Source organism: Oncorhynchus mykiss, chromosome 22, assembly GCF_057628025.1.
Source record: "Oncorhynchus mykiss isolate SJ-2025 chromosome 22, ASM5762802v1, whole genome shotgun sequence".
In the NCBI taxonomy this organism is placed as follows: Eukaryota; Metazoa; Chordata; class Actinopteri; order Salmoniformes; family Salmonidae; genus Oncorhynchus; species Oncorhynchus mykiss.
In genome coordinates, this window is record NC_143043.1 from 56785201 (window position 1) to 56857289 (window position 72089).

The 72089-nt window shown below is 42.6% G+C and overlaps 2 protein-coding genes across 3 annotated transcripts in view; both read right to left on the reverse strand.

Moving 5' to 3' along the window:
• Positions 1-2484: 2484 nt before the first annotated feature.
• tspearb (thrombospondin-type laminin G domain and EAR repeats b) lies at positions 2485-57993 on the reverse strand. Of its 2 annotated transcripts, XM_036959510.2 has the most exons (13): positions 57138-57993; positions 54476-55782; positions 44701-44924; positions 37094-37320; positions 36846-36936; positions 36338-36497; positions 27379-27510; positions 26835-27067; positions 23016-23205; positions 15364-15596; positions 9635-9813; positions 9241-9342; positions 2485-6040 (listed from the first exon to the last, which is right to left on the reverse strand). In XM_036959510.2, exons 2-13 carry the CDS (start codon positions 54564-54566, stop codon positions 5887-5889), a joined length of 2016 nt encoding a protein of 671 aa, XP_036815405.2. In that variant the 5' UTR covers positions 54567-55782; positions 57138-57993; the 3' UTR covers positions 2485-5886. The 2 variants fall into 2 exon arrangements, with proteins under 2 accessions (XP_036815405.2, XP_036815406.2); XM_036959511.2 differs by lacking the exon at positions 57138-57993 and having other exon boundaries at positions 54476-55880.
• A 4753-nt stretch (positions 57994-62746) lies between these two features.
• The window catches only part of LOC110502201 (unconventional myosin-X), a 270516-nt gene continuing 261173 nt past the window's right edge, over positions 62747-72089 (reverse strand). Inside the window, exon 29 of the mRNA XM_090216354.1 lies at positions 62747-62810. Coding sequence (XP_090072480.1) covers positions 62797-62810 — 14 coding nt within the window. The 3' untranslated portion in view covers positions 62747-62796. The remainder of the gene's footprint in view (positions 62811-72089) is intronic.

Below are 72089 nucleotides of genomic sequence, written 5' to 3' on the forward strand. Positions count from 1 at the left end.
GGGATTACAGCTGGGGCAGGTTGGATTACAGCTGGGATTACAGCTGGGGCAGGTTGGATTACAGCTGGGGCAAGTTGGATTACAGCTGGGATTACAGCTGGGATTACAACTGGGACAGGTTGGATTACAGCTGGGGCAGGTTGGAGTACAGCTGGGATTACAGCTGGGGCAGGTTGGATTACAGCTGGGATTACAGCTGGGGCAGGTTGGAGTACAGCTGGGATTACAGCTGGGGCAGGTTGGATTACAGCTGGGGCAAATTGGATTACAGCTGGGATTACAGCTGGGGCAGGTTGGATTACAGCTGGGGCAGGTTGAATTACAGCTGGGATTACAACTGGGACAGGTTGGATTACAGCTGGGATTACAACTGGGACAGCTGGGATTACAACTGGGACTGGTTGGAGTACAGCTGGGATTACAGCTGGGGCAGGTTGGATTACAGCTGGGATTACAGCTGGGGCAGGTTGGAGTACAGCTGGGATTACAGCTGGGGCAGGTTGGATTACAGCTGGGGCAAATTGGATTACAGCTGGGATTACAGCTGGGGCAGGTTGGATTACAGCTGGGGCAGGTTGGATTACAGCTGGGATTACAACTGGGACAGGTTGGAGTACAGCTGGGATTACAGCTGGGGCAGGTTGGATTACAGCTGGGACAGGTTGGATTACAGCTGGGGCAGGTTGGAGTACAGCTGGGATAGGTTGGATTACAGCTGGGATTACAGCTGGGGCAGGTTGGATTACAGCTGGGATTACAGCTGGGGCTGTGCACTGTGTTCAAAACTAATATCTGTTATGAACACAGTGCACAACATTTTATAGATTTGACGCTTTGCCAAAGTCTTTAAAAAATTGCATTGTTTAGAAGCAGTGCAAGGTCTAATTGCACTGCAACGTAAATATGCAAATACATGCTAGAACGCGCCAATAGAATCTCGCTAGCTCGTGCTTGGCTCTGCCCACCTCGTTCTACCCACTATGATTAATTTGCCCCCACTGTAAACGACACAGATGAACTATCTTGAGTTAGTTATAAATATCTTTGATCAAGATAGCATGCTTTCCTACCTGCAAAAGAAGCGTCCTTCGATACATACTGTGAATAGAGACAAGTTAAATATGTACCCTTTAATAAGGATATTGAAACATATCCATTATATTTTACATTCATTTCGCTTTTCCTAAAATAACCTCTTCACGGCAGGATTCAGAAGTGTAAACTTTACCTCTGACCCGAAAACAGAGGAACGATGCAGGACCTGTTGTGCAGAAAATGTCACTTGATAGATAGTCATGTCTCCTTGTCTTTGATAGCGAGTGTATGTATCCTATCCAATGATCAACCCTGGATTGCTGATGCAATGCACTAGCCAATGAGAGTATTTAAGTAGTCCTACATAGGAATGAATGGAATTCTACAGTATTTCAATGAAATGTTTCAAGGACAAAATCACATGTATTTTGGTATTTTGTTGTTGTCATTAGTAACATTAGAACTTTAAAAACAATTCTACTTTAAGAAAAATGCTTTTATATATGTTATGTTTAGCTCACATAATATAATGTAAAAGTATGCATTAAGGTCTCTGTAATATAATAAACATGGAAAAAAACACATGTAGACATTAATACATGCATTTCTAAAACTTCCAAAATATATTTTACACTGGTAGGAGAGAGCCAAGATGGAGGCACGGTGGCATCAACACACTGGTGGGGGAGAGCCAAGATGGAGGCACGGTGGCATCAAAACACTGGTGGGGGAGAGCCAAGATGGAGGCACGGTGGCATCAACACACTGGTGGGGGAGAGCCAAGATGGAGGCACGGTGGCATCAAAACACTGGTGGGGGAGAGCCAAGATGGAGGCACGGTGGCATCAAAACACTGGTGGGGGAGAGCCAAGATGGAGGCACGGTGGCATCAAAACACTAGTGGGGGAGAGCCAAGATGGAGGCACGGTGGCATCAAAACACTGGTAGGAGAGAGCCAAGACGGAGACACGGTGGCATCAACACACTGGTGGGGGAGAGGAAAGATGGAGGCGCAGTGGCATCAACACACTGGTGGGGGAGAGCCAAGATGGAGGCACGGTGGCATTAAAAACACTAGTGGGGGAGAGCCAAGATGGAGGCACGGTGGCATCAAAACACTAGTGGGGGAGAGCCAAGATGGAGGCGCGGTGGCATCAAAACACTTGTGGGGGAGAGCCAAGATGGAGGCGCGGTGGCATCAAAACACTAGTGGGGGAGAGCCAAGATGGAGGCGCGGTGGCATCAAAACACTAGTGGGGGAGAGCCAAGATGGAGGCACGGTGGCATCAAAACACCACCCCCATACAAGTCATCTAGTGTACATATAAATCACTGATCATATCTCCAGCAGGTGGCACAGCTCTGCAGTAACAGAAACACAAGACGACCAGAGCAGCTGTATGTGGGCCAAAGTCACAAAATTGTATTTAAATCATTGTAAGACAACAAAGAGTATAAATATTTTATTTAAAACAACATTTTGAACTACGGGAACAAACATTATAGCTAGACCACTCATGGGTGGTGAATGCAGGAGCTAGTCCTCAGTAGCTTATCTTTTCAGGATGTACAGTATAGCATTAGTAGGCAGTACAGATAATGCACAGAATTGTCTAACAAAGTATACACGTTCATGTTCAACATACACTGCACCATAGAAATAAACACCATGGACATAAACACCTGATTTGCTTGTGATATTCCTATCTAGACAGGACAAATGAAAGACTCTATACATTTCCTTGACAATATCTTATTATTTCTTCATTTTACATTGAATGAATGTCAGATACCCATATAACATACAAGTATATTTAGATACTATGTGAAACCCATCAATGTTTCTATTGAAGCTAATAAATTACTGTAAATAACCACATATAAAAAGAGATTATGATATTGTAATTATTTACGAGCTATATTATTACAATGGCAAGACAGCAGCTGAAAAATCATGGCACGGTATAAAACTCACGTTTATTCTAGAGGCAATCGAGAATTCAAGCCTTCAATTTGAATGCAATGCAAAGCAAAAAAAAAATGATTACTCAGTATTATAAATACAATGTCGTTTTAAGACTTTGAAGTCTAATCTTGGAAGGCTGTCGTCTACGGGAACCTAGAAGGCTGTCATCTCGGAACCTAGAAGTCTGTCATCTCGGAACCTAGAAGTCTGTCATCTCGGAACCTAGAAGTCTGTCGTCTCGGAACTTAGAAGTCTGTCGTCTCGGAACTTAGAAGTCTGTCATCTCGGAACCTAGAAGTCTGTCATCTCGGAACCTAGAAGTCTGTCATCTCGGAACCTAGAAGTCTGTCATCTCGGAACCTAGAAGTCTGTCGTCTCGGAACTTAGAAGTCTGTCGTCTCGGAACCTAGAAGTCTGTCGTCTCGGAACTTAGAAGTCTGTCATCTCGGAACCTAGAAGTCTGTCATCTCGGAACCTAGAAGTCTGTCATCTCGGAACCTAGAAGTCTGTCATGACACGAGAGACTAACTGTTAGGTAATTGTCCAGCTTGGATTCCTTTGCTATAGCAGTTCAGTTTCATGGTCGATCATATCCAGATTAAAACCTTTGGTAGCGCAGGGCCACTGACACACCCTACATTTGAATCTCATTCTCAACCTTTCTAATCAGCTGTTATTTCCAGACCAACACACTCCTCCTTTCCCATGAGTCTTTGCTGAAGCAGTTCAGTTTAACTCTCAAGCTTTCATTTTCAAGGTTTATATGAAGTTGTAAATTACAACAAACAAACAAACAGTGCACATTCCCATCTTCTCTTTCTTCCCCTGTTGGAGCCAGTTTCTATCTTTCTTTGGTTATGCAAATATCTGTTTATTCGGTCATATTGCACCCTTTAGAATCATTTCGATTCTATATAAGGTGTATACATTAATTTGGTTATGTGGTCTTATGATTTAAATGAGAAAAGGTCAATTACGCCCTCTAGCCAGAAACAGTTACAAATACTGGCGGGCCCGCCCAGATATGTAAATTGGGCATTTAAAGACAGGAAGTAAGGCTTGCTGGTTAGGGCAAATGTTTGAGATACTGTGAAGGCATAAATGTTTTGAACCACATATGTCTTACCTTGCTTATTTTTAGTTTAAATTGAATATTGGAACCTTTGTCATTATCCGAATGTATTATTTTGAATTTTTACGAATAGAAACTTTTAGTTTTAATAAATCAAGCCACTGGATTCTTGACTTTAGATGGGATTTTGGATCTTTGATTATCTGGTTTTCCCACGGAGGAAAGCCGCTGCGATCCAATCTATTCTCCTGTGACAGTGTCCATGTTTTCCATAAGATGGCGCCGTACCGTAATGCTGTCGTCTTCAGAGCTTCGACCCAACTTTGCTATACAGTAACATGCTATACAGTAACATGCTATACGTGACATCAAAGCTCTGGCTCTGTGCTTCACAGATCGGGGTTTTGACTGACAGATGCGACAAAGATCTTTCCCCCATCCCTCCAGCTAATTGGGCAACTTTAGCAAATGTTTTGTTGACTGAGCGATGCTGTAAATTACAAGGACTCTATGTATTTTAGAAGTTGAAATGTTGCAGATTATAATAAATATGGCCATGTTACCATTAATATATTATCATAAATATGTATATATTCCTGCTACCAACCAGTCACCTTTCAGCCATGTTTATGTGCATCCTACGACCAATCACTTTTTTTGTTTTTTTGTGTGACTTTTACGCCCTTAACCACTGCGCCACCCGGGAGGCCCCCGACCAATCACTTTTTATGTATAAACCCACCTCCACCCCATCCAGTACCACTGGACATTGAATAAGGTACTGACCTGTATATACAACCACTCCAGTACCCAAGTGGCGAATAAACTTTGAAACTTGTCCCTCTTATAGTGTAAGTTGTTTACAAACCAACGTCACACATTCCTTCCCTCATTTTCCACAATCTCATGATGCCGCAACATCATCTCTCTCGTCGTTTTAAAAGCAGGATTCTCTCCCACAGCCTGGATCTCCGACACAACTGGGGAGACAATTACAGTTCTGTCTGCCTTTCTATCTGTGTCTGTCTGTCGGCCATTCTGTCTGTCGGCCATTCTGTCTGTCGGTCTTTCTGACTTTGTCTGTCTGCCTTTCGGTTGGTCTGTCTGCCTGTCTGCCTTTCGGTTGGTCTGTCTGCCTGTCTGCCTTTCGGTTGGTCTGTCTGCCTGTCTGCCTTTCTGTTGGTCTGTCTGCCTGTCTGCCCTTCTGTTGGTCTGTCTGCCTTTCTGTTGGTCTGTCTGCCTGCCTGCCTTTATGTTGGTCTGTCTGCCTTTCTATTGGTCTGTCTGACTTTCTGTTGGTCTGTCTGCCTTTGTCTGTCTGCCTTTCGGTTGGTCTGTCTGGCTGTCTGCCTTTCTGTTGGTCTGTCTGCCTTTCTGTTGGTCTGTCTCTCTTTCTGTTGGTCTGTCTGCCTTTCTGTTGGTCTGTCTGCCTGCCTGCCTTCCTGCCTGTCTGCCTGTCTTTCTGTTGGTCTGCCTGCCTGCCTGTCTGTTGGTCTGCCTGCCTGCTTGCCTGCCTGTCTGTTGGTCTGCCTGCCTGTCTTTCTGTTGGTCTGCCTGCCTGCCTGCCTGCCTGCCAGTCTGTCTGACTTTCTGTTGGTCTGTCTGCCTGCCTGCCTTTCTGTTCGTCTGTCTGTCTGCCTGCCTGCCTTTCTGTTGGTCTGTCTGCCTGCCTGCCTTTCTGTTGGTCTGTCTGCCTGCCTGCCTGTCTGTCCAGCAACGCTAGAAAAGCTGTAATTCATTCCCCTTCCATTTTTCCACTACGTCATGTTTCTCTAACTGGCTCAGACAGTGGAGGGTCAGGAACAGTGAGGAATCAGTATGTCTTCAGTCTGAAGACTTTAGACAGGGGAGAGGTGGCACTAGAATAGACGAGAAAGGACCCTGCTGTGGTGTTGAAATATTCCCAGTCCGTACAGCCGATGGTTGGGAGCCGGTGGATAGGGACAAATCCCTCATATCCCTGCCACCTGGAGGGACAAGCACAGCAGGATATAGGTCAAACTATTTATGTTTTCACTTCATAGTAATTAGTCTTTTGAGTCATTTACCACACTGTAAGGACTTTTAACACAATAAAATGCCAGTGTTTAACACTGTTTAAAAGAGTACCTCGCCTGTATATAACACTGTTTAAAAGAGTACCTCACCTGTATATAACACTGTTTAAAAGAGTACCTCGCCTGTAAATAACACTGTTTAAAAGAGTACCTCACCTGTATATAACACTGTAAATAACACTGTTTAAAAGAGTACCTCGCCTGTATATAACACTGTAAATAACACTGTTTAAAAGAGTACCTCGCCTGTATATAACACTGTTTAAAAGAGTACCTCACCTGTATATAACACTGTAAATAACACTGTTTAAAAGAGTACCTCACCTGTATATAACACTGTTTAAAAGAGTACCTCACCTGTATATAACACTGTTTAAAAGAGTACCTCGCCTGTATATAACACTGTTTAAAAGAGTACCTCACCTGTATATAACACTGTAAATAACACTGTTTAAAAGAGTACCTCACCTGTATATAACACTGTTTAAAAGAGTACCTCACCTGTATATAACACTGTTTAAAAGAGTACCTCACCTGTATATAACACTGTTTAAAAGAGTACCTCACCTGTATATAACACTGTAAATAACACTGTTTAAAAGAGTACCTCACCTGTATATAACACTGTAAATAACACTGTTTAAAAGAGTACCTCACCTGTATTTAACACTGTTTAAAAGAGTACCTCACCTGTATATAACACTGTAAATAACACTGTTTAAAAGAGTACCTCACCTGTATATAACACTGTAAATAACACTGTTTAAAAGAGTACCTCACCTGTATATAACACTGTTTAAAAGAGTACCTCACCTGTATATAACACTGTAAATAACACTGTTTAAAAGAGTACCTCACCTGTATATAACACTGTTTAAAAGAGTACCTCGCCTGTATATAACACTGTTTAAAAGAGTACCTCACCTGTATATAACACTGTAAATAACACTGTTTAAAAGAGTACCTCACCTGTATATAACACTGTTTAAAAGAGTACCTCACCTGTATATAACACTGTAAATAACACTGTTTAAAAGAGTACCTCACCTGTATATAACACTGTTTAAAAGAGTACCTCGCCTGTATATAACACTGTTTAAAAGAGTACCTCACCTGTATATAACACTGTTTAAAAGAGTACCTCGCCTGTATATAACACTGTTTAAAAGAGTACCTCGCCTGTATATAACACTGTTTAAAAGAGTACCTCACCTGTATATAACACTGTAAATAACACTGTTTAAAAGAGTACCTCACCTGTATATAACACTGTTTAAAAGAGTACCTCACCTGTATATAACACTGTTTAAAAGAGTACCTCACCTGTATATAACACTGTAAATAACACTGTTTAAAAGAGTACCTCACCTGTATATAACACTGTAAATAACACTGTTTAAAAGAGTACCTCACCTGTATTTAACACTGTTTAAAAGAGTACCTCACCTGTATATAACACTGTAAATAACACTGTTTAAAAGAGTACCTCACCTGTATATAACACTGTAAATAACACTGTTTAAAAGAGTACCTCACCTGTATATAACACTGTTTAAAAGAGTACCTCACCTGTATATAACACTGTAAATAACACTGTTTAAAAGAGTACCTCACCTGTATATAACACTGTTTAAAAGAGTACCTCACCTGTATATAACACTGTAAATAACACTGTTTAAAAGAGTACCTCGCCTGTATATAACACTGTTTAAAAGAGTACCTCACCTGTATATAACACTGTAAATAACACTGTTTAAAAGAGTACCTCACCTGTATATAACACTGTTTAAAAGAGTACCTCGCCTGTATATAACACTGTTTAAAAGAGTACCTCACCTGTATATAACACTGTAAATAACACTGTTTAAAAGAGTACCTCACCTGTATATAACACTGTTTAAAAGAGTACCTCACCTGTATATAACACTGTAAATAACACTGTTTAAAAGAGTACCTCACCTGTATATAACACTGTTTAAAAGAGTACCTCGCCTGTATATAACACTGTTTAAAAGAGTACCTCACCTGTATATAACACTGTAAATAACACTGTTTAAAAGAGTACCTCACCTGTATATAACACTGTTTAAAAGAGTACCTCGCCTGTATATAACACTGTTTAAAAGAGTACCTCACCTGTATATAACACTGTAAATAACACTGTTTAAAAGAGTACCTCACCTGTATATAACACTGTAAATAACACTGTTTAAAAGAGTACCTCACCTGTATATAACACTGTAAATAACACTGTTTAAAAGAGTACCTCACCTGTAAATAACACTGTTTAAAAGAGTACCTCACCTGTATATAACACTGTTTAAAAGAGTACCTCTCCTGTATATAACACTGTAAATAACACTGTTTAAAAGAGTACCTCACCTGTATATAACACTGTAAATAACACTGTTTAAAAGAGTACCTCACCTGTAAATAACACTGTTTAAAAGAGTACCTCACCTGTATATAACACTGTTTAAAAGAGTACCTCACCTGTATATAACACTGTATATAACACTGTTTAAAAGAGTACCTCACCTGTAAATAACACTGTTTAAAAGAGTACCTCACCTGTATATAACACTGTTTAAAAGAGTACCTCACCTGTATATAACACTGTTTAAAAGAGTACCTCTCCTGTATATAACACTGTAAATAACACTGTTTAAAAGAGTACCTCACCTGTATATAACACTGTAAATAACACTGTTTAAAAGAGTACCTCACCTGTAAATAACACTGTTTAAAAGAGTACCTCACCTGTATATAACACTGTTTAAAAGAGTACCTCACCTGTATATAACACTGTTTAAAAGAGTACCTCACCTGTATATAACACTGTAAATAACACTGTTTAAAAGAGTACCTCACCTGTATATAACACTGTTTAAAAGAGTACCTCACCTGTATATAACACTGTAAATAACACTGTTTAAAAGAGTACCTCTCCTGTATATAACACTGTCTAAAAGAGTACCTCACCTGTATTTAACAGTTTAAAAGAGTACCTCACCTGTATTTAACACTGTCTAAAAGAGTACCTCACCTGTATTTAACAGTTTAAAAGAGTACCTTACCTGTATATAACACTGTTTAAAATAGTACCTCACCTGTATATAACACTGTTTAAAGAATACGAGGATCCATCGTGAGAATTGGCCACAACAAGGAACTTCTCTTCACCCACCGAGAAGAATTCCCAGTCCACCGCACTGCAAAGATCAAACCACAGTGGAGTGTTTAGGCACCAGGTGTACCAAGTGTGTACCAGGTGTGTACCGGGTGTGTATCGGGTGTGTATCGGGTGTGTACCAGGTGTGTACCAGGAGTGTACCAGGAGTGTACCAGGTGTGTTGTTCATGTGTCTGACGCATCGCTCCAAAGGGATTAAGTTGTTTAAATTGAATTGGAGAGAGGACAAAGAGGTAAAGAATACGTTGTAAAGGACAAAACGAGGCTTTTATAGAGAACTGAATGCCCTCTGGTGTGGCTCAGTGGACTAACCTGTTTGTGACGATGTCCTGGAACTTAACGAAGGTCTGTGTGATCACGTTCAGTTCGTAGATGGTTGAGTTGATGTTGTAGTGACTAGGGCCTCTCTCGTTCAGTTTCTGGCCGTTAGCCACCGCCAGGAAGTACCGATCCTTGACCTGGAACATCTCCCAGTCCGTCGCTCCCACCGTCTGCAGGGGTCAGAGGTTAGGGGTCAAGGAGAAGGTTCAAGGTCAGTAAAAAAAACATTCCAGAAATGTTCCATACACACAAAAGCGTATTTCTCTCACATGTTGTGCACACATGTGTTTACATCCCTGTTAGTGAACATTCCTCCTTTACCAAGATAATCCATCCACCTGACAGGTGTGACATATCAAGAAGCTGATTAAACAGCATGATCATTACACAGGTGCACCTTGTGCTGGGGACAATAAAAGGACATTCTAAAATGTGCAACACAATGCCACAGATGTATAAAGTTGAGGGAGCGAGCAACCATAGACCATGTGTGGGGCGTTGTGTGGGCAAACGGCTTGCTGATGTCAACATTGTGAACAGAGTGCCCCATGGTGGGGTTATGGTATGGGCAGGCATAAGCTACAGACAACGAACACAATTGCATTTTATCGATGGCAATTTGAATGCAGAGATACCGTGATGAGATCCTGAGGCCCATTGTAGTGACATTTATCCACCACCATCACCTCCTGTTTCAGCATGATCATTCACGGCCCCCATGTCACAAGGATCTGGACACAATTCATGGAAGCTGAAAATGTCCCAGTTCTTCCATGGCCTGCATACTCACCAGACATGTCACCCATTGAGCGTGTTTGGGATGCTCCGGATTGACCTGTACAACAGCATGTTCCAGTTCCTGTCAACATCCAGCAACTTCACACAGCCATTGAAGAGGAGTGGGACAACATTCTACAGGCCACAATCAACAGCCTGATCAATCAACAGCCTGATCAATCAACAGCCTGATCAATCAACAACCTGATCAATCAACAGTCTGATCAACTCCATGTGAAGGAGGTGTTGTCGCGCTGCATGCGGCGCTGGTGGTCACACCAGATACTGCCTGGTTTTCTGTGAATGTCACGTCTTCTCCCGCTCCTCCCCTCCGGCGTTGCCGGGATACTAACCACCGGTCCTGGGATCCATCATTACGCACACCTGGCATCAAACATTACGTCATCATTACGCACACCTGGACTCCATTACCTCACGTATTACCTCCCCTGTACCTGGCCCTCCGTTAGGTTATTTCCCCCGTCAGCATTGTGTTTCATGTCTAAACTGGTGTTTGTTCTATTGTTCCATGTTCTGTTTATTACTAAACTCACCACCTGCACTTGTTTTCTGACTCCCAGAGTCTACGTGACAGAGAAGAAGATGTGTCGCGCCGCTTGAGACAAATCCTTTTCACACCAGATACTGACTGGTTTTCAGATCCACATCCCTACTTTTCAAAAAAGTTCAAAAGTAATCTGTGACCAACACATGCATATCTGTATTCCCAGTCATGCGAAATCCATAGATTAGGGCCTAATGAATTCATTTCAAATGACTGATATGACTGATATCCTTATATGAACTGTAACTCAGTAAAATCTTTGAAATTGTTGCATGTTTCGTTTATATCTTTGTTCAGTACAGTTCTGGGTTAACTTTCGCTCAGATTCAGACAACGATGGAGATCGGGGCATATCCTGGAGAAGAAACAGCTTGAGTAATGATTGGTGGTTTCATCATGTGGTGTTATGTACAGGACATCTAGTCTGTCTGCCAGGAGAACTAGAGTAACTGATGTCATAAAGCTGTGAAGTCTCTGTCTGAGGGGAGAACTAGAGTAACAGTCTGATGTCATAAAGCTGTGAAGTCTCTGTCTGAGGGGAGAACTAGAGTAACAGTCTGATGTCATAAAGCTGTGAAGTCTCTGTCTGAGGGGAGAACTAGAGTAACAGTCTGATGTCATAAAGCTGTGAAGGCTCTGTCTGCCAGAAGAACTAGAGTAACAGTCTGATGTCATAAAGCTGTGAAGTCTCTGTCTGCCAGGAGAACTAGAGTAACAGTCTGATGTCATAAAGCTGTGAAGTCTCTGTCTGAGGGGAGAACTAGAGTAACAGTCTGATGTCATAAAGCTGTGAAGTCTCTGTCTGAGGGGAGAACTAGAGTAACAGTCTGATGTCATAAAGCTGTGAAGGCTCTGTCTGCCAGAAGAACTAGAGTAACAGTCTGATGTCATAAAGCTGTTAAGTCTCTGTCTGCCAGGAGATCTAGAGTAACAGTCTGATGTCATAAAGCTGTGAAGTCTCTGTCTGAGGGGAGAACTAGAGTAACAGTCTGATGTCATAAAGCTGTGAAGTCTCTTTCTGAGGGGAGAACTAGAGTAACAGTCTGATGTCATAAAGCTGTGAAGTCTCTGTCCTGCATACCAAATGGCACCCTAATCCATATTTAGTGCACTAGTTTTGACCAGGGCTCGTGGGGAACGTAGGGATTTAAAAGTTCTATTTGGGATGTACCTTCTTTAACCCACCCAAAAGAACTTGTCAAAACAGCCATGATGGCTTCAAGCGTAACTAACCGGGCTGGAATTTCCCCCCGAGCTCAGAGACCAAACGTCTTTCTGATGTCTAACATGTGGCGGAGGGGCTACCAACTACAGTCTACTGTTGATATGTACACAGGATGATAAGTGATTTAACTTGTACTTCACTCGTTAATTATACCCTGCTTGCTTTCAAACCGTACAGCAGAGGTAGAGGTCTATTGATACATCCTTCTATAGTCAGCTTTAAGGCTCAGTCCCAGGTGGCACCCTGGTCCCTATGAGCCCTGGTCAAACGTAATGCACTATATAGGGAATAGGGTGCGTTTGGGACACAGACCCTAGAACCACAACAGCCTCTTGTTCAGGATTGATCTTCTGTTGGACAGCAGTCAAGGAAACTATTTTCTCCTAGCATTAAACGGTCACAACAGACCATCGAAGAAAAAAAACCCACAGAGCCATAAACAAAGAGCTGTGATGTTTTAGAGAGTGATATTTTAGACAGTGATATCTTCGAGAGTGATTGTGATTGCACTGCATCAACAGGTATAGAGCAGGAGGTGAAACACTGTCTGTACTTTTGTATTGTATACTAAATGCATCTATCATCTCTGTATTCAAAGGATCAGTGCTAGGTCGGAGGCAGCTAGGTCGGGGGCAGCTAGGTCGGGGGCAGCTAGGTCGGGGGCAGCTAGGCCGGTTGGCAGCTAGGTCGGAGGCAGCTAGGTCGGGGGCAGCTAGGTCGGGGGCAGCTAGGTCGGGGGCAGCTAGCCTAGCTAGGTCGGGGGCAGCTAGGTCGGGGGCAGCTAGGTCGGTGGCAGCTAGGTCGGGGGGCAGCTAGGCCGGGGGCAGCTAGGTCGGGGGCAGCTAGGTCGGGGGCAGCTAGGCCGGTTGGCAGCTAGGTCGGGGGCAGCTAGGTCGGGGGGCAGCTAGGTCGGGGGGCAGCTAGGTCGGGGGGCAGCTAGGTCGGGGGAAGCTAGGCCGCATATTCCATTTGAGATAACATGAATAAACCCGTTCAGAGATCAGGTTCATACCTGTTTGTCTATGGCCGGATAAGATCAATTTCCTAAGAGGGATTCAACTTAATTTTATTCCTTTTGAGTTTACAATCATTTATATTTGAGTAACAATGAGTAACAACGTGGGGAGCTCCACACGGCTGATGATTCTATCATAAATAAAGCTACAGAGGATCGACTCTGAGTCTAGCCTTGACTTATCCAGGCTTCTTATCGTGATGAGCAAGACTAAGAAATTAACCTCTGAGTCTGCATGATGTTATTTCTGTGTGGCGAAGTCAGTCTGCCCTCTAATGCCCTGCAGCGTGTCTGACTGACTGAGGTTACAGCTGGAGACGAGGTTCACAGCCAGAGGAGATGAGTATCTTCCCACCTCCCAGATTATTCCTTCTCCTTTTCATCTCGCTTCCTCTCTCCTCCTCCATCCTCTCCTCTCTTCTCTCACCTCCTCCTCCACCTCCACCTCCACCTCCTCTCTCCTCTCTTCTCTCACCTCCTCCTCCTTCTCTCTCCTCCACCTCCTCTTTCCTCTCACCTCCTCCTCCTCCTCCTCCTCCTCCACCTCCACCTCCTCTCTCCTCTCACCTCCTCCTCCACCTCCACCTCCACTCTCCTCTCTTCTCTCACCTCCTCCATCCTCTCCTCTCTTCTCTCACCTCCTCCTCCTTCTCTCTCCTCTCACCTCCTCCTCCTCCTCCTCCACCTCCACCTCCTCTCTCCTCTCACCTCCTCCTCCACCTCCACCTCCACCTCCTCTCTCCTCTCTTCTCTCACCTCCTCCTCCTCCTCCACCTCCACCTCCTCTCTCCTCTCTCCTCCTCCATCCTCTCCTCTCTCCTCTCTTCTCTCTCCTCCTCCATCCTCTCCTCTCTTCTCTCACCTCCTCCTCCTTCTCTCTCCTCCACCTCCTCTTTCCTCTTCCTCCTCCTCCACCTTCTCTCCTCCTCCTCCTCCTCCACCTCCACCTCCTCTCTCCTCTCAACTCCTCCTCCTCCTCCTCCTCCTCCACCACCACCTCCTCTCTCCTCCCTCCTCTCTCCTCCACCTCCACCTCCACTCCCCTCCTCTCTCCTCCAGCCACAAGAGGTAACTCATTTCCCATAAATAGTGCTGATCATTTACTGTTTTGTGAAGTTGGTTTGGTACAGTTTTTTTCACTTTCGGTTTCGATGTATTCATTCACAATAAATGTGTTATTTGGGTTCGATGTATTCATTCACAATAAATGTGTTATTTGGGTTCGATGTATTCATTCACAATAAATGTGTTATTTGGGTTCGATGTATTCATTCACAATAAATGTGTTATTTGGGTTCGATGTATTCATTCACAATAAATGTGTTATTTGGGTTCGATGCTGCAACAACACAGAATAAAACAATTGATGGTAGTGACTGCCCATCACTGTCACTTCATAAGGCTCCAATCATCATTTATTCACAACACTTTACTTCACATAATGATGATTATTTAATTAATAAAACCCCAATGATACTCGTGACTGCCCATTTCTGCATATCACTTATTAATAAACCATCGTTTATTCACAATACACTACTTTAATAAAGTCATGTATTGTGAGAGTTTTCTCCCTAATTGTCTTCCACCTATGGGATTATTCTGAAGAAGTCCATCGAAACGTCAATCAATTATTCTTGTCTAATAAAACAATGTCTTTTTAACGGTGAGCCTTTTCCTGTCCAAAGCTGTTGTGTATATTACATTGTTTAATTTCATGCCTTTTTATTTTATTCAAAGTTATCATCTATCTCATCTCTGCTCAGGAAGTAGCAGCCGGCCATCTACCGCTGTGCTCCCCAAAGACTCCTGCTTCAGGCTGGCTACTGGCTAGCTGGCTAGCTGCGTGGCTGCCTGTGAATCTTTAACTATAAGGAGTTGGACAACAGAGAAAAAATATCTCTAGAGAAACGGCACAAGCTGTGAATTGAGCAGTAAAACCCAGAACTAAACGGAATTTAAAAATTAACTGGTAACTTTCCCCAAATCCCCCAGGTTTTTCCAGAAATCCCAATTGGACTATTCTCTTGATTTTATTATTATTTTATTGCTTCTTTCTTCTAAATTCCAGGGGAAACTTCCAACCGGGATTTTGCAGCCCTAGATATGCCTCGTAGCTACTAACTGGACCATCTCACCTTGATGTATTGAAATGGCTGGAACATTCCTCCCAGCCAGATGTATATGGTGGAGTTGATGTTGGTGGATATTCCATCGAAAGTGTTGGCCACCACCAGGAAGTGGTATGGGCCCACGGAAAAGAACTCCCAGTCGTAGGCCCCAGAAGTCTCGAGGGTCTGATTCACCTCAAACACCTTGGTCCCTGGGTTCCACCGGTAAATCACACTGTCGATGTTGTGATTGTTGTCACCTATAAAATACACGGACGGGATTGTATACCACAGCACAAACTGTACCTTTCATCAAGACAAAACAATATGGCCAATAGTGTCAGGGGCGGTTAGCATTTTATATCATACCCCCAAGACATGCTAACCTCTCACCATTACAATAACAGGGGAGGTTAGCATTTAATATACTACCCCCAAGACATGCTAACGTCTCACCATTACAATAACAGTGGAGGTTAGCATTTTATATCATAACCCCAAGACATGCTAACCTCTCATCGTTACAATAACAGGGGCGGTTAGCATTTTATATCATACACCCAAGACATGCTAACCTCTCACCATTACAATAACAGGGGAGGTTAGCATGTTATATCATAACCCCAAGACATGCTAACCTCTCATCGTTACAATAACAGGGGAGGTTAGCATTTTATATCATAACCCCAAGACATGCTAACCTCTCACCATTACAATAACAGGGGAGGTTAGCATTTTATATTATAACCCCAAGACATGCTAACCTCTCACCATTACAATAACAGGGGGGGTTAGCATTTTATATCATAACCCCCAGACATGCTAACCTCTCATTATTACAATAACAGGGGAGGTTAGCATTTTATATCATAACCCCAAGACATGCTAACCTCTCATCGTTACAATAACAGGGGAGGTTAGCATTTTATATCATAACCCCAAGACATGCTAACCTCTCATCATTACAATAACAGGGGAGGTTAGCATTTTATATCATAACCCCAAGACATGCTAACCTCTCACCATTACAATAACAGGGGAGGTTAGCATTTTATATTATAACCCCAAGACATGCTAACCTCTCACCATTACAATAACAGGGGGGGTTAGCATTTTATATCATAACCCCAAGACATGCTAACCTCTCACCATTACAATAACAGGGGAGGTTAGCATTTTATATTATAACCCCAAGACATGCTAACCTCTCACCATTACAATAACAGGGGGGGTTAGCATTTTATATCATAACCCCCAGACATGCTAACCTCTCATCGTTACAATAACAGGGGAGGTTAGCATTTTATATCATAACCCCAAGACATGCTAACCTCTCACCATTACAATAACAGGGGGGGTTAGCATTTTATATCATAACCCCCAGACATGCTAACCTCTCACCATTACAATAACAGGGGAGGTTAGCAGTTTTGGGGGTATGATATTTATGCCTCTAACATTCTCAATCATCATTATTCACGATTCATTCAGAATTATCCGTAACCATGGTATCATCCACATTCACGTAAAAGTGTTTAGAAATATATATTATTCTTATTTTACACTAAAAATGACTCCAAATGTACAAAAAAGTGCTGTAATTTCTAAACGGATTAAAATAACCTCAAATGAAAGCTGACAAGTCTACATTTTAACATCATAGTCATGGTATCAGTCTACATTTTAACATCATAGTCATGGTATCAGTCTACATTGTAACATCATAGTCATGGTATCAGTCTACATTTTAACATCATAGTCATGGTATCAGTCTACATTTTAACATCATAGTCATGGTATCAGTCTACATTTTAACATCATAGTCATGGTATCAGTCTACATTGTAAAATCATAGTCATGGTATCAGTCTACATTTTAACATCATAGTCATGGTATCAGTCTACATTTTAACATCATAGTCATGGTATCAGTCTACATTTTAACATCATAGTCATGGTATCAGTCTACATTTTAACATCATAGTCATGGTATCAGTCTACATTGTAACATCATAGTCATGGTATCAGTCTACATTTTAACATCATAGTCATGGTATCAGTCTACATTTTAACATCATAGTCATGGTATCAGTCTACATTTTAACATCATAGTCATGGTATCAGTCTATGGTATCAGTCTACATTTTAACATCATAGTCATGGTATCAGTCTATGGTATCAGTCTACATTTTAACATCATAGTCATGGTATCAGTCTACATTTTAACATCATAGTCATGGTATCAGTCTATGGTATCAGTCTACATTTTAACATCATAGTCATGGTATCAGTCTACATTTTAACATCATAGTCATGGTATCAGTCTATGGTATCAGTCTACATTTTAACATCATAGTCATGGTATCAGTCTACATTTTAACATCATAGTCATGGTATCAGTCTACATTTTAACATCATAGTCATGGTATCAGTCTACATTTTAACATCATAGTCATGGTATCAGTCTACATTGTAACATCATAGTCATGGTATCAGTCTACATTTTAACATCATAGTCATGGTATCAGTCTACATTTTAACATCATAGTCATGGTATCAGTCTACATTTTAACATCATAGTCATGGTATCAGTCTACATTTTAACATCATAGTCATGGTATCAGTCTACATTTTAACATCATAGTCATGGTATCAGTCTACATTTTAACATCATAGTCATGGTATCAGTCTACATTTTAACATCATAGTCATGGTATCAGTCTACATTGTAACATCATAGTCATGGTATCAGTCTACATTGTAACATCATAGTCATGGTATCAGTCTACATTTTAACATCATAGTCATGGTATCAGTCTATGGTATCAGTCTACATTTTAACATCATAGTCATGGTATCAGTCTACATTTTAACATCATAGTCATGGTATCAGTCTACATTTTAACATCATAGTCATGGTATCAGTCTACATTTTAACATCATAGTCATGGTATCAGTCTACATTTTAACATCATAGTCATGGTATCAGTCTACATTGTAACATCATAGTCATGGTATCAGTCTACATTTTAACATCATAGTCATGGTATCAGTCTACATTGTAACATCATAGTCATGGTATCAGTCTAGATTTTAACATCATAGTCATGGTATCAGTCTACATTTTAACATCATAGTCATGGTATCAGTCTACATTTTAACATCATAGTCATGGTATCAGTCTACATTTTAACATCATAGTCATGGTATCAGTCTACATTTTAACATCATAGTCATGGTATCAGTCTACATTTTAACATCATAGTCATGGTATCAGTCTACATTTTAACATCATAGTCATGGTATCAGTCTACATTGTAACATCATAGTCATGGTATCAGTCTACATTTTAACATCATAGTCATGGTATCAGTCTACATTGTAACATCATAGTCATGGTATCAGTCTACATTGTAACATCCTAGTCATGGTATCAGTCTACATTGTAACATCATAGTCATGGTATCAGTCTACATTGTAACATCATAGTCATGGTATCATCTCAAATCCAAAGTGCTGTGGACTACAGAGCCAAAACAACAACCAATGGGTCACTGTCCCACTACTGTTGGAGCTCCCTGTAACAGAACTGAATATAACAACACCATAGGTCCTATAATGTTACTGGTCGACCAACAACACCTCCTCACTTCTAGTGACATTTTATACTTTGAGCCAATAGGCAGGGTATATGCTTTGAGCCAATAGGCAGGGTTTATGCTTTGAGCCAATAGGCAGGGTTTATGCTTTGAGCCAATAGGCAGGGTTTATGCTTTGAGCCAATAGGCAGGGTTTATGCTTTGAGCCAATAGGCAGGGTTTATGCTTTGAGCCAATAGGCAGGGTATATGCTTTGAGCCAATAGGCAGGGTTTATGCTTTGAGCCAATAGGCAGGGTTTATGCTTTGATTGAAACCAAATACAAGATAGTCGACTAGTTAACACCATGTGCTCTAATTCGATCAGCAACAGTCATTCAAGAAGATTTAACTGGATATTCCCTTTAAACAGATTGAGATCAATTGATTGGCATGTAGATGCAGTTGGGATATTTCACCGGTAAAACGTGAAGAATTATCATTCACAACTGACAGTGATGATTTTTTAAAAATGTATTAGGTATGCCTAACTTGGTGTTATGCATATTCTGTAATAATATTCAGGAGATTTACATCTGTTGTTACAACCTTTGATTGGGAAATGATGACGTAAGTTGAGATAAACAGGATATACTACACCACATACTGTAACGGTACAATGTTACATGTAAAACAACTGACTATCTAACTTCATACACAGGCTGTAGGCTTCCAACTTCTAGCTTTGTTGTTACTTTGTTTGTGTATTTGGATCAGATTATCTTGGATTTTGTCATTCCTGTGGCTCTTTGCATCCCGTATCTGTGTGCACACCCTTCCCTCCACCCCTCCACCCCTCCTTCCCTCCACCTCTAGACCTCTCCACCTCTAGACCCCTCCACCTCTAGACCCCTCCACCTCTAGACCCCTCCACCTCTAGACCCCTCCACCTCTAGACCCCTCCACCTCTAGACCTCTCCACCTCTAGACCCCTCCACCTCTAGACCCCTCCACCTCTAGACCCCTCCACCTCTAGACCCCTCCACCTCTAGACCCCTCCACCTCTAGACCCCTCCACCTCTAGACCCCTCCACCTCTAGACCCCTCCACCTCTAGACCCCTCCACCTCTAGACCCCTCCACCTCTAGACCTCTCCACCTCTAGACCCCTCCACCTCTAGACCCCTCCACCTCTAGACCCCTCCACCTCTAGACCCCTCCACCTCTAGACCCCTCCACCTCTAGACCCCTCCACCTCTAGACCCCTCCACCTCTAGACCCCTCCACCTCTAGACCTCTCCACCTCTAGACCCCTCCACCTCTAGACCCCTCCACCTCTAGACCCCTCCACCTCTAGACCCCTCCACCTCTAGACCCCTCCACCTCTAGACCCCTCCACCCCTCCTTCCCTCCACCTCTAGACCTCTCCACCTCTAGACCCCTCCACCTCTAGACCCCTCCACCTCTAGACCCCTCCACCTCTAGACCCCTCCACCTCTAGACCCCTCCACCTCTAGACCTCTCCACCTCTAGACCCCTCCACCTCTAGACCTCTCCACCTCTAGACCCCTCCACCTCTAGACCCCTCCACCTCTAGACCCCTCCACCTCTAGACCCCTCCACCTCTAGACCCCTCCACCTCTAGACCCCTCCACCTCTAGACCCCTCCACCTCTAGACCCCTCCACCTCTAGACCTCTCCACCTCTAGACCCCTCCACCTCTAGACCCCTCCACCTCTAGACCCCTCCACCTCTAGACCCCTCCACCTCTAGACCCCTCCACCTCTAGACCCCTCCACCTCTAGACCTCTCCACCTCTAGACCCCTCCACCTCTAGACCCCTCCACCTCTAGACCCCTCCACCTCTCCTTCCCTCTACCCCTCCACCTCTAGACCCCTCCACCTCTAGACCTCTCCACCTCTAGACCCCTCCACCTCTAGACCCCTCCACCTCTAGACCCCTCCACCTCTCCTTCCCTCTACCCCTCCACCTCTAGACCCCTCCACCTCTAGACCTCTCCACCTCTAGACCCCTCCACCTCTAGACCCCTCCACCTCTAGACCCCTCCACCTCTAGACCCCTCCACCTCTAGACCCCTCCTTCCCTCCATCCCTCCTTCCCTCCACCTCTAGACCCCTCCACCCCTCCTTCCCTCCACCTCTAGACCCCTCCACCCCTCCACCTCTCCATCTCTAGACCCCTCCACCCCTCCTTCCCTCCACCTCTAGACCTCTCCTTCCCTCCACCCCTAGACCTCTCCACCCCTCCTTCCCTCCACCCCTCCTTCCCTCCACCTCTAGACCCCTCCACAGCTCCTTCCCTCCACCTCTAGACCTCTCCACCACTCCAACTCTCCTTCCCTCCACCCCTCCTTCCCTCCACCTCTAGACCCCTCCACCCTCCTTCCCTCCACCTCTAGACCTCTCCACCCCTCCTTCCCTCCACCTCTAGACCCCTCCACCTCTCCATCTCTAGACCCCTCCACCCCTCCTTCCTTCCCCCTCTAGACCCCTCCACCCCTCCTTCCCTCCCCCTCTAGACCTCTCCACCCCTCCTTCCCTCCCCCTCTAGACCTCTCCACCCCTCCTTCCCTCCACCTCTAGACCTCTCCATCCCTCCACTTCTAGACCTCTCAAACCCTCGTTCCCTCCACCTCTAGACCTCTCCACCTCTAGACCTCTCCTTCCCTCCACCCCTCCTTCCCTCCAATCCTCCTTCCCTCCACCTCTAGACCTCTCCACCCCTCCACCTCTAGACCTCTCCTTCCCTCCACCCCTCCTTCCCTCCACCTCTAGACCTCTCCTTCCCTCCCCCTCTAGACCCCTCCACCCCTCTTTCCCTCCCCATCTAGACCTCTCCACCCCTCCCCCTCTAGACCTCTCCACCTCTCCTTCCCTCCCCTTCCCTCCACCTCTCCTTCCCTCCACCTCTCCATTCCCTCCACCTCTCCACCTCTCCTTCCCTCCCCCTTCCCTCCATCTCTCCCTCCCTCCACCTCTCCTCTCCTTCCCTCCCCCTCTCCTCTCCTTCCCTCCCCTTCCCTTCCCCCCTTCCATCCACTTCTCCCCCTTCTCCTTCCCTCCACATCTCCTTCCCTCCCCCTCTCCCTTCCCTCCCCCTCTCCCTTCCCTCCACCTCTCCTTCCCTCCCCCTCTCCCTTCCCTCCACCTCTCCCTTCCCTTCACCTCTCCTCTCCTTCCCTCAACCTCTCCTCTCATTCCCTTCCCCTCTCATCTCCTTCCCTCCACCTCTCCTCTCCTTCCCTCCCCCTCCTTCCCTCCCCTCTCCCTTCCCTCCACCTCTCCCTTCCCTCCACCTCTCCCTTCCCTCCACCTCTCCCTTCCCTCCATCTCCCCCTTCCCTCCACCTCTCCCTTCCCTCCACCTCTCACTTCCCTCCATCTCCCCCTTCCCTCCACCTCTCCCTTCCCTCCACCTCTCCCTTCCCTCCACCTCTCCCTTCCCTCCACCTTCCCTCCCCTTCACCTCTCCCTTCCCTCCCCTTCCCTCCACCTCTCTCCCTTCTCCTTCCCTCCACCTCTCCCCCCTTCTCTTTCCCTCCACCTCTCCCCCCTTCTCCTTCCCTCCACCTCTCCCTTCCCATCCTGTGAAGTTATAGTGTTCCCTGTCTTTCATTGATCAAAGCTCAAAAGACCCATAAAAGACGCATAAAGGAGCGCTTTTCATGGATCTAACAAGACATCTAACAGTTAAATCAGAGCAACCCCACATCAGCACAGCCTGTACACCTGCAGCAGCCGGCACTCTGCCAGCACTCTGCCAGCACGTAGAAGCCCGCAGCCCCGTGTTAGAGCAGTGATGCCAGCAGAGAGACTGTGGACTGAGAGAAGTCAGGGAGGTATTCTTGGTTGGGCAAATCTTACTGGTCTTTAAACATTGTATTGTAATTGGCTGAGCACAATCTTAGCCTGGGATTATTGGTGGAATTTAAATCCTTTTCTCCCATAATCCTTCCAAAGTTTACAACACAGTCGTAATTGGCAGACAGTCTGCATTGTACCCTGTTGTCTCTTAGCTGGCCATCACATACAAGATTGAGTTCTGAGATTACCGGTTCTGTGATTTGCCATTGGGATACCTTACCTCGTCTGTGATTGGCCACAGCCAGGAAATGTTGTTCCTGTATGCTGAAGGCCTCCCAGTCCAGAGCACTGTGTGTCTCTATGGTCTGATAAGGTAGAAACATTAACTTCCTGCTGCTCCACTTGTAGATCACTGACTCCTCCCACTCCCCGCCGGGCTGGCCCTTGGAGTTAGCCACTGCTAGGAACATCTGTGACAGGAGGACAATCAAATCATATCAAATTGTATTTGTCACATGCGCCGAATACAACAGGTGTAGTAGACCTCACAGTGAAATGCTGAATACAACAGGTGTAGTAGACCTTACAGTGAAATGCTGAATACAACAGGTGTAGTAGACCTTACAGTGAAATGCTGAATACAACAGGTGTAGTAGACCTCACAGTGAAATGCTGAATAAAACAGGTGTAGTATACCTTACAGTGAAATGCTGAATACAACAGGTGTAGTAGACCTTACAGTGAAATGCTGAATACAACAGGTGGAATAGACCTTACAGTGAAATGCTGAATACAACAGGTGTAGTAGACCTCACAGTGAAATGCTGAATACAACAGGTGTAGTAGACCTTACAGTGAAATGCTGAATACAACAGGTGGAGTAGACCTTACAGTGAAATGCTGAATACAACAGGTGTAGTAGACCTTACAGTGAAATGCTGAATACAACAGGTGTAGTAGACCTTACAGTGAAATGTTGAATACAACAGGTGTAGTAGACCTTACAGTGAAATGCTGAATACAACAGGTGGAGTAGACCTTACAGTGAAATGCTGAATACAACAGGTGTAGTAGACCTTACAGTGAAATGCTGAATACAACAGGTGTAGTAGACCTTACAGTGAAATGCTGAATACTTACGAGCCCTTAACCAACAATGAAGTTTTAAGAAAAAAAAAAAAAAAAGAGATAAATAAAGTAACAAATAATTAAAGAGCAAATAACAATAGCGAGGCTATATACAGGGTATTACGGTACAGAGTCAATGTGGAGGCTATATACAGGGTATTACGGTACAGAGTCAATGTGGAGGCTATATACAGGGTATTACGGTACAGAGTCAATGTGGAGGCTATATACAGGGGGTACCGGTACAGAGTCAATGTGGAGGCTATATACAGGGGGTACCGGTACAGAGTCAATGTGGAGGCTATATACAGGGGGTACCAGGACAGAGTCAATGTGGAGGTTATATACAGGGGGTACCGGTACAGATTCAACGTGGAGGCTATATACAGGGGGTACCGGTACAGATTCAATGTGGAGGCTATATACAGGGGGTACCGGTACAGAGTCAATGTGGAGGCTATATACAGGGGGGTACCAGGACAGAGTCAATGTGGAGACTATATACAGGTTATTACGGTACAGAGTCAATGAGGTGACTATATACAGGGTATTACAGTACAGAGTCAATGTGGAGGCTATATACAGGGGGTACCGGTACAGAGTCAATGTGTCAGTGTGTAGGTAATTCTTCGAGGTAATTTAGGTAATATGTACATGTAGTTAGAGTTATTAAAGTGACTATGCATAGATAATAACAGAGACTGGGAGTACAGGAGGGGACTGAGCACGCACCCCTGAGGGACCCCCGTGTTGAGGATCAGCGTGGCGGATGTGTTGTTCCTACCCTCACCACCTGGGAATGGCCCGTCAGGAAGTCCAGGATCCAGTTGCAGAGGGAGGTGTTAAGTCCCAGGGTCCTTAGCTTAGTGATGGGCTTTGAGGGCAGCTCGGAATGCACGTCCTGGTAATCCGTCTGGCCCTGCAGCCTTGTGAATGTTGACCTGTCTTACTCACACCGGTTGCGGAGAGTGTGATCACACAGTCGTCCGGAACAGCTGGTGCTCTCATGCATGTTTCAGTGTTACTTGCCTCGAAGTGAGCATAGAAGGCATTTAGCTCATCTGGTAGGCTCGTGTCACTGGGCAGCTCTCGGCTGTGCTTCCCCTTGTAGTCTATAGTAGTTTGAAAGCCCTACCACATCTGATGAGCGTCAGAGCCATTGTAGTAGGATTTGATCTTGTGCCTGTATTGACGTTTTGCCTGTTTGATGGTTCGTCGGAGGGCTTAGCTGGCGTCCGGGTTAGTCCTTGAAGGCGGCAGCTCTAGCCTTTAGTTCAGTGTAGATGTTATCTACAATTCATGGCTTCTGGTTGGGATATGTACGTACGGTCACTGTGGGGACGATGTCGTTGACACACTTATTAATGAAGTTGATGTGGAGAACTCCTCAATGCCATCGGATGAGTCCCGGAAACATATTTGTGCTAGCGAACGTTCCTGTAGTTTAGCATCTGACCACTTCCGTATTAAGCGCATCACTTCCTGTTTGAGATTTTGCTTGTAAGCAGGAATCAGGAAGATAGATTTATGGTCCGACTTGCCAAATGGAGGGCGAGGGAGAGCTTTGTATGCGTCTGTATGTGGAGTAAAGGTGATCTAAAGTTTTTTTCACCTCTAGTCAAACAGGTGACATGCTGGTAGAAATGAAGACAGACAGATTCAGCTTTTACCACCCCCCCCCCCCCCCCCCGACACCGGCGTTCTTTCCTGCTGATGCTCAGTCAAGATTCAGAGAAATATAGGATATTACAGTTCTTCAGGTCTCGATCGGAGCTCGTCCAGTTTGTTCTCTTGTGATTGTAAATTCGCCAGTAGAACAGAAGGTAGAGGTTGATTATTTTCTCTTGCTTCGTCGGGGTTCCCACACGTCGGCCTCTATATCGGCGTCTCTTTCTCTGTTGAGTGTCGGGGATTAGGGCCTGGTCCTGGGTGAGCAGTACGTCCTGTGCCGCTGACTCATTGAAGTAAAAATATTAATACAAATCGAGGTTAATGAACTCTGTTCTGATGTCCAGAGGCTCTTTTTGGTCATGGGACACGATGTACAAAAAAAAGTTAAGATCAGCGGAAAAACCCCTCGACAAATAGCAGAATTGGTCAGGACCCGTAAATAGTGCGCTATACATTCCAGTGTACTTTATACTCTGAGTGAGCATCTTCTGATGTAAAATGTCAGTTCATTCACAGTCAAGTTTACTACAATCTTTCTTCACATCAAATATAACGTAACACACAATCAAGATGAACAACGGTGAGTGAGAAAACACCTAATGTCCGTCCAAAATGGCACCCTATTCCCTACATAGTGCACTACTTTTGACCGTGGCCCATAGGTCTCTGGTCAAAAGTAGTGCGCTATATAGGGAATAAGGTGCCATTTCAGACACAGCCCAGTGATAAGTACACTGCAGCAGGTGTTGACAGAACAGAGAACCAAACGGCTTCTGACTCCTAGCTGTAATTAACTGTGAGATGACACTAAAGGGGAAGTGGGGAGGTGGTGGTCATAAATCATCATTATAAACATCAGACAAAATACATTTCTGTGATTATACATGTGTGATTTACGACAGCAGCCTTCAGCTCCCTCTTCCTCAGGTTCATGACCACATCAAAGACCTCTCTGTGCTGGGACTGGGAGCAGCTGTGGACATTACACAGGGTTTGTGTTGTGTTTGCTCTAGGGGTGCAGTCTCTGTTGTTGAGAGCAGAAAGACTCGACCGGTGTCATGTTCACCCCCCCCCCATTACCCTCATAGACATAGGTCTGAGGAGTCTTCATCCAGCAGGCTAAACTGGTTGAGATGATGTCATCCAACCAGCCATGGCCACTGGGAAAGTTTATCAAGTCAAACTAGTCACTAGTCGTATTAAGATGACTTTAAATCTTGGACTTTGTCCCAAATGGCACCCTACTCTGTTTTGTAGTGCACTACTTTTGATCATATACCATACCTAGACAGGTACTCACCTTGTTGCCCACAGTGAAGTACTTCCATGCCCGTGCTTCATAGGTGACGATGTTCTGATACACTTGAAACTTCCCATCCACCCACTTGTAGATTCCAGAGCCCGGCTTGGTCTCGCGATTGGCTGTGGCAGCGAACAGTCCTTGGGAGGGGATGTGGAACACCTCGATGTCGAACGTCTCTGAGTTGGTGTAAAGGTCTTGGTAGTCTTCAACATAGTCCAGACGCTCTTTCTCTGTGCATTAGAGACTAGCGTTATTCAGTTGGTCGGTTGTCACTGACGCATCTACGCTATAGAATAAGTGATTATTCCTGAACACAAGACAACATTTCGACCAGGAAGAGCTTACCCTGGTCCTGGAGTACCAGAGCCAAACTACCAACCTCTGGTTCCACCAATCACCTCACCAAACATAGTTGGCTCAATTCTTCACACCTGGTCTCCCATTAAAATCCAAACCATGACAATGCCTGTGGCACTGCAGAACCAGGGATGTTAACTCCTGGTCTGAAATCTATTACTTCAGTCAGACACAAAAATCTGACCTTGCAGCAGAGGCATCCACAGCCGTCCATCACATAGGAACAGGCCTTTCTTCAGTGTGTTAAACCACAGCTGGCCCTCCTCTGCCTTGGCACAGGGAGGCTGGGTCCCCGGGGTTATGAACACTTCTGCCTCTGTTACGGAGGAGAGAGAGCATTGAGTCGAATTTCATTTCAATTGAAGTAAATGGAATTGAATTGATCCTGATGATCCTATTCAATTGTCGTACATGTCTGGTGACTAGATGTTTGGGGAAACAACACTGATGTGTATTGACAGCTCCTAACCAACACTGAGATGTATTGACAACTCCTAGCCAACACTGATGTGTATTGACAGCTCCTAGCCAATATTGAGATGTATTGACAACTCCTAGCCAACACTGATGTGTATTGACAACTCCTAGCCAACACTGATGTGTATTGACAACTCCTAGCCAATATTGAGATGTATTGACAACTCCTAGCCAACACTGATGTGTATTGACAGCTCCTAGCCAATATTGAGATGTATTGACAACTCCTAGCCAACACTGATGTGTATTGACAGCTCCTAGCCAATATTGAGATGTATTGACAGCTCCTAGCCAACACTGATGTGTATTGACATCTCCTAACCAATATTGAGATGTATTGACAGCTCCTAGCCAACACTGATGTGTATTGACATCTCCTAACCAATATTGAGCTGTATTGACAGCTCCTAACCAATATTGAGGTGTATTGACAGCTCCTAGCCAATATTGAGATGTATTGACAGCTCCTAGCCAATATTGAGATGTATTGACAGCTCCTAACCAATATTGAGATGTATTGACAGCTCCTAGCCAATATTGAGATGTATTGACAGCTCCTAACCAATATTGAGATGTATTGACAGCTCCTAGCCAATATTGAGGTGTATTGACAGCTCCTAGCCAATATTGAGATGTATTGACAGCTCCTAGCCAATATTGATGTGTATTGACAGCTCCTAGCCAATATTGAGGTGTACTGACAGCTCCTAGCCAATATTGAGGTGTATTGACAGCTCCTTGCCAATATTGAGATGTATTGACAGCTCCTAGCCAATATTGAGGTGTATTGACAGCTCCTAACCAATATTGAGATGTATTGACAGCTCCTAGCCAATATTGAGATGTATTGACAGCTCCTAGCCAACACTGATGTGTATTGACAGCTCCTAACCAATATTGAGATGTATTGACAGCTCCTAGCCAATATTGAGATGTATTGACAGCTCCTAGCCAATATTGAGATGTATTGACAGCTCCTAGCCAATATTGAGGTGTATTGACAGCTCCTAGCCAACACTGAGATGTATTGACAACTCCTAGCCAACACTGATGTGTATTGACAGCTCCTAGCCAATATTGAGATGTATTGACAACTCCTAGCCAACACTGATGTGTATTGACAACTCCTAGCCAACACTGATGTGTATTGACAACTCCTAGCCAATATTGAGATGTATTGACAACTCCTAGCCAACACTGATGTGTATTGACAGCTCCTAGCCAATATTGAGATGTATTGACAACTCCTAGCCAACACTGATGTGTATTGACAGCTCCTAGCCAATATTGAGATGTATTGACAGCTCCTAGCCAACACTGATGTGTATTGACATCTCCTAACCAATATTGAGATGTATTGACAGCTCCTAGCCAACACTGATGTGTATTGACATCTCCTAACCAATATTGAGCTGTATTGACAGCTCCTAACCAATATTGAGGTGTATTGACAGCTCCTAGCCAATATTGAGATGTATTGACAGCTCCTAGCCAATATTGAGATGTATTGACAGCTCCTAACCAATATTGAGATGTATTGACAGCTCCTAGCCAATATTGAGATGTATTGACAGCTCCTAACCAATATTGAGATGTATTGACAGCTCCTAGCCAATATTGAGGTGTATTGACAGCTCCTAGCCAATATTGAGATGTATTGACAGCTCCTAGCCAATATTGATGTGTATTGACAGCTCCTAGCCAATATTGAGGTGTACTGACAGCTCCTAGCCAATATTGAGGTGTATTGACAGCTCCTAGCCAATATTGAGATGTATTGACAGCTCCTAGCCAATATTGAGGTGTATTGACAGCTCCTAACCAATATTGAGATGTATTGACAGCTCCTAGCCAATATTGAGATGTATTGACAGCTCCTAGCCAACACTGATGTGTATTGACAGCTCCTAACCAATATTGAGATGTATTGACAGCTCCTAGCCAATATTGAGCTGTATTGACAGCTCCTAACCAATATTGAGGTGTATTGACAGCTCCTAGCCAATATTGAGATGTATTGACAGCTCCTAGCCAATATTGAGATGTATTGACAGCTCCTAACCAATATTGAGATGTATTGACAGCTCCTAGCCAATATTGAGATGTATTGACAGCTCCTAACCAATATTGAGATGTATTGACAGCTCCTAGCCAATATTGAGGTGTATTGACAGCTCCTAGCCAATATTGAGATGTATTGACAGCTCCTAGCCAATATTGATGTGTATTGACAGCTCCTAGCCAATATTGAGGTGTACTGACAGCTCCTAGCCAATATTGAGGTGTATTGACAGCTCCTAGCCAATATTGAGATGTATTGACAGCTCCTAGCCAATATTGAGGTGTATTGACAGCTCCTAACCAATATTGAGATGTATTGACAGCTCCTAGCCAATATTGAGATGTATTGACAGCTCCTAGCCAACACTGATGTGTATTGACAGCTCCTAACCAATATTGAGATGTATTGACAGCTCCTAGCCAATATTGAGATGTATTGACAGCTCCTAGCCAATATTGAGATGTATTGACAGCTCCTAGCCAATATTGAGGTGTATTGACAGCTCCTAGCCAACACTGATGTGTATTGACAGCTCCTAGCCAATATTGATGTGTATTGACAGCTCCTAGCCAACACTGATGTGTATTGACAGCTCCTAACCAATATTGAGATGTATTGACAGCTCCTAGCCAACACTGATGTGTATTGACAGCTCCTAACCAATATTGAGATGTATTGACAGCTCCTAGCCAACACTGATGTGTATTGACAGCTCCTAGCCAATATTGAGATGTATTGACAGCTCCTAGCCAACACTGATGTGTATTGACAGCTCCTAACCAATATTGAGATGTATTGACAGCTCCTAGCCAACACTGATGTGTATTGACAGCTCCTAGCCAATATTGATGTGTATTGACAGCTCCTAGCCAACACTGATGTGTATTGACAGCTCCTAACCAATATTGAGATGTATTGACATCTCCTAACCAATATTGAGATGTATTGACAGCTCCTAACCAATATTGATGTGTATTGACAGCTCCTAGCCAACACTGATGTGTATTGACAGCTCCTAACCAATATTGAGGTGTATTGACAGCTCCTAACCAATATTGAGATGTATTGACAGCTCCTAGCCAATATTGAGATGTATTGACAGCTCCTAGCCAATATTGAGATGTATTGACAGCTCCTAGCCAATATTGAGATGTATTGACAGCTCCTAACCAATATTGAGGTGTATTGACAGTTCCTAACCAATATTGAGATGTATAGACAGCTCCTAGCCAATATTGAGATGTATTGACAGCTCCTAACCAATATTGAGATGTATAGACAGCTCCTAGCCAATATTGAGATGTATTGACAGCTCCTAACCAATATTGATGTGTATTGACAGCTCCTAACCAATATTGATGTGTATTGACAGCTCCTAACCAATATTGATGTGTATTGACAGCTCCTAGCCAATATTGATGTGTATTGACAGCTCCTAACCAATATTGAGATGTATTGACAGCTCCTAGCCAATATTGATGTGTATTGACAGCTCCTAGCCAATATTGAGGTGTATTGACAGCTCCTAACCAATATTGAGGTGTATTGACAGCTCCTAACCAATATTGAGATGTATTGACAGCTCCTAACCAATATTGATGTGTATTGACAGCTCCTAACCAATATTGAGATGTATTGACAGCTCCTAACCAATATTGAGATGTATTGACAGCTCCTAGCCAATATTGAGATGTATTGACAGCTCCTAACCAATATTGATGTGTATTGACAGCTCCTAACCAATATTGAGATGTATTGACAGCTCCTAACCAATATTGAGATGTATTGACAGCTCCTAACCAATATTGAGATGTATTGACAGCTCCTAACCAATATTGAGATGTATTGACAGCTCCTAACCAATATTGATGTGTATTGACAGCTCCTAACCAATATTGAGATGTATTGACAGCTCCTAGCCAATATTGAGATGTATTGACAGCTCCTAGCCAATATTGAGATGTATTGACAGCTCCTAACCAATATTGATGTGTATTGACAGCTCCTAACCAATATTGAGATGTATTGACAGCTCCTAGCCAATATTGAGATGTATTGACAGCTCCTAGCCAATATTGAGATGTATTGACAGCTCCTAACCAATATTGAGATGTATTGACAGCTCCTAACCAATATTGAGATGTATTGACAGCTCCTAACCAATATTGAGATGTATTGACAGCTCCTAGCCAATATTGAGATGTATTGACAGCTCCTAACCAATATTGAGGTGTATTGACAGCTCCTAACCAATATTGATGTGTATTGACAGCTCCTAACCAATATTGAGATGTATTGACAGCTCCTAACCAATATTGATGTGTATTGACAGCTCCTACCCAATATTGAGATGTATTGACAGCTCCTAGCCAATATTGAGATGTATTGACAGCTCCTAACCAATATTGATGTGTATTGACAGCTCCTAACCAATATTGAGATGTATTGACAGCTCCTAGCCAACACTGATGTGTATTGACAGCTCCTAACCAATATTGATGTGTATTGACAGCTCCTAGCCAACACTGATGTGTATTGACAGCTCCTAGCCAATATTGAGATGTATTGACAGCTCCTAACCAATGAGGTTATATATCTATTAATTCAAGTTGATCCAACCTGAGAGGTGTAAAAACATTGATTGATTCAATTTACAAAGTAACAGTGGTAGACTGCTCCACATGGAGACATTACATACATAAACAATGATAAAAACATCATCAAGCCTGGAGTCTTATCTCCACAGTGGTCCTGCCACGACTAAACCTTGCTGCTGACTGTTTTACGTTGACGTCTTGATGTGCTAGCAGCGGTTGAGCCGAGGAGCTTCCAAAATCAAAATCTACGCCGTTTCACAAAGACGATTCATTGTGCTGCCGCGGCAGTGAGAAGGTGCCAAAACCCACACTGAATCACTAATGATGAATGTTTGTCAGCAGTAAAACGATAAGTAAGTATTCAATGACAGATTTCCCACTCGGAGGACGACCAGACACATCAGTCAAGCTGTCTGAATGCAGTGTTTAGCTTGGATCCCACTCACAGTATCAAAAAGGGTGAAGCAAACAAATGAGATCTTAAATACACAATTAGTGATGGATCCATGTATCGTTTAGTTTTGGATCCGGTAGCTATACCTGACGTCAGGTAGAGTAACGTTCTGATAGTCTTCATTCTGTTAAGCCTGCACAATGCCTGGGTCCCAAAACCACACAATATTCAATAAATAGTGCGCTACTTTATTTTTTTACCTAAGCCCTATAGTTACTGCCCAAATACAGTGCATTCCTAAAGTATTCAGACCCTTTGACCACCCCCCCCCCCAAAGAAAATTACGTTACAGCCTTATTTCCTCATCAATCTACACACAAAACCCCATAATGACAAAGTGAAAACAGATTTTTAGTTTTAGAAATGTTTGGAAATGTATAAAATAAAAACAGAAATAACTTCTTTACATAAGTATTCAGACTGTTTGCTATGAGACTCTAAATTGAGCTCTGCTGCATCCTGTTTCCATTGATCATCCTTGAGATGTTTCTACAACTGGATTGGAGTCCACCTGTGGTAAATTTAATTGATTGGACATGATTTGGAAAGACACACACCTGTCTACATAAGGTCTTACAGTTAACAGTGCATGTCAGAGCAAAAACCAAGCCATGAGGTCGAAGGAATTGTTCGTAGAGCTCTGAGACAGGATTGTGTCGAGGCACAGATCTGGGGAAGGGGACCAACACATTTCTGCAGCATTGAAGGTCCCCAAGAACACAGCGGCCTCAGCGGCAGAGGCTGTGAGATTAGTCAGGATCGAGGGAAAGATAAACGGAGCAAAGTACAGAGAGATCCTTGATGGAAATGTGCTACAGAGCGCTCAGGACCTCGGACGGTGAACCTTCTCCCCAATCTAACAGGACAATGACCTTAAGCACACAGCCAAGACAAGTGGATTCAGGACAAGTCTCTGAATGTCCTTGAGTGGCTCAGCCAGAGCTCAGACTTGAACCCGATTGAACATCTCTGGAGAGACTGAAAATAGCTGTGCAGAGACACTCCCCATCCAACCTGACAGAGCTTGAGAGGATCTGCAGAGAAAAATGGGAGAAACTCCCCAAATACAGGTGTGCCAAGCTTGTAGAGTCATACCCAAGAAGACTCAAGGTTGTAGTCGCTGCCAAAGGTGCTTCAACAAAGTACTGAGTAAAGGGTCTGAATACTTATGGAAATGTGATATTTCAGTTTTTATTTTGAATAATTTTGCTAAAATGTTTTTTTTTAAATGTTGCTATGTCATGATGAAGTATTGTGTGTAGATTGATGAGGGGGAAATACAATTGAATCCGTTTTAGAATAAGACTGTAATGTAACAAAATGTGGAAGAAGTCAAGGGGTCTGAATACTTTCCGAATGCACTGTATCTATGGAATAGGTCATTTGAGCCTCCCCCGTGTCTATCAGGAGAACGGCAGTATACACAACAAGACGGTCCCATCCCTGTGTTTTCACAGAGAGACACATGAAACACCCGACCCTACATCACTGTCACAACCACTGACTCAACTCACAGATACAGTTACCCTGTTCACCATACCATCACAACACAACTATTTACAGCTATAAAACAAATCCAAACCCAGCCAGTCATGGAGGGACAGAGATAATCATCCGCCAGGAAGATTGTGATTGTTTTGGAGAGCTCAACGCAAAACCGTCCACAGGTCTACTCACCGTAATGATACAGAGGATAGAGAGTAGTGTATCATCTCTACTCACCATAATGATACAGAGGATAGAGGGTAGTATATCATCTCTACTCACCATAATGATACAGAGGATAGAGGGTAGTGTATCATCTCTACTCACCATAATGATACAGAGGATAGAGGGTAGTATATCATCTCTACTCACCATAATGATACAGAGGATAGAGGGTAGTGTATCATCTCTACTCACCATAATGATACAGAGGATAGAGGGTAGTATATCATCTCTACTCACCATAATGATACAGAGGATAGAGGGTAGTATATCATCTCTACTCACCATAATGATACAGAGGATAGAGGGTAGTATATCATCTCTACTCACCATAATGATACAGAGGATAGAGAGTAGTATATCATCTCTACTCACCATAATGATACAGAGGATAGAGGGTAGTGTATCATCTCTACTCACCATAATGATACAGAGGATAGAGGGTAGTATATCATCTCTACTCACCATAATGATACATAGGGTAGTGTATCATCTCTACTCACCGTAATGATACAGAGGATAGAGGGTAGTGTATCATCTCTACTCACCATAATGATACAGAGGATAGAGGGTAGTATATCATCTCTACTCACCATAATGATACATAGGGTAGTGTATCATCTCTACTCACCGTAATGATACAGAGGATAGAGGGTAGTGTATCATCTCTACTCACCATAATGATACAGAGGATAGAGGGTAGTGTATCATCTCTACTCACCATAATGATACAGAGGATAGAGGGTAGTGTATCATCTCTACTCACCATAATGATACAGAGGATAGAGGGTAGTGTATCATCTCTACTCACCATAATGATACAGAGGATAGAGGGTAGTATATCATCTCTACTCACCATAAGGATACAGAGGATAGAGGGTAGTGTATCATCTCTACTCACCATAAGGATACAGAGGATAGAGGGTAGTGTATCATCTCTACTCACCATAAGGATACAGAGGATAGAGGGTAGTGTATCATCTCTACTCACCATAAGGATACAGAGGATAGTATATCATCTCTACTCACCATAAGGAGACAGAGGATAGTATATAATCTCTACTCACCATAAGGAGACAGAGGATAGTATATCATCTCTACTCATCATAAGGAGTCAGAGGATAGTATATCATCTCTACTCACCATAATACCATAATGATACAGAGGGTAGAGGGTAGTGTATCATCTCTACTCACCATAAGGAGACAGAGGATAGTATATAATCTCTACTCACCATAAGGAGACAGGGGATAGTATATCATCTCTACTCATCATAAGGAGACAGAGGATAGTATATCATCTCTACTCACCATAATGATACAGAGAATAGAGGGTAGTGTATCATCTCTACTCACCATAAGGAGACAAATGGATAGAGGGTAGTATATCATCTCTACTCACCATAAGGAGACAGAGGATAGAGGGTAGTGTATCATCTCAACTCACCATAATGATACAGAGGATAGAGAGTAGTGTATCATCTCTACTCACCATAATGATACAGAGGATAGAGGGTAGTATATCATCTCTACTCACCATAAGTAGACAGAGGATAGAGGGTAGTGTATCATCTCTACTCACCATAAGGAGACAAATGGATAGAGGGTAGTATATCATCTCTACTCACCATAAGGAGACAGAGGATAGAGGGTAGTGTATCATCTCTACTCACCATAAGGAGACAAATGGATAGAGGGTAGTATATCATCTCTACTCACCATAAGGAGACAGAGGATAGAGGGTAGTGTATCATCTCTACTCACCATAAGGAGACAGAGGATATAGGGTAGTATATCATCTCTACTCACTGCAACGATACAGAGGGTAGTGTATCATCTCTACTCACCGTAAGGATACAGGGGGACTATGTCGTTCCCAGTGGGTGTGATGGGCATGGTGAGCAGGGCCTGAGGGACAGAGAGGACTGCCAGTCTGGGGTCTGAAGAGGGACACACTCGGGAGGTAGCATCTGACCCAGGCAACAGAACCAGCTGTCGCAGCAGACCCTGAGAAAGAGAGAGAGTTAGTAACAGACCATGTGTAGCATACCCTATTATAGAGAGAGACGTTAGTTATGGGTAATGTTCCCTGCCGAGATCAGAATACGAGTAGAGAGAAAAGTGCATTAAAAAAAGGAATGAACTCAGGTCGGAATCCAACAGACTCTGGGGACCAGACTTAAAGCATGCAGGAGGACAACGAAGAGAGACTCTGGGGACCAGACTTAAAGCATGCAGGAGGACAACGAAGAGAGACTCTGGGGACCAGACTTAAAGCATGCAGGAGGACAACGAAGAGAGACTCTGGGGACCAGACTTAAAGCATGCAGGAGGACAACGAAGAGGGAAACTCACAGAGAACAGTCCTTTCCACCGCCTCCGGCTGCCGATGTAGAACCTGGAGTGGGCAGTGCAGAGATCACTGGGGAAAGGCTTCTCATAGACCCTGGGGGGAGAACAAAAAACAAGGGTGTCGTAGTGTGTGTGTGTGTGTGTGTGTGTGTGTGTGTGTGTGTGTGTGTGTGTGTGTGTGTGTGTGTGTGTGTGTGTGTGTGTGTGTGTGTGTGTGTGTGAGTGAGTGAGTGAGTGAGTGAGTGACTCACAGTTCCAGGGCCATACCGCAGTCCACTCTGAGTGTAGCATAGCGCCCGGTGACGGCCACCACCACTGTGTGCCAGTGGTTGTCCGCCAGCCGCACCGCCCTAAACGTGATCCGTTTCTTGCCTGTCGGGCCCTGGAACAAAAAGTGGAGCCTCTCCTGAGAGACAAGTAGACCAATCAGCAGCCGGTCTGACTCCTCCTCCACCAACGAGAAGATGTACTCGTTCCTCTGGAGGACAGGAGACAGGATATACAGTATGAAGGAGAGACACAAACAACAGGACAGGTACATCCAGGACACACTGAGGGACAGACACTGACCAACAGGACATCCAGGACACACTGAGGGACAGACACTGACCAACAGGACATCCAGGACACACTGAGGGACAGACACTGACCAACAGGACATCCAGGACACACTGAGGGACAGACACTGACCAACAGGTCCATCCAGGACACACTGAGGGACAGACACTGACCAACAGGACATCCAGGACACACTGAGGGACAGACACTGACCAACAGGACATCCAGGACACACTGAGGGACAGACACTGACCAACAGGACAGGTCCATCCAGGACACACTCACACTGAGGGACAGACACTGACCAACAGGACAGGACATCCAGGACACACTGAGGGACAGACACTGACCAACAGGACAGGTCCATCCAGGACACACTGAGGGACAGACACTGACCAACAGGACATCCAGGACTCACTGAGGGACAGACACTGACCAACAGGACATCCAGGACACACTGAGGGACAGACACTGACCAACAGGACATCCAGGACACACTGAGGGACAGACACTGACCAACATGACATCCAGGACACACTGAGGGACAGACACTGACCAACAGGACAGGTACATCCAGGACACACTGAGGGACAGACACTGACCAACAGGACAGGTACATCCAGGACACAATGAGGGACAGACACTGACCAACAGGACATCCAGGACACACTGAGGGACAGACACTGACCAACAGGACATCCAGGACACACTGAGGGACAGACACTGCCCAACAGGACATCCAGGACACACTAAGGGACAGACACTGACCAACAGGACATCCAGGACACACTGAGGGACAGACACTGACCAACAGGACATCCAGGACACACTGAGGGACAGACACTGACCAACAGGACATCCAGGACACACTGAGGGACAGACACTGACCAACAGGACATCCAGGACACACTGAGAGACAGACACTGACCAACAGGACATCCAGGACACACTGAGGGACAGACACTGACCAACAGGACATCCAGGACACACTGAGGGACAGACACTGACCAACAGGACATCCAGGACACACTGAGGGACAGACACTGACCAACAGGACATTCAGGACACACTGAGGGACAGACAGATCTTTCAAATATTTCATTTTCAAACTTAAAGATATAGTATCTTAAATTGATCGCTCCTTTGTTGCTGAGAATTGTCCAGCACAGAAGGAAATGCAAACTTGTAGTGTATCAAGGCTTTAAAGTTTGTCAATGTTATAATGTCAGACTTCACATTTGTCTGATTTGACACACTAATGAAAAATATATCAACCCCTACAAAACAATATCCATTAATTATAATCCACATAATCATTCATATGTCCTGCTGCTGCAGAGTGTATATTAGAACTATATTAGAACTATTTTAGAACTATATTAGAACTATTTTAGAACTATATTAGAACTATATTAGAACTATTTTAGAACTCTATTAGAACTATATTAGAACTATTTTAGAACTATTTTAGAACTCTATTAGAACTATATTAGAACTATATTAGAACTATTTTAGAACTATATTAGAACTATATTAGAACTATTTTAGAACTATTTTAGAACTCTATTAGAACTATATTAGAACTATATTAGAACTATTTTAGAACTATATTAGAACTATATTAGAACTATATTAGAACTATATTAGAACTATTTTAGAACTATTTTAGAACTCTATTAGAACTATATTAGAACTATATTAGAACTATTTTAGAACTATATTAGAACTATATTAGAACTATTTTAGAACTCTATTAGAACTATATTAGAACTATATTAGAACTATTTTAGAACTATATTAGAACTATATTAGAACTATATTAGAACTATTTTAGAACTATTTTAGAACTATATTAGAACTATATTAGAACTATATTAGAACTATATTAGAACTATTTTAGAACTATATTAGAACTATATTATAACTATATTAGAACTATTTTAGAACTATTTTAGAACTATTTTAGAACTATTTTAGAACTATATTAGAACTATATTAGAACTATATTAGAACTATATTAGAACTATTTTAGAACTATATTAGAACTATTTTAGAACTATTTTAGAACTATTTTAGAACTATTTTAGAACTATATTAGAACTATATTAGAACTATTTTAGAACTATATTAGAACTATTTTAGAACTATTTTAGAACTATTTTAGAACTATTTTAGAACTATATTAGAACTATTTTAGAACTATTTTAGAACTATATTAGAACTATTTTAGAACTATATTAGAACTATTTTAGAACTATTTTAGAACTATATTAGAACTATTTTAGAACTATATTAGAACTATATTAGAACTATTTTAGAACTCTATTAGAACTATATTAGAACTATATTAGAACTATTTTAGAACTATATTAGAACTATATTAGAACTATATTAGAACTATTTTAGAACTCTATTAGAACTATATTAGAACTATATTAGAACTATATTAGAACTATATTAGAACTATATTAGAACTCTATTAGAACTATATTAGAACTATTTTAGAACTCTATTAGAACTATATTAGAACTATATTAGAACTATATTAGAACTATATTAGAACTATTTTAGAACTCTATTAGAACTATTTTAGAACTATATTAGAACTATTTTAGAACTCTATTAGAACTATATTAGAACTCTATTAGAACTATTTTAGAACTATTTTAGAACTCTATTAGAACTATATTAGAACTATATTAGAACTATTTTAGAACTATATTAGAACTATATTAGAACTATTTTAGAACTCTATTAGAACTATTTTAGAACTATTTTAGAACTCTATTAGAACTATTTTAGAACTATTTTAGAACTCTATTAGAACTATATTAGAACTATATTAGAACTATATTAGAACTATATTAGAACTATATTAGAACTATTTTAGAACTCTATTAGAACTATTTTAGAACTATATTAGAACTATATTAGAACTATTTTAGAACTATATTAGAACTATATTAGAACTATATTAGAACTATATTAGAACTATTTTAGAACTCTATTAGAACTATATTAGAACTATATTAGAACTATATTAGAACTATATTAGAACTATATTAGAACTCCATTAGAACTATATTAGAACTATATTAGAACTATTTTAGAACTATTTTAGAACTCTATTAGAACTATATTAGAACTATATTAGAACTATATTAGAACTATATTAGAACTATATTAGAACTCTATTAGAACTATATTAGAACTATATTAGAACTATTTTAGAACTATATTAGAACTATATCAGAACTATATTAGAACTATATTAGAACTATATTAGAACTATATTAGAACTATATTAGAACTATTTTAGAACTATATTAGAACTATATCAGAACTATATTAGAACTATATTAGAACTATATTAGAACTATTTTAGAACTATTTTAGAACTATTTTAGAACTCTATTAGAACTATATTAGAACTATATTAGAACTATTTTAGAACTATATTAGAACTATTTTAGAACTATTTTAGAACTATATTAGAACTATATTAGAACTCTATTAGAACTATATTAGAACTATTTTAGAACTATTTTAGAACTCTATTAGAACTATTTTAGAACTATTTTAGAACTCTATTAGAACTATATTAGAACTCTATTAGAACTATATTAGAACTATTTTAGAACTATTTTAGAACTCTATTAGAACTATATTAGAACTATATTAGAACTATATTAGAACTATATTAGAACTATATTAGAACTATTTTAGAACTATTTTAGAACTATATTAGAACTATATTAGAACTATTTTAGAACTATATTAGAACTATATTAGAACTATTTTAGAACTATTTTAGAACTATATTAGAACTATTTTAGAACTATATTAGAACTATTTTAGAACTATATTAGAACTATATTAGAACTATATTAGAACTATTTTAGAACTATATTAGAACTATATTAGAACTATTTTAGAACTATATTAGAACTCTATTAGAACTATTTTAGAACTATATTAGAACTATATTAGAACTATATTAGAACTATTTTAGAACTATATTAGAACTATATTAGAACTATTTTAGAACTATTTTAGAACTCTATTAGAACTATATTAGAACTATTTTAGAACTATTTTAGAACTATATTAGAACTATATTAGAACTATTTTAGAACTATATTAGAACTCTATTAGAACTATTTTAGAACTATATTAGAACTATATTAGAACTATATTAGAACTATTTTAGAACTATATTAGAACTATATTAGAACTATATTAGAACTATATTATAACTATATTAGAACTATTTTAGAACTATATTAGAACTCTATTAGAACTATTTTAGAACTATATTAGAACTATATTAGAACTATATTAGAACTATTTTAGAACTATATTAGAACTATATTAGAACTATTTTAGAACTATTTTAGAACTCTATTAGAACTATATTAGAACTATATTAGAACTATTTTAGAACTATATTAGAACTATATTAGAACTATTTTAGAACTATATTAGAACTATATTAGAACTATATTAGAACTATTTTAGAACTATATTAGAACTATTTTAGAACTATATTAGAACTATATTAGAACTCTATTAGAACTATTTTAGAACTATATTAGAACTATATTAGAACTATATTAGAACTATTTTAGAACTATATTAGAACTATATTAGAACTATTTTAGAACTATTTTAGAACTCTATTAGAACTATATTAGAACTATATTAGAACTATTTTAGAACAATATTAGAACTATATTAGAACTATTTTAGAACTATATTAGAACTATATTAGAACTATTTTAGAACTATATTAGAACTATATTAGAACTATTTTAGAACTATATTAGAACTATATTAGAACTCTATTAGAACTATTTTAGAACTATTTTAGAACTATATTAGAACTATATTAGAACTATATTAGAACTATATTAGAACTATATTAGAACTATATTAGAACTATATTAGAACTATTTTAGAACTATATTAGAACTATATTAGAACTATTTTAGAACTATTTTAGAACTATTTTAGAACTATATTAGAACTATTTTAGAACTATTTTAGAACTATATTAGAACTATATTAGAACTATTTTAGAACTATATTAGAACTATATTAGAACTATTTTAGAACTATATTAGAACTATATTAGAACTATTTTAGAACTATATTAGAACTTTATTAGAACTATTTTAGAACTATATTAGAACTATATTAGAACTATATTAGAACTATATTAGAACTATTTTAGAACTATATTAGAACTATTTTAGAACTATTTTAGAACTATATTAGAACTATTTTAGAACTATATTAGAACTATTTTAGAACTATATTAGAACTATTTTAGAACTATATTAGAACTATTTTAGAACTATATTAGAACTATTTTAGAACTATATTAGAACTATTTTAGAACTATTTTAGAACTATATTAGAACTATTTTAGAACTATATTAGAACTATATTAGAACTATTTTAGAACTATATTAGAACTATATTAGAACTATATTAGAACTATTTTAGAACTATTTTAGAACTATATTATAACTATATTAGAACTACATTAGAACTATATTAGAACTATTTTAGAACTATTTTAGAACTATATTAGAACTATATTAGAACTATTTTAGAACTATTTTAGAACTATATTAGAACTATTTTAGAACTATTTTAGAACTATTTTAGAACTATTTTAGAACTATATTAGAACTATTTTAGAACTATTTTAGAACTATTTTAGAACTATTTTAGAACTATATTAGAACTATATTAGAACTATATTAGAACTATATTAGAACTATTTTAGAACTATATTAGAACTATATTAGAACTATTTTAGAACTATTTTAGAACTATTTTAGAACTATATTAGAACTATTTTAGAACTATTTTAGAACTATATTAGAACTATATTAGAACTATTTTAGAACTATATTAGAACTATATTAGAACTATTTTAGAACTATATTAGAACTATATTAGAACTATTTTAGAACTATATTAGAACTTTATTAGAACTATTTTAGAACTATATTAGAACTATATTAGAACTATATTAGAACTATATTAGAACTATTTTAGAACTATATTAGAACTATTTTAGAACTATTTTAGAACTATTTTAGAACTATATTAGAACTATTTTAGAACTATATTAGAACTATTTTAGAACTATATTAGAACTATTTTAGAACTATTTTAGAACTATTTTAGAACTATTTTAGAACTATTTTAGAACTATTTTAGAACTATTTTAGAACTATTTTAGAACTATATTAGAACTATTTTAGAACTATATTAGAACTATTTTAGAACTATATTAGAACTATTTTAGAACTATTTTAGAACTATATTAGAACTATATTAGAACTATATTAGAACTATATTAGAACTATATTAGAACTATATTAGAACTATATTAGAACTATATTAGAACTATTTTAGAACTATTTTAGAACTATATTATAACTATATTAGAACTACATTAGAACTATATTAGAACTATTTTAGAACTATTTTAGAACTATATTAGAACTATATTAGAACTATTTTAGAACTATTTTAGAACTATATTAGAACTATTTTAGAACTATTTTAGAACTATTTTAGAACTATTTTAGAACTATATTAGAACTATTTTAGAACTATTTTAGAACTATTTTAGAACTATTTTAGAACTATATTAGAACTATATTAGAACTATATTATAACTATATTATCACTATATTAGAACTATTTTAGAACTATATTAGAACTATATTAGAACTATATTAGAACTATATTAGAACTATTTTAGAACTATTTTAGAACTATATTAGAACTATTTTAGAACTATATTAGAACTATATTAGAACTATATTAGAACTATATTAGAACTATATTAGAACTATTTTAGAACTATTTTAGAACTATTTTAGAACTATATTAGAACTATATTAGAACTATATTATAACTATTTTAGAACTATTTTAGAACTATTTTAGAACTATTTTAGAACTATTTTAGAACTATATTAGAACTATTTTAGAACTATTTTAGAACTATATTAGAACTATTTTAGAACTATATTAGAACTATTTTAGAACTATTTTAGAACTATATTAGAACTATTTTAGAACTATATTAGAACTATTTTAGAACTATTTTAGAACTATATTAGAACTATTTTAGAACTATATTAGAACTATATTAGAACTATATTATAACTATTTTAGAACTATATTAGAACTATTTTAGAACTATATTAGAACTATATTAGAACTGGTTTCTGTCGTCGTGGTTTCTGTCGTCATGTTGTCTTCCTCTTCCTCACCTTGTTGGCAAGGCGTGGGATCTTGAGCGTGACCACGAAGGAGAACTCAGAAGGGAAGTGGTCACAGTTGGTGAAGAGCTGCGAAGCGGGGAAGCTGAGGGCCTCCTGAGAGCCGGCTAGCTGCAGGCCCCGGGCCCCCCTGGACTGGACCATGTGCACTTCAGGCAGGGGGGGCTCCTCGCCAGGTGGTAAGACCCGCGACAGGAAGTCCAAAGGTAACAGATCTACAGGGAGGGAGGGAGGGAGGAAGGAAAGATACAGGTTAGATATAGATTGTTATCTCTAAAGGGATACAGATTAGATATAGATTGTATAAGTGTTGTATCAGCCCATAAAGAGATGGGATGGACAGGGGCAAATCAGAGAATCTACGAAGATAATCTACCAACACAAACACTCATGTCAGAGATAAGGAAGAGAGGCAAACTTTGGTTTTAAATAAGTGTGTTGAAGTGACCGCAATTATATAGCCCAGAGTATTGTTTATGTGGAGAGGAGCCAGGGTTCAGGTTTTGTTTTACCTCAGAGAGCCAAAGGAGGAATCATTAGAGAGGGAGGGAGGGAGGGAGAGAGGGAGAGAGGGAGAGAGGGAGAGCGAGAGAGAGAGAGAGAGAGAGAGAGAGAAAGAAAGAGAGAGACAGAGAGAGACAGAGCGACAGAGAGAGACAGAGAGAGAGAGAAACAGAGAGAGAGAGAGAAAGGGAAAGAGAGATAGAAACAGAGAGAGGGAAAGAGAGATAGAAACAGAGAGAGAGAGAGAGAGAGCGAGAGAGACACACAGAGAGACGGAGAGAGAGAAACAGAGAGAGAGAAATAGAGAGAGAAATAGAGAGAGAGTGTGAGAGAGAAACAGAGAGAGAGAAACAGAGAGAGAAATAGAGAGAGAGAAACAGAGAGAGAGAGAAATAGAGAGAGAGAAATAGAGAGAGTGTGAGAGAGAAACAGAGAGAGAAACAGAGAGAGAGAAATAGAGAGAGAGAAACAAAGATAAAAATAGAGAGAGAGAAACAAAGAGAGAAATTGAGAGAGAAACAAAGAGAGAAATTGTGAAGGAAACAAAGAGAGAAATTGTGAAGGAAACAAAGAGAGAAATTGAGAGAGAAACAAAGAGAGAAATAGAGAGAGAAACAAAGAGAGAAATAGAGAGAGAGAAACAAAGAGAGAAATAGAGAGAGAGAAACAAAGAGAGAGAGAGAGAAAGAGAGTGAAAGAGTGAAAGAACACAATGGATCAGATTTCAAAGAGAAAGATACTCAACACAACAGATATTTTTGAGAAGCCAGACAACCCTGTCAAAATAATTCAGCTCTTTTATCAGCTCAACAACCTCCCCATTCTGTCCTGAATACCTACACAGTATATATAACACTTAAAAAATATCCACATTCTGCTTTCATCCGAGGCTCAATACCAACTAGAGGAGGATCTACCAATACCAACTAGAGGAGTATCTACCAATACCAACTAGAGGAGTATCTACCAATACCAACTAGAGGAGTATGTACCATTACCAACTAGAGGAGTATCTACCAATACCAACTAGAGGAGTATCTACCATTACCAACTAGAGGAGTATCTATGATTACCAGCTAGAGGAGTATCTATCATTACCAGCTAGAGGAGTATCTATCATTACCAGCTAGAGGAGTATCTATCATTACCAACTAGAGGAGTATCTATCAATACCAACTAGAGGAGTATCTATCATTACCAACTAGAGGAGTATCTATCAATACCAACTAGAGGAGTATCTATCATTACCAACTAGAGGAGTATCTATCATTACCAACTAGAGGAGTAGCTATCAATACCAACTAGAGGAGTATCTATCATTACCAACTAGAGAAGTATCTATCACTACCAGCTAGAGGAGTATCTATCAATAGCAGCTAGAGGAGTATCTATCAATAGCAGCTAGAGGAGTATCTATGATTACCAACTAGAGGAGTAGCTATCAATACCAACTAGAGGAGTATCTGTCATTACCAGCTAGAGGAGTATCTACCAATACCAACTAGAGGAGGATCTACCAATACCAGCTAGAGGAGTATCTATCAATACCAACTAGAGGAGTATCTATGATTACCAGCTAGAGGAGTATCTATCATTACCAGCTAGAGGAGTATCTATCATTACCAGCTAGAGGAGTATCTATCATTACCAGCTAGAGGAGTATTTTACTGTCTCATTACCAACTAGAGGAGTATCTACCAATACCAACTAGAGGAGTATCTACCATTACCAGCTAGAGGAGTATCTACCATTACCAGCTAGAGGAGTATCTATCATTACCAGCTAGAGGAGTATCTATCAATACCAACTAGAGGAGTATATATCAATACCAACTAGAGGAGTATCTATCATTACCAACTAGAGAAGTATCTATCATTACCAACTAGAGGAGTATCTATCAATACCAACTAGAGGAGTATCTATCATTACCAGCTAGAGGAGTATCTATCATTACCAACTAGAGGAGTAGCTATCAATACCAGCTAGAGGAGTAGCTATCAATACCAGCTAGAGGAGTAGCTATCATTACCAGCTAGAGGAGTATCTATCATTAATAACTAGAGGAGTATCTATCATTCCCAACTAGAGGAGTATCTATCATTACCAGCTAGAGGAGTATCTATCATTACCAGCTAGAGGAGTAGCTATCATTACCAACTAGAGGAGTATCTTACTGTCTGTCTCATTACCAGCTAGAAGAGTATCTATCATTACCAACTAGAGGAGTATCTAACATTACCAGCTAGAGGAGTATCTATCAATACCAACTAGAGGAGTATCTATCATTACCAGCTAGAGGAGTATCTATCATTACCAACTAGAGGAGTATCTATCATTACCAGCTAGAGAAGTATCTATCATTACCAACTAGAGGAATATCTTATTGTCTCATTACCAGCTAGAGGAGTATCTATCAATAACAACTAGAGGAGTATCTATTAATACCAACTAGAGAAGTATCTATCATTACCAACTAGAGGAGTATCTATCATTACCAGCTAGAGGAGTATCTATCATTACCAACTAGAGAAGTATCTATCATTACCAGCTAGAGGAGTATCTATCATTACCAACTAGAGAAGTATCTATCATTACCAACTAGAGGAGTATCTATCATTACCAACTAGAGGAGTATCTATCATTACCAGCTAGAGGAGTATCTATCATTACCAACTAGAGGAGTATCTATCATTACCAGCTAGAGAAGTATCTATCATTACCAGCTAGAGGAGTATCTATCATTACCAACTAGAGGAGTATCTATCATTACCAGCTAGAGGAGTATCTATCATTACCAGCTAGAGGAGTAGCTATCATTACCAACTAGAGGAGTATCTATCATTACCAGCTAGAGGAGTATCTATCATTACCAGCTAGAGGAGTAGCTATCATTACCAACTAGAGGAGTATCTATCATTACCAGCTAGAGGAGTATCTATCATTACCAACTAGAGGAGTATATATCATTACCAACTAGAGGAGTATCTATCATTACCAGCTAGAGGAGTATTTTAATGTCTCATTACCAGCTAGAGGAGTATCTATCATTACCAACTAGAGGAGTATCTATCATTACCAACTAGAGGAGTATCTATCAATACCAGCCAGAGGTGTATTTATCAATACCAACTAGAGGAGCATCTATCATTACCAACTAGAGGAGTATCTATCATTACCAACTAGAGGAGTATCTATCATTACCAACTAGAGGAGTATCTATCATTACCAACTAGAGGAGTATCTATCAATACCAGCCAGAGGTGTATTTATCAATACCAACTAGAGGAGCATCTATCATTACCAACTAGAGGAGTATCTATCATTACCAACTAGAGGAGTATCTATCATTACCAGCTAGAGGAGTATCTATCATTACCAACTAGAGGAGTATCTATCATTACCAACTAGAGTATCTATCATTACCAGCTAGAGGAGTATCTATCAATACCAACTAGAGGAGTATTTTACTGTCTCATTACCAGCTAGAGTAGTATCCATAAATACCAGCTAGAGGAGTATCTATCAATTCCAACTAGAGGAGTATCTATCATTACCAGCTAGAGGAGTATCTATCAATACCAGCTATAGGAGTATCTATCATTACCAGCTAGAGTAGTATCTATCATTACCAGCTAGAGGAGTATCTATCATTACCAACTAGAGGAGTATCTATCATTACCAACTAGAGTATCTATCATTACCAGCTAGAGGAGTATCTATCAATACCAACTAGAGGAGTATTTTACTGTCTCATTACCAGCTAGATGAGTATCTATCATTACCAACTAGAGGAGTATCTATCATTACCAACTAGAGGAGTATCTATCATTACCAACTAGAGGAGTGTCTATCAATACCAAGTAGAGGAGTATCTATCAATACCAACTAGGGGAGTATCTATCATTACCAACTAGAGGAGTATCTATCAATACCAACTAGAGGAGTATCTATCAATACCAACTAGAGGAGTATCTATCATTACCAACTAGAGGAGTATCTATCAATACCAACTAGGGGAGTATCTATCATTACCAACTAGAGGAGTATCTATCATTACCAACTAGAGGAGTATCTATCATTACCAACTAGAGGAGTATCTATCATTACCAACTAGAGGAGTATCTATCATTACCAACTAGAGGAGTATCTATCATTACCAACTAGAGGAGTAGCTATCAATACCAGCTAGAGGAGTAGCTATCAATACCAACTAGAGGAGTATCTATCAATACCAACTAGAGGAGTATCTATCATTACCAACTAGAGGAGTATCTATCATTACCAGCTAGAGGAGTATTTTACTGTCTCATTACCAGCTAGATGAGTATCTATCATTACCAACTAGAGGAGTATCTATCATTACCAACTAGAGGAGTATCTATCATTACCAACTAGAGGAGTATCTATCATTACCAACTAGAGGAGTATCTATCATTACCAACTAGAGGAGTAGCTATCAATACCAGCTAGAGGAGTATCTATTAATACCAACTAGAGGAGTATCTATGATTACCAACTAGAGGAGTATCTATCATTACCAGCTAGAGGAGTATTTTACTGTCTCATTACCAGCTAGATGAGTATCTATCATTACCAACTAGAGGAGTATCTATCATTACCAACTAGAGGAGTATCTATCATTACCAGCTAGAGGAGTATCTATCATTACCAACTAGAGGAGTATCTATCACTACCAGCTAGAGGAGTATCTATCATTACCAACTAGAGGAGTATGTATCATTACCAGCTAGAGGAGTATCTATCATTACCAGCTAGAGGAGTATCTACCATTACCAGCTGGAGGAGTATCTATCATTACCAACTAGAGGAGTATCTATCATTACCAACTAGAGGAGTATCTATCATTACCAACTAGAGGAGTATCTATCATTACCAGCTAGAGGAGTATCTATCATTACCAGCTAGAGGAGTATCTATCATTACCAACTAGAGGAGTATCTATCAATACCAACTAGAGGAGTATCTCTCAATACCAACTAGAGGAGTATCTATCATTACCAACTAGAGGAGTATCTATCACTACCAGCTAGAGGAGTATCTATCATTACCAACTAGAGGAGTATGTATCATTACCAGCTAGAGGAGTATCTATCATTACCAGCTAGAGGAGTATCTATCATTACCAGCTGGAGGAGTATCTATCATTACCAGCTAGAGGAGTATCGATCATTACCAACTAGAGGAGTATCTATCATTACCAACTAGAGGAGTATCTATCATTACCAGCTAGAGGAGTATCTATCATTACCAACTAGAGGAGTATCTATCATTACCAACTAGAGGAGTATCTATCATTACCAGCTAGAGGAGTATCTATCATTACCAACTAGAGGAGTAGCTATCATTACCAGCTAGAGGAGTATCTATCATTACCAGCTAGAGGAGTATCGATCATTACCAACTAGAGGAGTATCTATCATTACCAACTAGAGGAGTATCTATCATTACCAGCTAGAGGAGTATCTATCATTACCAACTAGAGGAGTATCTATCATTACCAACTAGAGGAGTATCTATCATTACCAGCTAGAGGAGTATCTATCATTACCAACTAGAGGAGTAGCTATCATTACCAACTAGAGGAGTATCTATCATTACCAGCTAGAGGAGTATCTATCATTACCAACTAGAGGAGTATGTATCATTACCAACTAGAGGAGTATCTTACTGTCTCATTACCAGCTAGAGGAGTATCTTACTGTCTCATTACCAGCTAGAGGAATATCTTACTGTCTCACCTCTAAAGCCTCTGCTGGAGAACAGAATGGCTCGGAGCTATGGATATCCCAGTGTGCGTGCAGTATGAGCGGTGGGAACTAGGTGGAGTGAGAATTCCCTCCCTGGCAAGGTATGATGTCAGCCTGCCACTTCTAAACGCCATGACCACAATGAACCCTCATCACATTTCAGCCAGTCTGCACCATAGAGATAAAACAACTATATCTATCGCTCTCTGGTCTGCACAGCACAGTCTGCACAGCACAGACACACTGACAGTACAGACACACTGACAGTACAGACACACTGACAGCGCAGACACACTGACAGCGCAGACACACTGACAGTACAGACACACTGACAGTACAGACACACTGACAGCACAGACACACTGATAGTACAGACACACTGACAGCACAGACACACTGACAGTACAGACACACTGACAGTACATACACACTGACAGTGCAGGCACACTGACAGCGCAGACACACTGACAGGACAGACACACTGACAGCGCAGACACACTGACAGCGCAGACACACTGACAACGCAGACACACTGACAGGACAGACACACTGACAGTGCAGACACACTGACAGTGCAGACACACTGACAGCGCAGACACACTGACAGCGCAGACACACTGACAACGCAGACACACTGACAGCGCAGACACACTGACAGTGCAGACACACTGACAGCACAGACACACTGATAGCACAGATACACTGACAGTACAGACACACTGACAGCACAGACAGAGAAATTATCAGACAACCGGATACGTGTCTATCCCCTAGAAATTAACTCTCAAAATGAACTCACCCCATTCATGACAACGATTCGCTCCTACAGACAGTGAGACGTTAGAATGGTAAAAAACGCTTTCAGTTTAGTATGATCTCGTCGGTGCCAGGTGCGCCAGTTCCAATATCTCAGAAACGTTCGGCCCCCTGGGGGCTTTTCACGCACAACGGTGTCTTGTGTCTTCCCGAGAACGGTGCCACAAACCACAAACATCCTGTCAACGGCATTCCTGTGGGTGAAAACAGCTCGTTGATGAGAGGTCCAAGGAGAATAGCAACAATTGTGCAACTACAAACAGGCAAAATACCGGCGCAGTACAACAGTGGTGTGCAGAACGATATCTCGGGAACGCACAACTCAACAGTCCTCGTCACGGATGGGTTATTGCAGCAGACGACCACACCGGGTTCAACTCCTATCAGCTAAAAACAAGACGAAGTGTCTTCAGTGGTCAACACCATCACCAACACTGGACAACTGAGGAGTGGAAAAAACATTGCCTGGTCTGACGAATCCCGGTTCCTGTTGCATCATGCTGATGGCATAGTCAGGATTTGGCGTCACTAGAATGATGTCAGCTGGTTCGGCTTAACTGCCCCGTTGGAAACATGTCCTGTAAATCCTAGTGTACCGTTTCTATCCTCCATTTCCTTGTTTATGTATAGAATTTTCAATTACTGCATGTCATGGCCCCGTCCTGCCTGGTGTCATCGGTACAGGCTGGTTTTCCTGGCACACGTTCGGTCCCTTGATTCCAATTGAGGAACGTGTGAACGCCACACCTTGTAAAATCCATGCACCGAATAAACTTGCCATGGAGTGTATGTGTCTATGACACGAGCAAAGCATAGTGTACACATTTTAACAGAACATGTTTCAACTAAAAGGTAAATCTTCAAATCGATATCATTGTTATTGTAAGTTACCGGTGCCAAGGTAGCAACCAGAAGAAAGGACAGGGTGGTTACCGCGACGATAGATAGCAGTACCTGGCTGACAATCTAATCAGAGCCACGTGATCTCAGAGGAAGCTTTATGGGGGGGGAGGTGGGGGGGGGGATCATAGCCTGATTATATTGAGCATCCAACAACTATGCAGTACCCTGTTCACAATAAACCAGACACACTATAGGCTTGTCTATGCTGAGTTATCTTACAAACCTTAAAGCTGTGGTCTGTGGGCTACTGACTGAGGAAATCCTGGTGATAAGAAACTCTGCAGGGCTTTCTGTTTCCTGTCATGATCTTCATATAACTGGAGAATCTACCAGTAGCATTGTTACACCAGTAGCCAACTGTCATTAAATCAACTCTTATCTTAAGTGATACAGTTCTATCTCAACTTGCCTTTAAAGGTAATTTTATAATGCTAGCTGTACTGGAGTCTCTGTTTCTGAAGATCGAGAACACTCCTCGGATAAAAATAATCACTCACCTCTGTTATGCCACAGGTATTATTCAGAGGTTGATTATCATTAGAGACCAGCGGGTAGAATCTAACAGAGGTTTATTATCATTAGAGACCAGCAGGTAGAATCTAACAGAGGTTTATTATCATTAGAGACCAGCAGGTAGAATCTAACAGAGGTTTATTATCATTAGAGACCAGCGGGTAGAATCTAACAGAGGTTTATTATCATTAGAAACCAGCAGGTAGAATCTAACAGAGGTTTATTATCATTAGAGACCAGCAGGTAGAATCTAACAGAGGTTTATTATCATTAGAGACCAGCGGGTAGAATCTAACAGAGGTTTATTATCATTAGAGACCAGCGGGTAGAATCTAACAGAGGTTTATTATCATTAGAAACCAGCAGGTAGAATCTAACAGAGGTTTATTATCATTAGAGACCAGCAGGTAGAATCTAACAGAGGTTTATTATCATTAGAGACCAGCGGGTAGAATCTAACAGAGGTTTATTATCATTAGAGACCAGCGGGTAGAATCTAACAGAGGTTTATTATCATTAGAGACCAGCGGGTAGAATCTAACAGAGGTTTATTATCATTAGAGACCAGCGGGTAGAATCTAACAGAGGTTTATTATCATTAGAGACCAGCGGGTAGAATCTAACAGAGGTTTATTATCATTAGAGACCAGTGGGTGGAATCTAACAGAGGTTTATTATCATTAGAGACCAGCGGGTAGAATCTAACAGAGGTTTATTATCATTGGAGACCAGTGGGTAGAATCTAACAGAGGTTTATTATCATTAGAGACCAGCGGGTAGAATCTAACAGAGGTTTATTATCATTAGAAACCAGCAGGTAGAATCTAACAGAGGTTTATTATCATTAGAGACCAGCGGGTGGAATCTAACAGAGGTTTATTATCATTAGAAACCAGCAGGTAGAATCTAACAGAGGTTTATTATCATTAGAGACCAGCGGGTAGAATCTTAGACGCTTTACAGGAGAAGTGCACGTTCTGACTTGTTGAAGCCCAATTTTACCTCAGTCGTCTCTCAATTAGCAGCTACAGTACGTGAGCTTAGAGAAGACTGACATCGTGGTTTTACTCTTCTGACAGAATCGCTGTGCCTGAAACATTAAGCCACTCTTGTTGTTTATAAGTGTGTTTGAAACAAAATGCACTAACTTCTATATTTTAGATATTTGCTGAATATAATGATCTCATAATTCTTCTTCTTCTTACTCAGCATATTATTCATACCTTTTAGTGAGTAAATGTGTAGTGATTATTCTGACGTACCTGTGCATGGTCTCCATCCTCCAGCTGCCTGTCCCCCAGCCGTCCCAGAGCAGAGGAGAGACATACAGGCCAGAAGCAGCAGTACAGACATCAGGGCTCCTTCTCTCTCTCTCTCTCCCCATTCACAGGGGGCCTGGATGATCCTGATCCAAACTGACCCTCATGTCCCCCCCAGGTCCCTTAGTCCAGGACTTCCTTAGGGCAGCTTCCTATTACCCCCAGGTGCAAGTCTTCCTTAGGGCAGCTTCCTATTACCCGCAGGTGCAAGTCTTCCTTAGGGCAGCTTCCTATCACCCCCAGGTGCAAGTCTTCCTTAGGGCAGCTTCCTATCACCCCCAGGTGCAAGTCTTCCTTAGGGCAGCTTCCTATCACCCCCAGGTCCAAGTCTTCCTTAGGGCAGCTTCCTATTACCCCCAGGTGCAAGTCTTCCTTAGGGCAGCTTCCTATTACCCCCAGGTGCAAGTCTTCCTTAGGGCAGCTTCCTATCACCCCCAGGTCCAAGTCTTCCTTAGGGCAGCTTCCTATCACCCCCAGGTGCAAGTCTTCCTTAGGGCAGCTTCCTATCACCCCCAGGTGCAAGTCTTCCTTAGGGCAGCTTCCTATCACCCCCAGGTCCAAGTCTTCCTTAGGGCAGCTTCCTATCACCCCCAGGTGCAAGTCTTCCTTAGGGCAGCTTCCTATCACCCCCAGGTGCAAGTCTTCCTTAGGGCAGCTTCCTATCACCCCCAGGTCACAGGTCCAAGGAAGTCTCCCTGGCTTACAGCAGCTTCCTCAGCCTCCTTGTCCTCAACAGTAGCAGCAGTCCACCCCAGCAGTACTACTTCAGTTGTAGTACCAATGTTCCGGTCCGGTCCATTCAGGTCCTCACATATACATTACCAAGTTGATCCAGTTGAATTAGATTTTTATGTCATAAAAAAAAATAATCATAATCTAACAAAATGTCATTCCAAAATGAGAAAACTCTTTTTCCAGGAAATAATAGCCATCCCTGAGCCTACTGGGTAAAATATTCCAAGCATTTTAAATGTCTATAGTTAGTCAATAATGACGGGGAAAAGGTGTCACAAAACAGTCCTCTCCTCTGTGTTCTATCCTCTGTGTTCTATCCTCTGTGTTCTATCCTCTGTGTTCTATCCTCTGTGTTCTATCCTCTCTGTTCTATCCTCTCTGTTCTATCCTCTGTGCCCTGTCAGAGTGTATGACAGAGACAGACTTCACCTGGGAGTGCTGTGGAGAGGAGAGAGGTGTCCCTCTACAGACATTTAAATGAGAATACAGTCAGCTGCTGGGAGGAGGGGTTGCAGCTGGAGAGAGAGAGAGAGACAGAGAGAGAGAGAGAGAGAGAGAGAGAGAGAGAGAGAGAGAGAGAGTTAGGAAGGGAGGTTGAGTTTCAGAGGAAACCATCTCTCTCTCTCTCAGGTGTGCAGCTAAGTCGGGAGGAGAGGAATTCCCCAGCAGAGAAGGGGCTGTGAGGTGGCTGGAGGGGGCTGTGAAGGGGCTGGAGGGGGCTGTGAGGGGGCTGGAGGGGGCTGTGAGGGGGCTGTGAGGGGGCTGGAGGGGGCTGGTGGGGGCTGGAGGGGGCTGTGAGGTGGCTGGAGGGGGCTGGAGGGGGCTAGAGGGGGCTGGAGGGGGCTGTGAGGGCGCTGGAGGGGGCTGGAGGGGGCTGTGAGGGGCTGTGAGGGGGCTGTGAGGGGGCTGTGAGGGGGCTGGAGGGGGCTGTGAGGGGGCTGGAGGGGGCTGTGATGGGGCTGTGAGGGAGGGGAGGGGGCTGTGAGGGGGCTGGAGGGATGGGTTGAGTGGGGTTGTACTGTTTGTGAGTCCTCTCTGGAGGTCTGTCCTCACTGTGAACCCTCCACTCATCTGAAGGGACATCTTTTTAAACACACACACCACCTTGGGCACACACGCCAAAACACACACACATGCACACGCATGCATACACACACACGCATGCACACACACACACCACCTCAGGCTCAACCCACTCTAACTCACCGTAGTCTAAAGTGTTTCATAACTCATGTTGAAATACATTTGCTACTTAGATACTGTCCAAATATAGCTAGATATCCCTGCATGAATCTATCTGTGTATCTACCCGACTGCCAGTGGGCCAGAGAGATACGAGGAGCGATTCTCACAGAGTTATCAGAGACAGTTTTAATCTGCATCGGGATAGTGGAACTTCTGATACTTTCATCTCTCTGATAATCTGACACCTGCCGGAAACTCACACGATCACCTGTGTTACTGAACTGTCTCACACACACACACACACACACACACACACACACACACACACACACACACACACACACACACACACACACACACACACACACGATGCCACTCTTTTTACATTACAATGCAATAAGTTTAGTTAAGGTTTCAGACCTCTGCTGTCAGACACCGCTGTTTTATGTGACCAGTCTATTCGTTTTTAGTAACAATTGAAAACGTGACAGCATGAAGACTAACCTTCACAGTCAGGTTCGCTAATTGATCTGAGGCTGTCGTTTAGTCATTCAACCGTTCCATCATCGTTCAATCATCCCATGAAAAGGGTATAACTACTTACACATCACAAACAAAGCTGCATTCAACCAGGTCATAATTAAAGCATTAAATGTATCACAGGCGGTATACAGAAGATAATTACCTCTTTATCTATAGTGGACCGCCTTTAAAGAGCCGAACCTAGTGGACTGGTGAAGGGTGGAGTCCCGTCCTTCTGGCCAGATGAACAGTGAGATTTGGGTGGCAGGTAGCCTAGAGTGGTTAGAGCATTGGGCCAGTAACCGAAAGGTTGCTGGATCGAATCCTCGAGCTGACAAGGTAAAAATCTATCATTCTGCCCCTGAACAAGGCAATTAACCTCACTTTCATGCTTGCTTCGAGGCAAGCAACACTGAGGCATGCATGAGAGCATCAGCTGTTCCGGACGAATCCTCGAGCTGACAAGGTAAAAATCTATCATTCTGCCCCTGAACAAGGCAATTAACCTCACTTCCATGCTTGCTTCGAGGCAAGCAACACTGAGGCATGCATGAGAGCATCAAGGCAATTAACCTCACTTCCATGCTTGCTTCGAGGCAAGCAACACTGTGATCACGCTCTCCGTAGCCAACGTGAGTAAGACCTTTAAACAGGTCAACATTCACAAGGCTGCGGGGCCAGACGGATTACCAAGACGTGTGCTCCGGGCATACGCTGACCAACTGGTAGGTGTCTTCACTGACATTTTCAACGTCTCCCTGTCGGAGTCTGTAATACCAACATGTTTTAAGCAGACCACCCTAGTACTGTGCCCAAGAACACGAAGGCAACCTGCCTGAATGACTACCGACCCGTAGCATTCACGTCTGTAGCCATGAAATGCTTTGAAAGGCTGGTCATGGCTCACATCAACACCATTATCCCAGAAACGCTGGACCCACTCCAATTTGCATACCGCCCAAACAGATCCACAGATGATGCAATCTATATTGCACTCAACACTGCCCTTTCCCACCCTGGACAAAAGGAAGACCTACGTGAGAATGCTATTCATTGACTACAGCTCAGCGTTCAACACCATAGTGCCCTCAAAGCTTATCACTATGCTAAGGACCCTGGGACTAAACACATCCCTTTGCAACTGGATCCTGGACTTCTTGACGGGCCGCCCCCAGGTGGTGAGGGTAGGTAACAACACATCTGCCACGATGATCCTCAACATGGAGGAGGTCAGAGACCTGGCAGTGTGGTGCCGGGATAACAGTCTCTCCCTCAACTTGATCAAGACTAAGGAGATTATTGTGGACTATTGGAAAAGCAGGACCGAGCACGCTCCCATTCTCATCGACGGGGCTGTAGTGGAGCAGGTTGAGTGCTTCAAGGTCCTTGGTGTCCACATCAACAACAAACTAACATGGTCCAAACACACCAAGACAGTCGTGAAGAGGGTACGACAAAGCCTATTCCCCCTCAGCAAACTAAAAAGATTTGGCATGGGTCCTGAGATCCTCAAAAGGTTCTACAGCTGCAACATCGAGAGCATTGCACTGGTTGCATCACTGCCTGGTACGGCAACTGCTCGGCCACCGACCACAAGACACTACAGAGGGTAATGCGTACGGTTCAGTACATCACTGGGGCTAAGCTGCCTGCCATCCAGGACCTCTACACCAGGCGTTGTCAGAGGAAGTCCCTAAAAACTGTCAAAGACCCCAGCCACCCCAGTCATAGACGGTTTTCTCTACTACCGCATGGCAAGCTGTACCGGAGTGCCAATTCTAGGACAAAAAGGCTTCTCAACAGATTGTTATCCCGTGGGTCAGAGGAGGAGACATAATCACACCATTAACAACACTCTGGGTCAGAGGAGACATAATCACACCATTAGCAACCCTCTGGGTCAGAGGAGACATAATCACACCATTAACAACCCTCTGGGTCAGAGGAGGAGACATAATCACACCATTTTACAACCCTCTGGGTCAGAGGAGGATACATAATCACACCATTAACAACCCTCTGGGTCAGAGGAGGAGACATAATCACACCATTAACAACCCTCTGGGTCAGAGGAGTCATAATCACACCATTAACAACCCTCTGGGTCAGAGGAGTCATAATCACACCATTAACAACACTCTGGGTCAGAGGAGACATAATCACACCATTAACAACCCTCTGGGTCAGAGGAGGAGACATAATCACACCATTAACAACCCTCTGGGTCAGAGGAGGAGACATAATCACACCATTAACAACACTCTGGGTCAGAGGAGGAGACATAATCACACCATTAACAACACACTGTTTGGTTAACCCCTCGAGGTCTAAGTCCTTAGATCACGATATTTACTTAGCCAACATATGGAGTTGATTTAAGATGGTCATAAAATGTATATTTTAGTCATTGGATTTAAATGGATCATTTACCCCGTAGAAACACATTCAATAACACATTTGTACGTGGCAAAACAGTCAAACAATGAATCGTAAGGAAAACGGTTTTGTAGTGTCTGATATGAGAAAACTCATGTAATTAATGGCCCTTTTCACCCCCTATGCACTTTGTGCCATTTCTATAGCTGGTACCGGGTTACCTTCAGATGACTCCACTGGTGTGCTGCAGAACAGAACAGACCCGTGAGTCTCCCTCATCAATATGGGTGACGTAAAACTTTGTAGCTTCAACGGTTTGGTCTGGACAGTTGGTTTTGTGAGAAGACCTCTTGGAAATTAGGACTTGCGCGAGAGTTCAGATGACTGCTGTAAAAGCTTGTGGATGTCCTAGAGCCAAAATACACTGTCCTGTTTGTGAGAGTCTTGTCTTTCGATGTTGGTAATTTATTAGTTTCTACCTCAAACGGTTCAAGTTTTATAGACAATTTCGTGATGATTTTATAGTCCGGATCCTCTCATGTGTAGAAAAGACCACTTTTACAAACCACATGTTTTGGAACAGGCGCAAACTTTATATTGACGGAAAGAGGGGATTGAGTTGGAACCACAACAAGAAACGGTAAGTCTCTAGGACAGACACGGTAAGTCTCTAGGACAGACACGGTAAGTCTCTAGGACAGAAACGGTAAGTCTCTAGGACAGAAACGGTAAGTCTCTAGGACAGACACGGTAAGTCTCTAGGACAGAAACGGTAAGTCTCTAGGACAGACACGGTAAGTCTCTAGGACAGAAACGGTAAGTCTCTAGGACAGACACGGTGAGTCTCTAGGACAGAAACGGTAAGTCTCTAGGACAGACACGGTAAGTCTCTAGGACAGAAACGGTAAGTCTCTAGGACAGACACGGTAAGTCTCTAGGACAGAAACGGTAAGTCTCTAGGACAGAAATAGAGACGGTAAGTCTCTAGGACAGACACGGTAAGTCTCTAGGACAGAAACGGTAAGTCTCTAGGACAGACACGGTGAGTCTCTAGTATAAACTCAGGGGGAGCTATTCAATATTCAAAATGATGTCACCGTGTGACGCGATAATAATGTCCTGGGCTTTAATAATAAACCAACATGAACAAGGACTTCCCCAGGCCCCAGGCATATTGCCAAATAAAAGCAGAAATAGATCTGAAATAAATGTTGTTTAGCCAAGCAAGGAAATAGAGTTGCAGCAGAGGTAGGAGGTAGTCAAAAGGAGTGCACTAAATAGGGAATAGGGTGCCACGGCCCATAGGGCTCTGGTCAAAAGGAGTGCACTAAATAGGGAATAGGGTGCCATTTTGAGGATGCACTCTAATGACGTTGCTGTTTCTAGTTGTTCCAGCGAAAGATGTGATACAGTTGTAATTACAGGATATGAATCTGAAAAGAGGACAGGAAGTGAGGAGACAGGTGAAAGATGTGGAAAGTCTCCAAACGTCTTTCTAAAGAGGGAAACAACAATAGATACAGACATGTGACAGAGCTGCATTGAGATATGTTTTCTAATACAGGGTGTTTTGGGGTTCAATCTCTATCCCATGATGCCAGCATTAGAACTACTGTTAGTAGTTCTGTTAGTGTTTCAGTATCAGGAACACGAGGAAACATCCAGACATGTTAGGACAATAAACTGTCAGCGTGCAAACACTAACTCCACTGCACCGTAGTACACTAACTCCACTGCACCGTAGTGCACTAACTCCACTGCACCGTAGTACACTAACTCCACTGCACCGTAGTGCACTAACTCCACTGCACCGTAGTACACTAACTCCACTGCACCGTAGTGCACTAACTCCACTGCACCGTAGTACACTAACTCCACTGCACCGTAGTACACTAACTCCACTGCACCGTAGTACACTAACTCCACTGCACCGTAGTACACTAACTCCACTGCACCGTAGTACACTAACTCCACTGCACCGTAGTACACTAACTCCACTGCACCGTAGTACACTAACTCCACTGCACCGTAGTACACTAACTCCACTGCACCATAGTACACTAACTCCACTGCACCATAGTACACTAACTCCACTGCACCGTAGTACACTAACTCCACTGCACCGTAGTACACTAACTCCACTGCACCGTAGTACACTAACTCCACTGCACCATAGTACACTAACTCCACTGCACCGTAGTACACTAACTCCACTGCACCATAGTACACTAACTCCACTGCACCATAGTACACTAACTCCACTGCACCATAGTACACTAACTCCACTGCACCATAGTACACTAACTCCACTGCACCATAGTACACTAACTCCACTGCACCGTAGTACACTAACTCCACTGCACCATAGTACACTAACTCCACTGCACCGTAGTACACTAACTCCACTGCATCATACTAACTCCACTGCATCATACTAACTCCACTGCATCATACTAACTCCACTGCATCATACTAACTCCACTGCACCATAGTACACTAACTCCACTGCACCATAGTACACTAACTCCACTGCACCGTAGTACACTAACTCCACTGCACCGTAGTACACTAACTCCACTGCACCGTAGTACACTAACTCCACTGCACCATAGTACACTAACTCCACTGCACCGTAGTACACTAACTCCACTGCACCGTAGTACACTAACTCCACTGCACCATAGTACACTAACTCCACTGCACAATAGTACACTAACTCCACTGCACCATAGTACACTAACTCCACTGCACCGTAGTACACTAACTCCACTGCACCGTAGTACACTAACTCCACTGCACCATAGTACACTAACTCCACTGCACCATAGTACACTAACTCCACTGCACCATAGTACACTAACTCCACTGCATCATACTAACTCCACTGCACCGTAGTACACTAACTCCACTGCATCATACTAACTCCACTGCATCATACTAACTCCACTGCACCGTAGTACACTAACTCCACTGCATCATACTAACTCCACTGCACCGTAGTACACTAACTCCACTGCACCGTAGTACACTAACTCCACTGCACCATAGTACACTAACTCCACTGCACCAAAATCAAATCAAATGTATTTATAAAGCCCTTCGTACATCAGCTGATATCTCAAAGTGCTGTACAGAAACCCAGCCTAAAACCCCAAACAGCAAGCAATGCAGGTGTAGAAGCACGGTGGCTAGGAAAAACTCCCTAGAAAGGCCAAAACCTAGGAAGAAACCTAGAGAGGAACCAGAATATGTGGGGTGGCCAGTCCTCTTCTGGCTGTGCCGGGTGGAGATTATAACAGAACATGGCCAAGATGTTCAAATGTTCATAAATGACCAGCATGGTCGAATAATAATAAGTCAGAACAGTTGAAACTGGAGCAGCAGTACGGCCAGGTGGACTGGGGACAGCAAGGAGTCATCATGTCAGGTAGTCCTGGGGCATGGTCCTAGGGCTCAGGTCCTCCGAGAGAGAGAAAGAAAGAGAGAAGGAGAGAATTAGAGAACTCACACTTAGATTCACACAGGACACCGAATAGGACAGGAGAAGTACTCCAGATATAACAAACTTACCCTAGCCCCCCCGACACATAAACTACTGCAGCATAAATACTGGAGGCAGAGACAGGAGGGGTCAGGAGACCATAGTACACTAACTCCACTGCACCGTAGTACACTAACTCCACTGCACCATAGTACACTAACTCCACTGCACCATAGTACACTAACTCCACTGCACCATAGTACACTAACTCCACTGCACCATAGTACACTAACTCCACTGCACCGTAGTACACTAACTCCACTGCACCATAGTACACTAACTCCACTGCACCATAGTACACTAACTCCACTGCACCGTAGTACACTAACTCCACTGCACCATAGTACACTAACTCCACTGCACCGTAGTACACTAACTCCACTGCACCGTAGAACACTAACTCCACTGCACCGTAGTACACTAACTCCACTGCACCGTAGTACACTAACTCCACTGCACCGTAGTACACTAACTCCACTGCATCATACTAACTCCACTGCATCATACTAACTCCACTGCACCATAGTACACTAACTCCACTGCATCATACTAACTCCACTGCACCGTAGTACACTAATTCCACTGCACCGTAGTACACTAACTCCACTGCACCATAGTACACTAACTCCACTGCACCGTAGTACACTAACTCCACTGCATCATACTAACTCCACTGCACCGTAGTACACTAACTCCACTGCATCATACTAACTCCACTGCATCATACTAACTCCACTGCACCGTAGTACACTAATTCCACTGCACCGTAGTACACTAACTCCACTGCACCGTAGTACACTAACTCCACTGCACCGTAGTACACTAACTCCACTGCACCGTAGTACACTAACTCCACTGCACCGTAGTACACTAACTCCACTGCACCGTAGTACACTAACTTCACTGCACCATAGTGCACTAACTCCACTGCACCGTAGAACACTAACTTCACTGCACCGTAGTACACTAACTCCACTGCATCATACTAACTCCACTTCACCGTAGTACACCAACTCCACTGCACCGTAGTACACTAACTCCACTGCACCATTGTACACTAACTCCACTGCACCGTAGTACACTAAATCCACTGCACCGTAGTGCACTAACTCCTCTGCACCGTAGTACACTAACTCCACTGCACCGAACTAACGTCACTGCACCGTAGAACACTAACTACACTGCACCGCACTAACTCCACTGCACCGTAGTACACTAACTTCACTGCACCGTAGAACACTAACTTCACTGCACCGTAGTACACTAACTTCACTACACCTTAGTGCACTAACTCCACTGCACCGTAGTACACTAACTTCACTGCACCGTAGAACACTAACTCCACTGCACCGTAGTACACTAACTTCACTGCACCGTAGAACACTAACTTAACTGCACCGTAGAACACTAACTACACTGCACCACACTAACTTCACTGCACCATAGTGCACTAACTCCACTGCACCGTAGTACACTAACTTCACTGCACCGTAGAACACTAACTCCACTGCACCGTAGTACACTAACTTCACTGCACCGTAGAACACTAACTTCACTGCACCATAGTACACTAACTCCACTGCACCATAGTACACTAACTCCACTGCACCGTAGTACACTAACTCAACTGCACCGCACTAACTCCACTGCACCGCACTAACTCCACTGCACCGCACTAACTCCACTGCACCGCACTAACTCCACCGCACCAACTCCACTGCACCACACTAACTCCACTGCACCACACTAACTCCACTGCACCAACTTCACTGCACCACACTAACTCCACTGCACCACACTTACTCCACTGCACCAACTTCACTGCACCACACTAACTCCACCATTTTCACTGCACCGCACTAACTCCACTGCACTAACTTCACTGCACCAACTCCACTGCACCGCACTAACTCCACTGCACAACACTAACTCCACTGCACCACACTAACTCCACTGCACCACACTAACTCCACTGCACCATGCTAACTTCACTGCACCAACTCCACCGCACTAACTCCACTGCACCGCATTGTATTTATTATGGAGGCCAATAGAGACAGCAGCTACTCTTCCTGGGGTTTATTATGGATCCCCATTAGTTCCTGCCAAGGCAGCAGCTACTCTTCCTGTGGTTTATTATGGATCCCCATTAGTTCCTGCCAAGGCAGCAGCTACTCTTCCTGGGGTTTATTATGGATCCCCATTAGTTCCTGCCAAGGCAGCAGCTACTCTTCCTGGGGTTTATTATGGATCCCCATTAATTCCTGCCAAGGTGGCAGCTACTCTTCCTGGGGTTTATTATGGATCCCCATTAGTTCCTGCCAAGGCAGCAGCTACTCTTCCTGGGGTTTATTATGGATCCCCATTAGTTCCTGCCAAGGCAGCAGCTACTCTTCCTGGGGTTTATTATGGATCCCCATTAGTTCCTGCCAAGGCAGCAGCTACTCTTCCTGGGGTTTATTATGGATCCCCATTAGTTCCTGTCAAGGCAGCAGCTACTCTTCCTGGGGTTTATTATGGATCCCCATTAGTTCCTGCCAAGGCAGCAGCTACTCTTCCTGGGGTTTATTATGGATCCCCATTAGTTCCTGCCAAGGCAGCAGCTACTCTTCCTGGGGTTTATTATGGATCCCCATTAGTTCCTGCCAAGGCAGCAGCTACTCTTCCTGGGGTTTATTATGGATCCCCATTAGTTCCTGTCAAGGCAGCAGCTACTCTTCCTGGGGTTTATTATGGATCCCCATTAGTTCCTGCCAAGGCAGCAGCTACTCTTCCTGGGGTTTATTATGGATCCCCATTAGTTCCTGCCAAGGCAGCAGCTACTCTTCCTGGGGTTTATTATGGATCCTCATTAGTTCCTGCCAAGGCAGAAGCTACTCTTCCTGTGGTTTATTATGGATCCCCATTAGTTCCTGCCAAGGCAGCAGCTACTCTTCCTGGGGTTTATTATGGATCCCCATTAGTTCCTGCCAAGGCAGCAGCTACTCTTCCTGGGGTTTATTATGGATCCCCATTAGTTCCTGTCAAGACAGCAGCTACTCTTCCTGGGGTTTATTATGGATCCCCATTAGTTCCTGCCAAGGCAGCAGCTACTCTTCCTGGGGTTTATTATGGATCCCCATTAGTTCCTTCCAAGGCAGCAGCTACTCTTCCTGGGGTTTATTATGGATCCCCATTAGTTCCTGTCAAGGCAGCAGCTACTCTTCCTGGGGTTTATTATGGATCCCCATTAGTTCCTGCCAAGGCAGCAGCTACTCTTCCTGGGGTTTATTATGGATCCCCATTAGTTCCTGCCAAGGCAGCAGCTACTCTTCCTGGGGTTTATTATGGATCCCCATTAGTTCCTGCCAAGGCAGCAGCTACTCTTCCTGGGGTTTATTATGGATCCCCATTAGTTCCTGCCAAGGCAGCAGCTACTCTTCCTGGGGTTTATTATGGATCCCCATTAGTTCCTGCCAAGGCAGCAGCTACTCTTCCTGGGGTTTATTATGGATCCCCATTAGTTCCTGCCAAGGCAGCAGCTACTCTTCCTGGGGTTTATTATGGATCCCCATTAGTTCCTGCCAAGGCAGCAGCTACTCTTCCTGGTGTTTATTATGGATCCCCATTAGTTCCTGCCAAGGCAGCAGCTACTCTTCCTGGGGTTTATTATGGATCCCCATTAGTTCCTGTCAAGACAGCAGCTACTCTTCCTGGGGTTTATTATGGATCCCCATTAGTTCCTGCCAAGGCAGCAGCTACTCTTCCTGGGGTTTATTATGGATCCCCATTAGTTCCTGTCAAGGCAGCAGCTACTCTTCCTGGGGTTTATTATGGATCCCCATTAGTTCCTGCCAAGGCAGCAGCTACTCTTCCTGGTGTTTATTATGGATCCCCATTAGTTCCTGCCAAGGCAGCAGCTACTCTTCCTGGGGTTTATTATGGATCCCCATTAGTTCCTGCCAAGGCAGCAGCTACTCTTCCTGGGGTTTATTATGGATCCCCATTAGTTCCTGCCAAGGCAGCAGCTACCCTTCCTGGGGTTTATTATGGATCCCCATTAGTTCCCGCCAAGGCAGCAGCTACTCTTCCTGGGGTTTATTATGGATCCCCATTAGTTCCTGCCAAGGCAGCAGCTACTCTTCCTGGGGTTTATTATGGATCCCCATTAGTTCCTGCCAAGGCAGCAGCTACTCTTCCTGGTGTTTATTATGGATCCCCATTAGTTCCTGCCAAGGCAGCAGCTACTCTTCCTGGGGTTTATTATGGATCCCCATTAGTTCCTGCCAAGGCAGCAGCTACTCTTCCTGGGGTTTATTATGGATCCCCATTAGTTCCCGCCAAGGCAGCAGCTACTCTTCCTGGGGTTTATTATGGATCCCCATTAGTTCCTGCCAAGGCAGCAGCTACTCTTCCTGGGGTTTATTATGGATCCCCATTAGTTCCTGCCAAGGCAGCAGCTACTCTTCCTGGTGTTTATTATGGATCCCCATTAGTTCCTGCCAAGGCAGCAGCTACTCTTCCTGGGGTTTATTATGGATCCCCATTAGTTCCTGCCAAGGCAGCAGCTACTCTTCCTGGGGTTTATTATGGATCCCCATTAGTTCCCGCCAAGGCAGCAGCTACTCTTCCTGGGGTTTATTATGGATCCCCATTAGTTCCTGCCAAGGCAGCAGCTACTCTTCCTGGGGTTTATTATGGATCCCCATTAGTTCCTGCCAAGGCAGCAGCTACTCTTCCTGGGGTTTATTATGGATCCCCATTAGTTCCTGCCAAGGCAGCAGCTACTCTTCCTGGGGTTTATTATGGATCCCCATTAGTTCCTGCCAAGGCAGCAGCTACTCTTCCTGGGGTTTATTATGGATCCCCATTAGTTCCTGCCAAAGCAGCAGCTACTCTTCCTGGGGTTTATTATGGATCCCCATTAGTTCCTGCCAAAGCAGCAGCTACTCTTCCTGGGGTTTATTATGGATCCCCATTAGTTCCTGTCAAGGCAGCAGCTACTCTTCCTGGGGTTTATTATGGATCCCCATTATTCCTGCCAAGGCAGCAGCTACTCTTCCTGGGGTTTATTATGGATCCCCATTAGTTCCTGCCAAGGCAGCAGCTACTCTTCCTGGGGTTTATTATGGATCCCCATTAGTTCCTGCCAAGGCAGCAGCTACTCTTCCTGGGGTTTATTATGGATCCCCATTAGTTCCTGCCAAAGCAGCAGCTACTCTTCCTGGGTTTTATTATGGATCCCCATTAGTTCCTGCCAAGGCAGCAGCTACTCTTCCTGGGGTTTATTACGGATCCCCATTAGTTCCTGCCAAGGCAGCAGCTACTATTCCTGGGGTTTATTATGGATCCCCATTAGTTCCTGCCAAAGCAGCAGCTACTCTTCCTGTGGTTTATTATGGATCCCCATTAGTTCCTGTCAAGGCAGCAGCTACTCTTCCTGGGGTTTATTATGGATCCCCATTAGTTCCTGCCAAGGCAGCAGCTACTCTTCCTGGGGTTTATTATGGATCCCCATTAGTTCCTGCCAAGGCAGCAGCTACTCTTCCTGGGGTTTATTATGGATCCCCATTAGTTCCTGCCAAGGCAGCAGCTACTCTTCCTGGGGTTTATTATGGATCCCCATTAGTTCCTGCCAAAGCAGCAGCTACTCTTCCTGGGTTTTATTATGGATCCCCATTAGTTCCTGCCAAGGCAGCAGCTACTCTTCCTGGGGTTTATTACGGATCCCCATTAGTTCCTGCCAAGGCAGCAGCTACTATTCCTGGGGTTTATTATGGATCCCCATTAGTTCCTGCCAAAGCAGCAGCTACTCTTCCTGTGGTTTATTATGGATCCCCATTAGTTCCTGTCAAGGCAGCAGCTACTCTTCCTGGGGTTTATTATGGATCCCCATTAGTTCCTGCCAAGGCAGCAGCTACTCTTCCTGGGGTTTATTATGGATCCCCATTAGTTCCTGCCAAGGCATCAGCTACTCTTCCTGGGGTTTATTATGGATCCCCATTAGTTCCTGCCAAGGCAGCAGCTACTCTTCCTGGGGTTTATTATGGATCCCCATTAGTTCCTGCCAAGGCAGCAGCTACTCTTCCTGGGGTTTATTATGGATCCCCATTAGTTCCTGCCAAGGCAGCAGCTACTCTTCCTGGGGTTTATTATGGATCCCCATTAGTTCCTGCCAAGGCAGCAGCTACTCTTCCTGGGGTTTATTATGGATCCCCATTAGTTCCTGCCAAAGCAGCAGCTACTCTTCCTGGGGTTCATTATGGATTCCCATTAGTTCCTGCCAAAGCAGCAGCTACTCTTCCTGGGGTTTATTATGGATCCCCATTAGTTCCTGTCAAGGCAGCAGCTACTCTTCCTGGGGTTTATTATGGATCCCCATTAGTTCCTGCCAAGGCAGCAGCTACTCTTCCTGGGGTTTATTATGGATCCCCATTAGTTCCTGCCAAGGCAGCAGCTACTCTTCCTGGGGTTTATTATGGATCCCCATTAGTTCCTGCCAAGGCAGCAGCTACTCTTCCTGGGGTTTATTATGGATCCCCATTAGTTCCTGCCAAAGCAGCAGCTACTCTTCCTGGGTTTTATTATGGATACCCATTAGTTCCTGCCAAGGCAGCAGCTACTCTTCCTGGGGTTTATTACGGATCCCCATTAGTTCCTGCCAAGGCAGCAGCTACTATTCCTGGGGTTTATTATGGATCCCCATTAGTTCCTGCCAAAGCAGCAGCTACTCTTCCTGTGGTTTATTATGGATCCCCATTAGTTCCTGCCAAGGCAGCAGCTACTCTTCCTGTGGTCCAGCAAAATTACGTCAGTTTATATAATAACTGCAGGAGAATACTCAACGTGTTTTGACTCTCTCTTAACAGTGGTCCCTTAGAGTTCCCTCACCTGGTGGTCAGCTGGACACTGTCACTCTACTTAGAAGGTAGGCCTTGGCTAGCCACTTCCATGACTGCTTTTTCAAAACCTCTGACTATTCCTTTCCACGGTCTCTGATTGAAGAATACTCTTCAATCTAATCATGATGGCATCATTAAAGGGTAAAAAGCTCTGTGTGTGGGAGTTGGCTAGAGTTGTACGGTACATCCATCCAGCCTATCTATCTGGTGCTTCTGCAGTGCGGGGGAGGCCAGTCAGACCAACCCTTTCATCTCTGTTTTCTTTTGGCTGATGGAGATAAAGAGATCTAGGCATCCTTTATCCTTTAATGTGAGTGTGCTAGATAGGGAATATGTTGTCTCTAATACAACTGAGCAGTGGCCTCAGTGTTTCCCTGCCAGACAGAGGCGCCCCAGGCTTTGGTGTGAAGATCGGAGGGAGAGATACGAGTGGCCTGTCCATCAACTCAACAGAAAGATTACATCCAAAATGGCACATTGTGTAATGCATTACTTTTGATCAGAGCACTATAGGGTGCTATTTTGGAAGAAGTCATAGACTAGCGTGAAAGACAGGAGAGAAGCATGGCTTTATCCCTGACGAGCACAACAACCACAAGATATAGGGTTTCATCAGCCCTGCCCTCAATCACACAGCCAGCAGGTTAACAATACAGGAGCTAAATCATTTTCACACGTTTGACTTTTAATCTGGGAAACCAGAAACAAATGTGATCTATATCTCACCATTCGATCTTCAACATGATAACATATTCATCCACTCTCTCTCTCTCTCTCTGTTGACCCCTAAAACACCTCCTTTTCCAGACCACATGACCTGACCACAACTTCCAGGTTGTGAGGAAAACCTCTGGACCAATGACTACCCAGAGCCATAAATCTACAGCTGGGATATAGAGGTTTCTGTATTATAATACATTTAACATGACACTACATCCCCTGGTAGTCGTGTTAGAGCCCCATTTAACATGACACTACATCCCCTGGTAGTCGTGTTAGAGCCCCATTTAACATGACACTACATTCCCTGGTAGTCGTGTTAGAGCCCCATTTAACATGACACTACATCCCCTGGTAGTCGTGTTAGAGCCCCATTTAACATGACACTACATCCCCTGGTAGTCGTGTTAGAGCCCCATTTAACATGACACTACATTCCCTGGTAGTCGTGTTAGAGCCCCATTTAACATGACACTACATCCCCTGGTAGTCGTGTTAGAGCCCCATTTAACATGACACTACATCCCCTGGTAGTCATGTTAGAGCCCCATTTAACATGACACTACATCCCCTGGTAGTCATGTTAGAGCCCCATTTAACATGACACTACATCCCCTGGTAGTCGTGTTAGAGCCCCATTTAATATGACACTACATCCCCTGGTAGTCGTGTTAGAGCCCCATTTAACATGACAATACATCCCCTGGTAGTCGTGTTAGAGCCCCATTTAACATGACACTACATCCCCTGGTAGTCGTGTTAGAGCCCCATTTAACATGACACTACATCCCCTGGTAGTCGTGTTAGAGCCCCATTTAACATGACACTACATCCCCTGGTAGTCGTGTTAGAGCCCCATTTAACATGACACTACATCCCCTGGTAGTCGTGTTAGAGCCCCATTTAACATGACACTACATGCCCTGGTAGTCGTGTTAGAGCCCCATTTAACATGACACTACATCCCCTGGTAGTCGTGTTAGAGCCCCATTTAACAAGACACTACATCCCCTGGTAGTCGTGTTAGAGCCCCATTTAACATGACACTACATGCCCTGGTAGTCGTGTTAGAGCCCCATTTAACATGACACTACATCCGCTGGTAGTCGTGTTAGAGCCCCATTTAACATGACACTACATCCCCTGGTAGTCGTGTTAGAGCCCCATTTAACATGACAATACATCCCCTGGTAGTCGTGTTAGAGCCCCATTTAACATGACACTACATCCCCTGGTAGTCGTGTTAGAGCCCCATTTAACATGACAATACATCCCCTGGTAGTCGTGTTAGAGCCCCATTTAACATGACACTACATCCCCTGGTAGTCGTGTTAGAGCCCCATTTAATATGACACTACATCCCCTGGTAGTCGTGTTAGAGCCCCATTTAACATGACACTACATCCCCTGGTAGTCGTGTTAGAGCCCCATTTAACATGACACTACATCCCCTGGTAGTCGTGTTAGAGCCCCATTTAACATGACACTACATCCCCTGGTAGTCGTGTTAGAGCCCCATTTAACATGACACTACATCCCCTGGTAGTCGTGTTAGAGCCCCATTTAACATGACACTACATCCCCTGGTAGTCGTGTT

What these genes read in the sequence shown, in the direction of transcription:
- tspearb (XM_036959510.2), bottom strand. Translation starts at nt 54,566, where the DNA reads ATGTCTGTACTGCTGCTTCTGGCCTGTATGTCTCTCCTCTGCTCTGGG. An exon ending in TGCGGTATGGCCCTGGAACT is followed by an intron (nt 36,937 to 37,093) that starts GTGAGTCACTCA and finishes TTCTCCCCCCAG; the next exon opens with GGTCTATGAGAAGCCTTTCC. An exon ending in CAGGACATCGTCACAAACAG is followed by an intron (nt 9,343 to 9,634) that starts GTTAGTCCACTG and finishes TGATCTTTGCAG; the next exon opens with TGCGGTGGACTGGGAATTCT.